The 72,089-nt window shown below is 34.8% G+C and overlaps 6 protein-coding genes across 8 annotated transcripts; 3 read left to right on the forward strand and 3 right to left on the reverse strand.

The window, feature by feature from the left end:
* The first annotated feature begins 5,140 nt into the window (after positions 1–5,140).
* Positions 5,141–9,717, forward strand: LOC118056555 (putative disease resistance protein RGA1). Its single transcript, XM_035068798.2, has 2 exons — positions 5,141–9,141; positions 9,585–9,717. The coding sequence occupies exons 1-2, from the start codon at positions 5,498–5,500 to the stop codon at positions 9,595–9,597; spliced, it is 3,657 nt and encodes a 1,218-aa protein (XP_034924689.2). The 5' UTR covers positions 5,141–5,497; the 3' UTR covers positions 9,598–9,717.
* A 13,185-nt stretch (positions 9,718–22,902) lies between these two features.
* On the forward strand, positions 22,903–25,243 carry LOC118056601 (uncharacterized). The gene is made up of 3 exons (XM_035068843.2): positions 22,903–23,202; positions 24,284–24,503; positions 24,595–25,243. Exons 1-3 carry the CDS (start codon positions 23,038–23,040, stop codon positions 24,990–24,992), a joined length of 783 nt encoding a protein of 260 aa, XP_034924734.1. The 5' UTR covers positions 22,903–23,037; the 3' UTR covers positions 24,993–25,243.
* On the reverse strand, positions 25,234–31,135 carry LOC118056600 (uncharacterized). Its single transcript, XM_035068842.2, has 13 exons — positions 30,998–31,135; positions 30,766–30,897; positions 30,617–30,643; positions 30,135–30,225; positions 29,396–29,439; positions 28,740–28,838; positions 28,408–28,465; positions 28,266–28,318; positions 27,951–28,052; positions 27,449–27,514; positions 26,486–26,607; positions 26,213–26,384; positions 25,234–25,710 (listed from the first exon to the last, which is right to left on the reverse strand). The coding sequence occupies exons 1-13, from the start codon at positions 31,133–31,135 to the stop codon at positions 25,642–25,644; spliced, it is 1,173 nt and encodes a 390-aa protein (XP_034924733.1). The 3' UTR covers positions 25,234–25,641.
* LOC118056602 (uncharacterized) lies at positions 30,998–38,793 on the reverse strand. 3 transcript variants are annotated; one of them, XR_004688827.2, is made up of 5 exons: positions 38,372–38,793; positions 37,071–37,185; positions 36,097–36,178; positions 35,300–35,650; positions 30,998–35,211 (listed from the first exon to the last, which is right to left on the reverse strand). XR_004688827.2 is itself a non-coding variant. In XM_035068845.2 (5 exons), the coding sequence occupies exons 1-5, from the start codon at positions 38,705–38,707 to the stop codon at positions 35,149–35,151; spliced, it is 648 nt and encodes a 215-aa protein (XP_034924736.1). In that variant the 5' UTR covers positions 38,708–38,792; the 3' UTR covers positions 30,998–35,148. The 3 variants fall into 3 exon arrangements, 2 of the variants coding, with proteins under 2 accessions (XP_034924736.1, XP_034924737.1); XM_035068845.2 differs by having other exon boundaries at positions 35,599–35,650; positions 38,372–38,792; XM_035068846.2 differs by lacking the exon at positions 35,300–35,650.
* Positions 32,637–34,880, forward strand: LOC118056599 (pentatricopeptide repeat-containing protein At1g71490). Its single transcript, XM_035068841.2, has one exon. The coding sequence runs from the start codon at positions 32,637–32,639 to the stop codon at positions 34,839–34,841; it is 2,205 nt and encodes a 734-aa protein (XP_034924732.1). The 3' UTR covers positions 34,842–34,880.
* Positions 38,794–59,975: 21,182 nt separating the features above from the next.
* On the reverse strand, positions 59,976–63,308 carry LOC118056603 (alcohol-forming fatty acyl-CoA reductase). The gene is made up of 10 exons (XM_035068847.2): positions 63,175–63,308; positions 62,940–63,043; positions 62,609–62,811; positions 62,352–62,452; positions 62,015–62,207; positions 61,752–61,916; positions 61,574–61,655; positions 61,217–61,489; positions 60,467–60,603; positions 59,976–60,361 (listed from the first exon to the last, which is right to left on the reverse strand). The coding sequence occupies exons 1-10, from the start codon at positions 63,251–63,253 to the stop codon at positions 60,208–60,210; spliced, it is 1,491 nt and encodes a 496-aa protein (XP_034924738.1). The 5' UTR covers positions 63,254–63,308; the 3' UTR covers positions 59,976–60,207.
* Positions 63,309–72,089: the final 8,781 nt, after the last annotated feature.

A 72,089-nucleotide genomic window follows, 5' to 3' on the forward strand; every position in this document is an offset into this window, starting at 1 on the left:
AATGAACTTCAGCCTCATACACATTTTTGATTGCGAGTATCACCGGCTAATAAAATTATGGTGCATAAAATAACCTAAATGGATTGAATCCTTTTGTATATAACTTAACATGTATATTTTGTGGTTCCATTAAAATCTGAGGATGCATCCTATTAAGCCATTTCCATGCTTCACCATCGAAATGATGCGCCATCACTCCATTCTTTGTATCTTATAAATGATGTCATGTCATGTTTTCAACAGTCTTCGGAGACATGAATAACCTTTGCAGTATAGGAGTGATTGGAAAATATATTAGTTTTCTATGTGCGACAATATTTCTTCCCCTTCTAGTTATAAGTTTGGGCACATGTTAATTTTCTAGTATCCTAGGCCAAATTAAGGGTTTTATCATGGATTTAGCAACATAAAAATTCTTTTTTAGGCTATTCCTTATAGGTAAAATGCTTCTTGCTCATTCGATGATTATGTCTTAATCGGCCTCATAAAATAAAAGGCAAGTTGTTTAAATCCTCTCATGTCTTTTAAGGAAAGCCATTATGGAGTAGGTATGGTGAATATTGAGCAATGGTCATAACAACCTGGCAGAGGTACTCATATAGTTAGAGTGATAATTGTTAGATCCTTGAAAAGTCATAATCATTGAGATAACAATGCCCAAATAATATGGTAAGTAAAGATCATCTAAGCTCATCAAATGAGCATATCCTTCTCAAAGATCAAGTACACAAGTTATAGCTTAAGTAGGAAAAAGTGGAGAAGCCATGAAAACTTGCTACATAGATTAATGCTTTGAGAGATAGAGTTCATGAAGAAAAGGGACCTATGTTTTTAGATAAAAATACGTGCATATTAACCTCAAAGCATTGCGTTTTGATATTTATAGGGAGTCCAAGAAAAGAATCCTTGACATATTTGAATTTTTTTCCCAACAAAGGAAAACTATTGGAGGTTTAATTCATGCCAATACAAGGACAAAAAAACCTAATTTTCAAAATCTGAGATCATGAGATATATTTAAGGTTATGTGTATGCAACTTTGAAGCATACCATTTCGAATGCGCTTTTAAGCCACTCATTTTTAGACAATATCCTTGGCATTATTTTTTTCCGAGTGCGCTTTTGATCCCTTACCTTCTAAATAGTGCATTGTTTAGCTATATCTGTTTTATATAGTGCTTTTGACATTATTTTCTTCTAAGCACACCTTTAAGCCTTCACCCTCTAAATAGTGTGTCTTATCTCTTTTAGATAGTGTTTTTGCCATTATGTTCTTCTGAGTGTGCCTTTAAACCCTTGTCTTCCAGATAGTTCATTGTTCAGTCCTATCTACTTTGCATAGTTTTTTTAGCACTATTTTCTTCTAAATACACCTTTGAGCCCTCGTCTTACAGATAACATGTTGTTTAGCCCTTTCAATTTTACATAGGACTTTTGATACTATTTTCTTTTAAGCCCGTCTTTGAGCCCTCACTCTCCAGGTAGTGTGCTGTTTAACCCCTTATCTTTTTTAAATAATGCTTCTAGCATCGTTTTCTTTTGAGTGCGTCTTTGAGTCATTGCCCTTTAGATATTAAGTTGTTTAACCCCTACCTTTTTTTAGATAGTGATTTTAGCACTATTTTCTTCTGAACCTGTCTTTTAGCCATCACTTTTAAGATAATGCTTTGTTTAGCCATATCTCTTTTACATAGTGCTTTTAGCATTATTATTTTTTTAATGTACCTTTGAGCCCTCACCCCAAGTAGTGTGTTGTTTAGCTCTTATCTCTTTTAGATAATGCTTTTGGCACTGTTATCTTTTGAGTGCATATTTGAACCCTTACCCTCTAGATTTGTCATTCTCAAAGATATTCTTGAATATCACATCACTTTTAGTAAATCCACATCCTTTTATCTTTTCTTCTTTATAAGCTTACTACCTAAAGTTTCTTACAAGACTTTCTATCATAGGTATTGTAAAGAAAGGGCAATTATCATAACCTGATTTTAGGTTCCTTTAAAATTTTATTTAAAGAAACAAAAAACAACTTGCTTGACAAGAACAGGCTGAAAAGAGATTCAAATGCATAAATAAGGAGGAGAAACCTAGAAAATACACAGTCTCACACTGCAAAACCCAAAAATTCTTAGCCAAACCATTAACCAGCCAAGAAAAACAACAAGAAAACCTTTCATAGGCCACCATTACAAGTCCAAAATTAGTTCAAAAATCCCTAGCCAAAAAGCAATTTTGTTGAACAAGGTATATTCCAACTTTGATAAAGGGATGGAGTTCAATGAGCACACTCCCTCTCTCTCTCTCTCTCGTTTTCTTTTAAATTGTTGCTCAAAATATTTGTGAGGTATTGTTTGAAGTTAAAGAGAGTACATACGTGGATTAATGTTAGAGCTAGTGATAGGTGGCGGTGGTGGAGTGGTATAGTGGTAATATGGTGGTATTAATGAATATTATGAGTTGAAGTATTTTTAATCTCATGAAAAGAATTAGATTGTGTTTGGTATTGTGGTTGTTGTTGTGGTTATGGTTTTAAAAAATGTTGTTTTTATAAAAAAAAAATACTTTTAGTTGAGGTTGGTTTGGAAAAATATATGTTTGGTTAAAACTATGGTTGAATTTGAGGTTGAACAAAAAAGCAGTTTAATATGTTTGGTTAAAAAAATGTTTTTTAAATTGAGGTTACAAAATAATTAATAAATATTTTTAATTTAAATATTGTAGATTTAACTACTATTATTACATCATGAAATAAATAATATTGATATCAAATATTTTTTATTATTCCATTAAACTATATGCAACGTCATCACATATGAAATCTATCCAACAATGACTATATTTTTCATGGTTTCTTAAGCACGCAACAACAAAAACTGATTTTTTTGTTACGTCATCAAGCGATATCCTTCTAATTTTTTGAATAAATCAAATTAAAAAAAAAACTGAATTTTTTTTAACTGGGTCAAACCCGGCAAGAACATAATTGGAATTGCGATCAAATTCCACAAATGCTACGTCATCATGCGATATCCTTCTAATTTATGTTGTGTTATTAAATAATATTAAATACTAGTTTTTCAAGTAAAACCAATTTTTTAAAAAACAAATTTACAATTTCATTACGTACAAAATTCGTTCGAAAAGAATTACAGTTTTCATGATTTTTTGAGCATGCAATAAAATTAGGTAAAATATCATCATGAATAAAATTGAGATTACAGTACGAGTAAATTTAATTCACTTTAAACTACTTTTTTTAACAAACAAAAAAATATTGTTCATGTTCACGTGAATAGTGTGAGTGAAATCAATTAATTGTACTAGTTTTTCAGGAAAAAAAAACCTAAACTTTTCATGTGAACAGTGCGAGTGAATTCACTCGCAGTGTTTTTTAATTTTTTTTAAAAAAAATTATTCACTTTAGTGAACAGTACTACAGTAAAGCCATGATTCACTGTTGATGTTTTTCCCAAACGAGAAGTTCTCAGGTGCCATGTGGCTCCTACCTACTGAAAACACTTTTATTTTGATCTCCAAATATTTATTAACGTGGCTGCGGGTGAGCTTAGTATAATTTTCTCTGAATCGAAACTATTTAAAAATTGATTGGGAAAATATCTTTTGTATTTTTTACTATTTTTTGCACACTAAAAATATATATATATAAAAGTTATAGTCATTTGATTAAAAAAGGAGTCAAGCAGCGTAGCGTATGCAGGTGACCGTCTGGTCCATAAATGAATTTTATTTTCAAAATTCAAGATCCAACTATAATTCAACTGGGGCGTAAATCAAACGGAAGATTAAAAAAAAAACCGACTTTTGAACTCCGTGTAACCATTCTAACTTGACGGATTTGCCGGTTCTTAACCATTTTGACAATTTTATTTTATAGATGTCATCATGCTTTGATGATAATTAAACTCTCTGTCGCATGCAGCGGTTCTTTTACACCCCTATTGCTAGAGGCTGTTGAGAAAGTACGTCCTGTTTTGATCATCAATGGGATTTCTTTCTTCCAATCCATAGAATAGCGATAGCTTTACAGTTTAGGAGTACTGTCCCAGGTTGCCTAGCTAGCTTTCGTCTTCCTTTCCCTTGTCCTCTACTGCAAAAGTGTGATTTTGGGTGCTGATTATGGAGACATCCATACTTGCCTACACCCCGAGTATATTTGTTTAATTAATTATGATTAGTGGAGTAGCATTATATATATATAGATTGATGGGAAGTCATCATTTTGGCTGTGATCAAAGTACTTGTTGGACTTCTGGTGTGATTAAATTAAGTATCTGCAACAAAAAGATCAAAAGCAGTTCCTCCTGATCTGGTAGTGACTCCTGCATTTTCTTTGAAAGAATTTGGAATGCATCTTTTTGCCCCTTTCTCAGAGCTGGGTGCTCCTTTCTTTTTTTCTTTTTACTTTGTAACGATTGACCTTCTCTTTATATAAATAAAGAAAAAGAAAAAGTAAAAGGGAAAGGTTTGCTCATCTTCTTGAAACACACTTGGCCCTCAACGAGAAAAAAATGATACATGTCCTTTAACGTGCGCGACAAGTCTTAGAATTATTTTTTAGATCCATTTCCAAACAGGAACTAAGACTTCGAGGGGGTGCTGATTGGTGTATATAGAATCGTACTCCAACCTCCTGGAAACAGACTTTACTCAAGAAGAGAACAAAATTTTGTTTATTTTTTCCAACCCGGAAGCATTGCACTTCTCTTTTAACAATTCAGGATACTTGCAAATCTCTTATATAATATTCCAGAGATATTTTCTCAGTTTTCTCTTTGGAAAGTGCGTAGTGGCTTCATTTCTTACAATATTTTATGGAATTAAATAGTTGGTGGAACAACGACTGCATTGTTTGTTTGTTGCTAGTTTTCTTAAAAAACAATTTGGGAGAACTATCATGTGAGCGTTGGCATCAAAACAGCGATGAATGTTCACATTTGCATTTTATATTCATAGTTTGTTGCAATTGGTCCCGATGTAGACTAACGATTGGTGCCTTTTTTTCCCATCAACTGGGGTCAATCTTCAACATTCCACCTTCGTGTGCAAGATTTGTATGCTTCTTCATCCACCTTCGTGGGGTCAATCTTAACGCATGTGGTTAAGCTTAATCCATTTTTAATAGGCAGTGTTTGAATGGTTCAAAACAGCTATGAATGTTCACATATATTCATAGTTGTTGCTATTGGTCCCGATGTTGACTAACGATCGGTTCCAATTTTTTCCCATCAATTGGGGTCAATCTTCACCATTCCACCCTCGTGTGGAAGATTTTTATGCTTCTTCATTAACTCTTTACAGCTCCAGCTCCTTGCAGCACAACCTCTGCCACTTTCTTGTTCTTGTTAGCTATTTGTTGCCAATCAATTGTAAAGGCATTTATAGCGAAACTTCCTTGCTAATCAAACAAAAAATACAAAAAAGAAAAAAAAAACAATTATAGTTGGGATTTCCATCTCCCAATCGACCAGTAAATCAAATGACAGAAGCTATTTTGGTCAGTATTACTGATAGAATCTTGGGAAAACTAGGGAACCTGGCCCTGCAAGAGATAGGACTGATATGGGGTGTTAAGGACGAGCTTGAAAAACTAAGGAATACTGCTTCTGTTATCAAAGCAATATTTCTTGATGCAGAGGAGCAGCAAACAAAAAGCCATGAGGTTAGAGATTGGCTCCAAAAGCTTAAAGATGCAATTTATGATGCAGATGATTTGCTGGATGATTTCTCCACGGAAATGTTGCAACAGCAGCTGATGATGCAGGATAAGAAGAAGATAGAGGTATGTGCTTTCTTTTCGAAGATAAAGAAGACTGCATATGGTTTTAGCATGTCTCCTAAGATTAAGGCAATTAGGGAGAGACTGAATGACATAGCTTCAGACAGAAGCAAATTCCATTTGACAGACCACCCCAGACAGATGCCTAGTGTTAGTGTAGAGAGGAAGCAGACTCATTCTTTTGTTTGCGTTGAAGAAGTTGTGGGGAGAGAGGATGATAAATTGGCCATTGTAGAATTGCTGTTGCACTCTAACACTGAGGAGAATGTTTCTGTTATACCAGTAGTTGGCATTGGGGGGCTAGGAAAGACTACTCTTGTGCAGCTCGTTTACAATTCTGAGAAAATACGAAGGCATTTTGAGCTAAGAATTTGGGTGTGTGTTTCTGATGTTTTTGATGTGAAGTTAATAGTTCAAAAAATTTTGGAATCTGCAACTAATACTAAATGTGATGGCCTCGAAATGGATTCCTTGTTAACTCGTCTTGGAAAAGAAATAGATGGCAAGAAATTTTTGCTTATTTTGGATGATGTATGGAATGATAACCGTGAGAGATGGCTAAAACTGAGGGATCTGTTAATGGGTGGAGCAAGGGGGAGTAAGGTTGTGGTGACGACACGCACTCAGTTGATCGCAACGATTACTGGCACAGCTAAACCATACTTCCTCAGAAGTCTTTCTGAAGATGAGTCGTGGTCTTTGTTTGAGAAGTCAGCTTTCAAACAAGGGAAAGAATTTGAGAATACAAGGCTTGTAGCAATCGGAAAGGAGGTTGTTAAGAAATGTGCGGGAGTTCCCCTCGCCATAAGGACCATGGGAAGCCTTCTTTACTGCAAGGATACAGAAACTGAGTGGCTCTCTTTTAAAGACAGAGATCTTTCCATGATACCTCAAAATGAGAATGACATTTTACCGATCTTGAAGTTGAGCTATGAGCTACTTCCGCCATGCTTGAAGAGTTGCTTTGCTTACTGTTCCTTGTTCCCCAAGGACTACGAAATTAATAAGCAAACACTGATAAAACTCTGGATGGCACAAGGTTTTCTGCAGCCAGCCGATGGAATGCAACATCCTGAGGAAGTCGGTCATCAGTGTTTCATGGATTTAGCTCGGCGATCCTTCTTCCAAGATTTCGAGTATGGTGAATGGGGTGATGTGGTGAGTTGCAGAATGCACGATCTGATGCATGACCTTGCCCTGTTAGTTGGTGGAAGTGAGAGCTCTACAGTCGATTCTAATGCAGAAAATATACGTGAAAGAATTCGTCATGTATCCCTTGACTTTGAATTAGATTCATCGCAGAAAATCCCCCCCTCTTTGTTCAAAGCAAACAAAATTCGGACATTTGTGCTGCCTGTGCAACCAGTTCATCGTAAAATACTGAATCAGGCTCCCCATGATACAATTATTTCCAGTTTCAGGTGCTTGCGTGCATTAGATTTTCATAACACAGGGGTTGACATTGTGCCTAATTCAATCCGTAAGTTGAAGCATTTGCGGTATCTTGATCTCTCCAAGAACGAAGATCTAAAAAGACTCCCCCGTTGCATTACCAGACTGAAGAATTTGCAGACACTCAAGCTCTCTTCCTGCAAAAGGTTAGAATCATTGCCAAGTCACATCAGTAAAATGATCAGTCTTAGGCATCTTGAGATTGACCATTGTACTGGTTTGACGCACATGCCAAATGGTCTGGGGCAACTAACCGCTCTTCAGACATTAACACAATTTGTAGTTGGCAAGTATGGCACCTCCCCTGATCTCAGTGCACGCCTGAGGGACTTAAATGGCCTCAACGACCTACGAGGAGAGTTAAAAATTTCAAAGCTGGAAAAATTGAAGGTTTCTGCAGCGGAATCAAGGGAAGCGAATTTGAAGGGAAAAGAGAACTTGGAGGTCTTGAGATTAGAATGGACCAGAGGAGTTAATGATGACAGAGTTATTGATGAAGATGAAGTGTTGCTAGAAAGCTTTCAGCCACATTCTAATCTTAAGGAGTTTCACATTTACGGGTATAGAGCTGGAAAGTTTCCAAGTTGGATGGTGCTTAACTTGTCTTTATTGCTCCCGAATCTTCAGGAGATCATCATATGGAGGTGTTACAGATGCTTAGAGCTCCCGATGTTTAGTCAGCTACCTATGCTCAAGGTTCTGAAACTTGAAGAGGTTACGGCTCTGGAGTACATCGAGAATAGCAGCAATGGGTCTTCTTCATTGTTTTCAGTCAGGGGCAATCTATCCAAGAGAGGAAAAAGAGAAGAAAAATCGGCACTGTTCTTCCCAAACCTACAAGAACTTCGACTCTTTGACTTGCGTAACTTCAAGGGATGGTGGAGGGAAGAAGTTTCTGTGGTTAATAATGATGAAGCAACAGTAGAAACGACAACCAAAACATCAGGAATATCACTTCCATCAGTAGCAGCCGGCGAGGAGAAGCAACAGCCACTACAGCAGCAGCTAGTTCTGCCGTCATTTCCTTGCCTTTCAAAATTAACTATTGGCCACTGTCCAAATCTATCAAACTTGCCATTGCATCCATTTCTTAATGAAGTGGAGTTCAAGGATGTGAATGCTGGCCTGGTGCAGTGGTCAATGGTGGGTCTTGCTTCAATAGAAGGGAGTTCAGCATCAGGAAGAAACACTTCACTTCCTTCCTTCCCCTCCACTCTTAAACTGAAGCATCTGTGTATTGACAGCGTCATGGATCTTGTTTCAATGTCACAGCTAGGACTCCAAAACCTCACTTGCCTTGAGCATCTAACCATAGAGAATTGTCCAAATCTGTCATCTCTTCCAGAGGAAAGTTTTAGGGGTTTAAGGTCACTCCGTTTTCTCTCCATTCGTGGCTGTGGAAGCCTAACGTCACTGTCCCTGGGATTGCAATATCTCACATCCCTCGAAGAGCTTGAAATCGAAGAGTGCAGAGCACTTGACATGTCAGATTGCGATGAAGAGAACAGCTTGCAATTTCGAGGACTGAAGAGCCTTCGGAGACTGAAAATCGGATATATGCCACAATTAGAATCTATACCGGACGGAATTCATGAAGCTAAATCGTTGCAAGATTTAAAGATTGAAGGCTGTGTTGCCTTGAAAACTTTGCCAGAGTGGATTCATGAACTCAAATTACTTCAAAGGCTTGACATTTCTGATTGTCCCGAGCTCAATTCTCTACCACAGGGTTGCATGAACGCATTGCAAATTTTGGAAATCTACAACTGTCCCAAGTTGCTGAGAATATGCGAAACGAGAACAAGCATGGACTGGCCTTTTATCGCCCACATCCCTCATGTCTATGTTGACCGGAAAAAGATTACGATGCATGCTGCTGATATCTCAAGCTTGTAAGGGTTTCTGTTTCATTTTGCAAGTCTGCTCGTCTTCTTTATCCTTTAGTTCCTTATAAACTGCCATGGATATCCCTTACTTCGTTGGTTGTTGTTCAAGATACATGGGTTTGGATTCGCTTTGTTATCAAGAAATGAAATGAGCACAAGATCAATTGTAATCGAAGAAAGAATTCAGGAATTAATGTCCAGAAGTCAAGTCTTTTTATATTTCCGATTTGCTGCAAATTTTTAACACATCATTGCTCATCTCACAATTCCAGTACAAAATCAAAATTTTGTGAAATACAAATTTAAGTTGCATATTTTCAACGTTGTGTTCCATTGGCATGCATCTAGCAGAAATTTAACCTATGAATTCATCAATTATGACTACGATGCTTTAACTATTCAACCATAACATGTTAGATTGTTTCTGATTGTTTTTATTTGTGAAACAGAGGTATAATCTGATCTGGCGAGATACATACTCATATGGCAAATTACACGAGTATATTGATAAAGTCCACATATAATGATCTAACTTGTTACTTTTTAGTTGGGAGACTATCTATTTAGACCTATTTTATTATTTTGCTTTATTTATTTTGGTTATTTATGTTAGAAAATTTTATTTGATAGGTTTTAGAATTATGTTATTTATATGTTTTTCTTTTAGTTTGTGAGATAATGTTGATGAATTGAATAAAAATTACAAAGTTGCAGACTTTTTCAACTCTTATTTTTCTCTTTTCTGACTTTTTTTTTTTAACTTTTAATTCTTAGCTTTTTTCCTTAAGTTTCTTTCTTTTCTACCTTATGTTTTTTTCTTTGTTCGAATGGTTGCATTTGAAGTACTTCTATCCAATTAATTTAATGGGAATCAAAACTTTTTGGGTTATCAGTTGGCTTGTACTAGATATGTATATAGATCATAGTTTTAAAACTCAGCCCAACTTGATGAGTCGATTCAGAACCCGTTAAATCAGGGCTAGAAACAAGCTGAGTTTATAAAAAATAAGGGTATTTAAAAACCCGACGACCTGATTGACCTGGTAAGACCTAATAAAAAACTTAATTAGAACTTATTGACTATTTTTTTTTTTACCAAAAAATGTTGTTTTTTACCAAAACCTGATGACCCGATTAAAACTCGTGACAGGATCTTAAACCGGGTCGATCACTAAACCGCATTTAAAAACACTAGTGTAGATAAATCACTTAATGTTCATATGAGTCTTTTACTTAAAGGACCTGAAAGTACTTGACACTTTTCGTGCTACGCTTGCTGATTATTTTCTTAAAGCACTTAGTGACAGTTTTATTTATTTATTTATGTTGGAATTTATTTGTATTGGAATAATTAATTTGAGGTTAAAAGCTCAAAATTAGTTAAATAAAAAAAGTATAGAATTTAAATTATAATAATAAGAACTAGTCTAGCCTACCAGGTTAATGCGGTGACTTGTTAATCCAAAGTCTAGTTTAAGCTGATGTAAGTGAAAAATTTCCTTCTTTTATTAAAATAATATTTAAAAAAAAAATTTAAATTAATTAAGTTAATTCACCAAAATCTGGATAGGTGAACTTCTTGACTGTGTCATGTAACTATGGTTCAGACAATTTTTTTTTTAAAAAAGGAATAAATGAAAGCTTCGGCACAATGAGGTCAAATTTTGGCTTACAACTATCATTTAAAAGCTTCTTACAGATGAAAAGGCGCAGTTATCGAGTGGGCTTTCTATGTTATCCCAACAGGCAACTGTGGAGAAGTCCCATGAAATTGTTGCAGTCTTGATTATTTATTGTTTGGTTTAATTTTTTTCAGTTTAATTTGGTTTATTTTTAACTAAATTAGTTTGATTAAAGTTTTTTTTATTTTAAATTTATAAAATCAAACCAAGCCAAATCAAATATTTTTTAAAATATTCTAATCAATTTAATTTAATTTGAATTTTTTATTTTATTTTTTTCAGTTTTTTTAATTTAATAAATATTTTAGGTTTTTAACTCATCTCCGATCCAAATTCTAAAGGCTCCCAGTTGAAATAATAGAAGCAAGGGACGACGAGCTACAAAGTATCTCCTATGAAGATGCTCCTTAACGTCTAAACCTGATGTTCTTAGCAGTCAGAATGTCCAAAAGGAACCGAAAACACATTAAAATTAAGCATTAAAATTTATTAATCACAGTATTTGTAAGATTTATAGGATGCCATCAGCACAGTCTATTAAATCATCATCCTGTTAAGATGCTTTCAATTTCTTGACCGAATGCAGTAGCTAAAAAGCAAGGGATATGTAGGCTCTGCTGCATCCCCAAAAACGATGTAAATGTTCAATTGTTTAAGCAAAACAGCAACTACTTTGATGGCTTAAACGATCTTGCTGTGGTTTTGACAGCAGCTTGAGATCCCAAATATGGCAATCAATTACAAATGGATCTGTAGATGGATCTGTAGATGAGGTCCTTCGTCATGGTTTGTCACTTATAAAAAAAAAAAAAAAAATTCCCAACAAAAACTGGAATGAACACCAAAGAATAACCATGCTTCATCAATGAACTTCTGCTCATCCCCATTAAAGGTGAAAACCTTTCCTCTTCTGCCTCTGTATGGGGCCAAAAATATAAGTTGCATATATTACATTTTATAATGTCTGAATAATTCTAGCAATATATACACCAGATTTGTTTATATTTGCCAGTTCTGAACTATCTTCAGAATACAACAAATCAAAGGGCCATTCACGACCACTTAAGTAGAGGAAAATCACTTCAACAGGAGGGTATATAATTCCTTCAAGATCATCAAGGAAGAACGGCTAAAGATAAGGGGAAATTAGAGGAAGGAAATGATTGTTCAACGCTGTTCATCAGCATGCAATGAATGTCAATGTTCTTGTCCCTTCTTTTAGTTTGGAGGGTTCTTACTTAAAATCACAGTTATTCAACTGTACTGCTCACAGCTAAAGAAAAAATATCTGCAGCAGTACTGTAGCAAATACACGAGAAACAGGTTTATGCTCAACTTCAATTATTAATTCCATTTGGGGTCACATCCACCTTTTTTTTTCTTTGATTTTTCTTAGGATAGGTTCTTGTTCTGTCTGATTGTCTATGAACTTAACCTCTTCCATCAAAATTCCAACATTTTAATCAGATTAAATTGAAAATCTTACTAAAGTTGATCGTGGCGGGATCGAGGCGCCATGAACATGTAATATAAGACCTTCCTATCAAGATAGATCAGAAACATTTAGATAATGAAAATCTAATCGGTTATAAAGTATACTAAGAGTTTCGGTCAATGGGATATTGATCTCAAACTTATTTTTATTCTAATTAACATCTTAAACTTGATTTTTTATCGGCAATATCATCCTTCCGTTGGTGAATGTAGGAGATTTATATTTAAGAAAAAAAAACTTACAAGAAATTCTTGGGTAAATCATATGATTCACTAAAATAAAATCAAAGAATCCCCTTCTCATCAGCACGGACTTGACAAGAACATCAATTATCGCCCCCTAGTTGAAAACTATGCCAGCCACCTAACACAAAACCCCAAATAATTTCGATGCTTGAGCAGACATTAAGCTATTGATCGATTGATCATTTCTTTATCAATATATTATTTGTTCTTTGTTTTTTCATTTTAAAGGGGTGAAACTACATTAATTCGAAATAAGATTTCAAGCAAAGACAAAAAGTACTAGCTTCGTGCATTAACTAGGAGTCTACTTGCAGACTTTGACAAGCTCAACAATGGCCAAGGCCAAAGAGTTAAAGAAGAAGATAGAAACAAACAAAGAAGTAGAATGTACAGAGAAAAAGGGTAAAGGAAAGCAATAACGGAAAGAGATAAATAGCAGAAAAGCTTGTGACTAAAATTTTGTACATGAGATAACCATTGTTTCTAGCAACTAGGTATCCTTTTTATATTGTTACAAAGTTGGAGTTTCACATAAACTTCTAATATTGTTTATATCTAGAAAAAAAGTTTATATTATGAATTCTAATAGAATTTACATTTCTAAAAACGCATCTCCTTCTTAGCAATCTCATGTTTCCTAACTAATTTTTAATCATTATTAATGTATTATGCTAAAAACTCTTATTCAGAATAAAACTTGGTCTTCTAGTCATTCAAGTTAACTCTTATCTCTATAATAAATTTTTGTTTCCTAGTTGATCATGAGTTTTATTTTCATTGGTTAATTGTCTTTTATCTTTCCTAATCGACTTAAACTCTTTTTTAGCCAATATAATCTTATTTTTAACGATCGATTTTAACCTTATTTTTCTTGTTTGGTAATGAACAACTATTATTCTTATTTGATTGATATATAGATTTTATTTTTTGCATAAACAATGCCCCTCATATTCTTTTTTATTTAAGATAAATGAAGGAATATTGACTTGCCCTATTATTAAATTTATCAACAAAATGACCATTGATAATGTGATAAATTAAACAGTATTTTTTTAAATATCAACCATGTTTCACTTTTTAACTTGTTAACCAACTAAGCAATTTCAAAATAAAATGTTGTTTGGTTTAAAAGCAATACTTAAAGGTTACTTGAGTGGTTAGCTCTTACCTTTTCTTGTTTAGCTTGTGTTTAAATAGTTTATATAGATCTTTTTATTATTTTTACGATGACCTTTCTAAATATCTTCTTAGAAACTTGCCTCTTGAGTTGTTTAGGATCTAAAACGACTATGGATAAATATGGTTGTATTTGGATTTAAACCTTCTTCAGTCTTTTTGCCAAGGTTGTTTATTATAGAGTAAGTTTGTCCTAAGTTGAAATCAGCCATTGTGCATTGTTATTTATCTATTTTTATGTTGGGTTATGTTTGATTTTGCCTATCATTGATCGTGTGTGTTGTTGGTCATCAATACCACGTATTAGTAATCTAATATGTGCCTTTTATATTGATTTTTGACAAAAGGACTACCTTTTTTTTTTTTGGTTCATAGATATATGTTTGGTATGGTATATTGTTTAGTATCATCTTTTCTCATCAATGTGTTCAGTTGACACATCCTTCTAAATTATGACTTGGTTAATCGATCTTGTTTCCATGTTTTTTTTTTTATATACAGATTTTCAAGATATTGATGTTTTGTAACCAAACCATAATCCTCATTATTAGGTTTGGGTCATTTATGTTATGGCTAATGGTTATGCCACTCAATATCAACGAGTCTTTACAACCTAAAACTCTTGGTCTGTCGCTAAGTTATAACTTGTTCAGCTTTCCCCTTTATATCTTCTCTTTTAGAAAGGATGGTATGATAAATAGAACACCTATAAACCTAACAATAAGGCATCTCCTAAACTTTTTATGACAATTCCTTGGCTTTTCCATGTTTGGTATACTTTTTTTCAATAACAGTACCCATGACTAATTATATCCTTTATCACGGGCTAATCAAGCCTTGTCCTTTTTGCTTGAGGGTAGATACAATCATTATCACATTAGGAAATGGGTCAATATCCACCTTCATCTTTTTAGCTGTCATGTCTCTATGAGTTATGCTATTTATAATATTTTTTTTTCCCTTGATTTTATCAGGAGTGAGGATTGTATGATTTATAAGAAGCTTTATTTGTTCCTATGCATCAATTAGTTAAGAACCTTTTTAATTATTTTGATGTCAAAATCATATTTTGGCTAAGTTAGCCAATGTTACTTATGGTTTTGTTTTATAGAAGTTCTTATAAATTTGGCTCTCCATCTCTTTCTAAGTACTAATGGAATAGGGTGGAAGCATAAAGAACCAATAAAATACAATCATAGCAAGCAATGAACCAGACAACTTGAGTTGTATAAAAAAATTATTTTCACATCATCATATTGATTAGTAAATTTAGCTATGTGTTCTCTTGTTAACTATTTATTCTCTCTAGAAAAATTGTTTAAAGTCGGCTATCTTGATGCCTGTAGGAATTGGATGTAATATTTTAAGATTATAGATGATATTATGTAAGCCTAGTTGTATGTCTAACTTTTAACCCCATCTCTTTCTTTTAAATATTGAGCCAACTCAACCTTGTTATTTTTTCCCTTTTCTTATTAATCAATAAAAAGTGTTTATGGTGCATCAGGATTAAGGTTTTCTTGTTAATTTTTCCCTTTTCTTATTAATCAATAAAAAGTGTTTATGGTGCATTAGGATTAAGGTTTTCTTGTTAAAAATAGCTTATTTGAAACTAAACTACCTACTAACAAGTTGTTATGATTGCAACTATGGATGTTGTGCCACCTAAGTGACCTGATACTACTTGTACACTTGAGAGTTCAACATTGTATCAAGAGAAATTATACCTAGATTGAACTATGCTTGCTACGAAGTTTGATACATGAGTATGTGATATTCAACATGAGATTATATAGTTCCAAATACCCTTATTGGAGTGCTTGATACTGCAAAATATCCTAGGACTTTCCTTTGTATGTCTAGATAAAAAAAAAAAAAGTGTGTTGAATATACTCATTTTAAGCTCATTCTGGATCTAGTTAAGTTGATTAGATGTGGTTTGTATAGTTTTGTTAACAACCATAATATTATTATGATAGGTTTTATTAGTTATATTCTGCATCTTCATCTATATAGCTTTTAAATCAGCATTAGATATGTTTAAGTTCTAATAAAAGGATGTTTTCTCAAGAGCAATCATTTATAGCTAATTGTAATTTAACACAACTAGTTTTGACTACTTGACAACACCATTTCATCTAAAAAAAGATAGACATAGGGTTGTGGTGAAGGAATATAAAAACCAAAATATCTGTCAACAATTGATAGAATTACAGACATTATGATAGGTGAAAAAGTGAGAGCCTACATAAAGATATTAGGATTTTCTCAAATGTAGTTTTTTTTGCTATTGTGGGGAATTAGATAATGAAAGTCATCTTGTGGCATGTCTAACACAAGTTGTTCTACTAATACCTATGGTGATAGTGGATTCACAAGCTTTTTATGGCAAAGAAAATGAAATTTGTTTATTGCCTCTTCTAATTGACCACCAATTATTATAGAAATGATTTTGCATATAGTTTTTTTTTTAGATGGCATAATTCTTGATCAAACAATCACACCTGACATGCCAATCTATTAATCTAACAAATAATCATTATGATATATCAAACACCAATTTATTGATCGATCATTGGCTTCTCAAACAATATGCTATATATTCTTCATTCCTTCCTTCCAATAAAGAGAAATTATAATTAGAAACTAAATTCCAAATGGAGATACATCACAACCTTGTAAATCAAATGAAGTGTATAAGTCTACTTGTAAACTTTAGCGGGCTTCATTATCATATGTAATTCTAAAGAAATAAACAACAAGGCAAAAAAAAAATAGTAAAAGATAAAGAAAAATCTATAAAGAAAAGCATTGAAGGAAATAGGTACATTACAAAAAAATAAAAAATAAAAATTGTAAATAATATTTGCAATATGAGTTGCCCATCATTTTTAGTAACTAGAAGATGTTTTTATATTGTTATGAAGTTTGAGTTACTTGTAAAATTCTAATCTTAATCCTATATAGTCCACTTATAACAAATGAAGAGCTTGCATTATGAACTCTAATAAAATTTGAATTCTTATCAGCACATCTCCTTCATAACAATCACATATTTCCTCACTAATTAATTTATAATATGTTCCAGTATAATCTACTAAAGACTCATATTCATACTAGAAATTTAATCTTTTAATCAATGACTTATCTTTATTGTTAGATGTCTTTTTTGGTATATCTTATTGTTGACTATCAATTTTATCACACCATGACATTAATGAGACTCACCTAAATTAAATATATAATTTAAAAATAGAGTCACCACCTAATAAATAAATAACATTAGAGATCCTATAACCAACACTGGTCTTAGAGAATTTGGTTAAGGGGTTAGTTATGTCTAGGAGGAGATTAATGTCACCTTTATTGTATCCTTTCAAATGAAAGTTTATCTTTACTATGTATTTTTCTCTTAAATCTATTATTTTGTTAATTGACATAAAATATTCTAATTATCTCCTTAAGCTTATTTATAATATATTATCATTTCTTAGTGAATGGTTCAATATCAATCCCTAAAAATAGGTGACTTATTGATTTAATTATTTTATACATTATTGAATATTCATCCTTAGAAATAAAAGACTCGTTAATAGGGATGAAAATGAGTATCCATGGGTCAAGGTTTTTTTATATCTATATCGTATGTTGTAATCCATTTTTGGGTCCTCACAAAAAAAAATACAAAAAAATAATAAATATTTGTTCGAAAAAACCCCAAAAAATAATAATAGTGAAAAAAGGATGCCAAAGTGCCCAGTAAATGGTTAAAAATTGGTTGAGGAGGTTAAAAAATACAAAAATTAAAATTTAACAATATTTTATTGACTAATGAGAGCCCTGTTGACAAAGAACATTCAATTTGAGGAAGAAAAGTCCAAAATCTGATGTTTATGGACTCAATTAAATTTTATTAGAGGTTTAATTGAATTTATAAAGGTTTTAATTGCAAGAAAAATTGATTTTGGACTTAATTTGAGCTTTAATTGGAAGAAATTAAAGTTCTGAGATCAAATTATAATTTTTGGAAGTTAATTTGGTCAAATCAAGGGCTTAATTGTATAAATATTGAAATTTTATGGCCAATTAGAGGCCTAATTGAAGAAATATAAGGCCAAGGACAAAAGTGCAAAACGCGCGCAAATTGAAGGCCTGATTTTGAATCTGACGTGTTTTGGCACCAAAATCCATTTAAATGAAACAGCGTGTTTTGGGAAAAACAATATCATTTCATGCACTGTTCATAAAATAAAATAAAATAAAATAAAAGCTTGAAACTGTGCCGTTTTGAACGGCACCATCATCTTCTTCCCCTTGGATGCGCAGAGAATAGGGAAGAAGATTTTTTTTTCTCTCCTTTGTTTCTCACCGCCTTCCCTTTCCTCGATGACTTCAAAAAGACGCCGAATAAAGACACCCACTTGCCTAAAAGCTTTCCACGTGTTAGACAGGTGGTGAAGGGGTAGCAGCATAGTGGCCACCCCAGCCATGTCCCTCCCCTATTTTTGCCTATAAAAACAGCGGAGACGAGAAGAAAAAGGGACTGAGAGAAAAAAAAAAAAAAAAGAGTGAACCGAGAGAGAGATAACGAGAGAAGAGAGAGACAAAGGACAGAGAAGGAAAAAAAAGAGAACGAGAGAACATAAAAGAGAAGAAAAGGAGAAGACAGAAGAATAAAGAAGAAGAGAAGAAGATAAAGAAACAGGTGAGAAGAAGAAGCATAGCAATCGCTGCCACCCTCAGCTCCCCAGCAGCACTGCCAACCACCGCGAACCATCGGCAGCTCCACCACTCCAGGTAAACCCTTTGCCCTTTTATTTTGGCATTCACTTCTTCCTTTGCCATGCAAGACGTCCACAGTGCACGTCTGCAGGCGGGGAGAAGCTGGTTAATGTGGGCTTGGCTGATGTAGTTGGGTCAGGTTTGGCCCAAATACCCCAACCCATATATTTGGGCCTACCCTGATTTTCGTCAAAACTTTTAAAAATACCAAAAAATTAAAAAAAGAAAAAAAAATATTTCTGTGTATACGGCTAAGTGTCTCAAAGCTAAAAAAATCATATTGTGTTTTTCATACACCTAAAAACAATGTTTTAGCATACATTTTGGTTTTAATAACAAGTTTATTAAAGTCAAGAGAACATTAGCTAAAATTTTAAAAACAACAAAAAATTTATTTTGTTTTGTTTTAGTATCATGGATTACAAATTTATACGTAAAATGTATTCCTGATATTAAAAATGTATTTTTTTGTTTGTTGACAATATAGAACAGTTAGGTTTTACCCAATTAAGATAAAAAAACTCCTTACAGGTGAAGGCTTTTCTTAAATCTTAGACAGACTAGACCAACAATTAGAAACCACAACCAAACTTTAGATTTTATCAGACATTAAAACAATGCAGGCTACCTTAGGTAGGGCGTATTTGGGGTACTCATACCTTCCTTTTATTCAACTAGTCTACGTACCCGATCTCTGAGACCATTTAGGGTTCCTAGTGATCAGAATACTAGGTGGCGACTCCCATTAAATTTTTTTCACTGATAGGAGACAAGAATTCCTTGTCTCTACACATTTGGCAGAGATAGACCCATTACATTTTTCCTTGATGGTGGATTATCGTTGCGATGCCGCACATGTGCAACACCCTACCAATTACTTAACGGTTAAAGAATTTAGATATTTATACCTTGTTCATCGGATTTCATATGTCCAAATGGATATCTATTTTATGAAAATTATTTATTATTCAATAAAAAAATTTAAATAGTAATAGGTGTGTGGGGAGGGGTTATTAAATGATAAAATTATAAATCTTTTACTTATATGATACATATATATGTGTATTGTGCCAATATTAATATATCTATTGTCTTATTAGATGAGTAATGAATAAGATATTAATCGATAAGACAATTATTTATAAGAATTTACTCATTCGGGTCAGATCGAGTCGATATCAATCGGGTCAAGATTAAATTGTCATCCATACTCGTCAATCAATCTATTAAAATACAAGTCTTAGTAAAAACATTGTTAATTAAGCAAAACTTGATGAAAGCTAGTTAACATAATTTTAAACACATTTTTATTTAGAAATGAAAATTATTAAGCTTACATCAGTACCAAAAATAAAAGACACATAAAATAGACTTAAATTTATTTTTGACAATACAATGAAGAAATTTATTGTCTTGTTATTAGAATTATATTAAAAGAGTGTCTTGAGCCTACGCATATCGAAGCCTGAAATTAAAAGATAGGTAAAATAAAATTTAGTGTCCCTTGGATTAATTTTGAAGAGATATTTATTATTATTATTATTATTAAAACACAATTGAATAATGATTAAAATTGAAGAGATAATAATTATTGTTATTATTGAAAAGAAACAAGGGTCAAATTTTGGTTATTATAGATTTTAGCCTCTCTCTTTTTCTTTTTTTTCTAATTTTATGGTGAACAAATATTATATATTCTGTCGACATGAAGTTTTTATTCTTAGTATAAATAAATCGCCACTTAATGAGACCAACATCGACTTAAACCGGCATTGATGGAAAGGGACAATCGTCTCCATGGTAGGCAGAGCTCTCTGATTTTATAAAAATGGTGGTTTCTGGTTTTTTAATGGTGTAAAAGAAGGGTTCATTTGTATTGAAGATGACTGCTCGCGATGGGATGGTAGGATGAAAACAAGAGGTGATGAGAAAACATCTCATTCAAAGTGGGTATCTATCTTTCCTCTCCATTTCAAAGAGATAATCCATTTGAAAGAGATAATGAGAAGATTTATGTTGCCATTATGGAAACAATAAAAGATATCTTCCACGCGGTATATTATTATAATTTATAAACACAGCTAAAAGAAATTGGATTGATTTAACAGTTCATATAAACAATTTTAATATATAGTTTTAAATTATTTCATAATAACTTTGTGGTGTAACTTAGCTGCTTAAAAAAAAAGAAAAAAAAAAAAGAGTGGACGATCGATACACCTTAATTAGCTTTTTGTACCAAGGCAGGGTTTTTTTTATAGTCATTTAAGTTTTTTTTATTATTTTTTTGGTTTTTTTTATTATACTATTTAATGTGGAGATTTTATTTAATTTTATTATTTAATAGTGGATTGATGATATATCATTTTTTATTTTTATGATATAATAAAATAAAAAAATTAATTTTATCAAGTCAAATCTATAATTCAGGTTATGAATTTGAGAAGTTGAGGTTATGAATTTGAAAAGTTAACTAGGATTAACATGACATGTTTCATTTTTTTATTTTAATTTTATTTTTAAACGTGTAGTTAATGAGATCAAATTAGATAATTTTGATATAATTTAATTTAAAAATCAAGTTAAGTAAAAGCATTGAGTTTAACGATAATATAAAAAATATTATGCTATTTAGATATTATTTTTTATATATTTTAATAAATCTTAGCCTACTCTAGCAATGATAAGACGGGAAATAAACTAGTTTTCTATATAAAGTTTTCTTGTCTAATTTCTTTCAACTTCTAATCATAATTTCTTAGTACAATAACCCACCTGCTGGTGTCCCGTCGGGAGATGGCATATTTCATCCTCCATTATTAATGAAGTCCAACATTAATGTGACTAAAAGAGAATGCATAGAAAAATACTATTCATAGTCTATTTAAAAAATGTGATTACAATTAATTTTTAAAATAATTTTTATGTTGAAATACATTAATATAATATTTTTTTTAATTTTTAATAAATATTTTTTTGAATTTTTGTGAAACATTATTTACACCTTGTTCTCAAATAATACCTTTAAATAAATATAAACAAAATTATTTTTTAAAAGATAAATAACTAATCGTTTCTATTATATTAGGATAATACATTTAATTTCAAATTTTTTTTTCTTTTTAAGTTCATTTTTATCCTATTTTTTATATAAAATATTAATATTAATATTAATTTGAAATTTGAATTTTTTTCTTTTTTTTTCTTATAAAAAACTTTGTAATAAGTTTTATTAGGTAACTTTTCTCACTTACACATTTTTCCTTACGCATATTTTATTTAGAAACTTTGTTCAAAAATTAAAGATTTATTATCATACAATTTTATTCTTGTTAACTTATGTAATTATTGGAAAAGGCTTAGAACACCTCATTATGCTAATGATCATTAGACTTTTTTTTTATTATTTTTAAGAACAAGATTTACAAATATGAATCATTATATTTCTACTTTTATAATCATAATTTCATTTAAAAATAATCAAGAAACAATATGGATAGAGTAAGAAAAACTATATTTTATAATCATAAAATATCATACAACTAAGATTTGACATTAAAAAAAAAAGTGTGAAGGTTTTTTTTTAAGAAACCTAGAAGAAAGAAAAATCACTCACATGATAATTTTTTTATATATGAAAATAATAATATAGATAACACAATTAGATGTGGGCTACATATACACGAATACTAGTTTTTGTTTTAATTAATTAATTAATAATAATAATAATAATAATAATAATAATAATAATAATAATAATAATAAAATGTAATTGTAAAGGAATCCATGATGCCAATGGATAAGGCATAGATGAATGATTGCCACGGCACACGGACATTAGTGATTTGTGGGGGCAAGTGTGGATCAGACACGTGACAATAAGGTCATTTCCATAGTTAAGGCACGTGGATTGATTATGTGTCACTACATTTAAATCTTGACTACACACACGGATAAAAGAAAATAAAAGCATTGATATCAAGTTTGGAAAAAAGAAAATTTAAGAAAATTTTCTGTCTAAGAAATTTAAATTATAGTTTCTTAACATACATTAATGATAATCATTTTCAATTTAGTTTAATTTTTATATAAAAAAACAATCAAATAAAAAAAAAATAGATTTTAACCGAATTTTACCAGTTCATCTTAATCATAAATCAACCAGGTTTCATTAGGTTTTTACTTATTTCAAGTTTTTACTTTACTCGGATTAATCTAGCCATTAAATCCACCCGTCTAATCGGGTTTAATACTATGAATAAAATGTATATTATTAGCGAAACTACTAATTATCCACGAAAACCCTTTCAAATTAAAATAAAAAATTGTAATTAACTTTATCCGACGTGATAATAAACCCTATAAATACACTTCTCCCGAAGGGCAATATTCTTGCAAGAGCTCTTCTTAGTTCTTTCCTTTCTCCTTTTTCTCTCCTTCAAGAATTCTCTTACTTATCCAGGAGATATATAGGCAATAACCATTAGGAGGAGAAGGGTCCTGGCAAGCTTTAAACGCATGCATGGACAGCCTTGAAGAGAAGGTTTCTGTGTTCTTTCATGAAGATTTTGCTGATGAGTCGTCTGGTTGCTCTATGGAGGAAGAAGACGACTACGTGTCTGACAACAACTTGCACGACCCCATGGAAAGAGCCTTGTATTGGGAATCACAAGACGCCTTGCTTCAGGTATTTAATTTTAATTACAATAATTTAAAGCAAAATTTGCAATAACTTTAAAATACATTGAATTTTTATTTTTCTAGTATTTTTAATTATTTTAACGTGTTAATATCAATATAAAAATTAAAAAAATTATTCTACTCACTTGATATCATAATATAGTATCAAAAACACAAGGAGTGATTTAGTCAAAGTAGATCTTCCTGTCCATAGAAAAAGATTTTTTTTGGGTGGAAAAAGCAGAAAACTCTGAAGTACACGTGTGTCAACTATTGTATGGCCGGTTAGTGTGACGTGCCCAATTTTTGGCATCATTTATGTTAGCGGCAGCCTGAATAGTAAGTAATAGCCACGTGTACGGTTGCAGTAGGGTGGTTAGATGTCCCCTTCAAATTGCAAGGGCTCGCGTGGTGAAAGTGATATCCACCTCTTTAAAATCTTCGAGAAATAAGAAAAATATATCAACTTTAGAGCTTGGATGGGACTATACTTTGCTTCCTTTATATTTTAATCGATGTTTAGAATTTTCTTTCTTAATTAAAAGTATGTTTTCGTACTATTTTTTATACCTTTTCTTTTTTATGATCAAATCATAAATTAAAAATAAAGTTATTAAATTGAGTAATTAATTTAAAGTAATATTATTTTAAGATAAATTTTTAAAAATAAAATGATATTATTTTAAAATTAGATTTGACTGAGGTCAACTCAAGATTTGGCTAACTTAGTGCTAGAATCGGGTTGGATTTAATAAAAATTAAGGATAGCTAAAAATTTAGATGATCCAACATGTTGATAACGAGTTGACTCAGTAACTTGGTAGATTTAACAAAGAACAAGGGCATTTCCATACTTGCTAGTTATACGCGTTAAGTTTTTAAATCAATCTTAATTGCTCTGGCTGGCTACAACAACATCATGATAATCACTTAATAAAATATTTTTAATATCACGTTTTCTGTCCAGCACTTAATTATTGGAAAAAAAATAGAATAATCCTTACAATTTTTATTTGTAAAATAAATATATATTTTTATGTATCATTTCAATTTACTTGTGGAACTATAATGTGATCAATTGTATGAAGGGAGTTTTGGAGCGCTATAGCTCTATAGGCTCAAAGTTAAGGCAAGAGGTTAGCAGAGTTATAGGGGTAGCAAAAGAGAGTGATTTTTGCAATTGCATGAAGCCCACTGATGGCTGCACCAGCTGCTTGAGACAAAGGGTTGTCAATTTGCTCACCCAAAAGGGATTCGAAGCATCTCTTTGCACATCGAAGTGGAAAAACACCAGAAAGCATCCTGGAGGTGATAATTCTATCCTTCTCTCGCTAAATGCATTTTGTGGTAGGGTTGTTCTTGTTGATCTAGTCGGATTTGCGACGCCTTAATTTTCCAGGAAAACACGAGTACGTCGAGATAATTGCAGGCACAGTGGGACGCAAGAAGCCAATCCCATATCTGATTGAGCTTGAATTCAGAGACCAGTTTGAGATTGCCAAGGCAAGTGATGAATACCGCAATCTTGTGGCACTACTGCCAGAATACTACGTGGGGAAAGCTGACTACCTCAATGCCATTGTTGGCATTCTTTGTGATGCAGCAAAGAGATCAATGAAGGAGAAGAAAATCCATATGGGTCCATGGAGAAAGAGGAGCTTCATGCAGATGAAATGGTCAAATTGTTCGGAAAGACGATCTGTTGACAAGTCTTCAGGCAAATCTTTTCCCTCGTCAAGACAAGCACATGAATCCTGCTTGCACTTGTCTGCTGCTCCAGCTTTGACTGTCACTTGATCATAGGAAGTGAACCCATTTTCCTCTCGTTAGAAATCTTTTTTGACCTCCACGAGTGTATGATGCCCACCTATATACGATTATTATGTGAAGTGTTTATAGTTGTATAATTTTGAGGCTATGGTTGAGATGCTTAAGCTAGGCAGACCCCAGTGCTTAGCTCTCTACAAGGGATGTGCTAATACCATGTTTTTACCAGTAATGTATTGCGTTCAAGTTTGAGTGTGTAATCAGAAATGTATTGTGTTCAAGTCTTTTGCAAGTATTCATTTTCTGCAAGAAACTAACTTTATAATTTAGATCGATATAAACTAAGGTATTTGACTGGAAATTTCTGGATATAAATCAACATATTTGGATGAGAAATTCTCGGAAGTCCATTGTCTGCTTCCCATCCCCCACCTGGTCATTGCCCCTGATTTCCCTGAAATGCTGAAGCAAATTCCTTGTAGATTCATGCACTCGAGTGCTAATGCAAGGAAGCCAATCATTACGTCCAAAATTTGTGAGGTCTCAGGACACTGCTACTATGGCACAAATATTTTGGAATACTCTTGAGAACTGTGACTCAGTATGTGAATGACTAGAAATTCTTTCATGTAATTTCTGGCCATTATATCTACACATGCAAACCCTTTTTGACTTTCATTCAGGCTTTGAAGCCCTGGAATGATGATGAAAGGATCCTGAAGAGCCCGTCCGGGTTATCGGCGTGTACCTGTCAAGAATTTGGAGCAATGTGAGCTGCTCTAGAAAGAAATTAATAATGCAGCATTGAAATGCATTCCTACTCGAGCCAGGATATCTTCGCCATGGCACTAACATTAAAAACAATTGGAATTTTCTAGCCCCCCAGCACAAACCTGCCTGGATATTAACATGGGACTAGTTTCTGACAACAGTGAAAAAAATGACACCAGGGCAACATATTCATGTTGTACAGCTTAAAGCCTTAAGCTCAGTAAGCTGGCGAACTAAATGGGCATCATTTCAGAATATTCTGAAATCAGCCATCTTTTTTTATTTTGCAAATCAAGGTTTTCTAGGTCTAGCCACTGAATGAGTCTTCTACTTGCGCCCTATCCTCAGACAATTGAGGATAAGCTTCGAAAATCATGTTTAGTTTTCAATGTACTTTACTTAGAACATGGATGGAGGGGAGTAGTTTGAAAATAATAATGTCAGAACTAGAGATATTAAAGCATGCAGAAGAAAAATACCCAGTGGCCAGCATCTTCAAGGACATGCATTTCAACTCCAGCTCCCTCCTCAGCAGCCAGATCTTCAGCAGCATGAATTCTCTGGAGATCTTCAAGGGCCCACCGGTGCAAGCTCCTCTCTGCTTTCAAAAAATTTACATGCACACCTTGAGGCAAATTTTCAACAAATTTCCTGCAGTCAACAACATGGATTAACTTGAGTAAGGAAGCAATGCTGATCAAAGTAGAGCAAGGTACTGTTTTTAACTCGCATTAACCATATTTCAAGATTACCACAAATTTGTTTCTTCATATGATTGGTACATTTCAGAAATTCCATCGAGGTCAAACATCCAAGAGAAACTTGATGATGGCGAACCAGGAGGGCCATTTGTTTTAAGATTAGTCACCACCCACTGGACATAAAAAGCAGAAGACAATTAATGCCAAGAACTTGACGGGATCACAATTAGCATCTTTATAGAAAAACATAATTGAAGTACAGAAAACAAACTAAATAGAAGTTAGCTTAATTACTCAGTAATCTCAGTTACAATCCTAAAGTTGCACCAAACATGAAGTAAGCAATATATTGATTTCTCTAGCAGCTTATTTGCTTTATGAGAGCATGTAGTTGCTGGGAGCTCTAGATGCTATTGCCTAAACGGGGTTTCCCTCCTTTCCTCCATATTCAAATTGAAACTCCAGCAAGATGCTGTCTGATTTCAGCAGTCAAACAGCTACTCATAATAATATATTTCAAACTGTCTTTTCGAATCTGAATCAGATCTGCACCATGTATCCTACATCATGCTACATGTAAACTACTCTCTCCTGATCTTTCTAATTATCTTCCACCAAAATAAGATCTAATTCCACACAAACTTTTGTTTTTCGGGGCGGAACAAGAGTTAATGAAGAGTCCAAGGAGAAGAATTTGTCACTGTCATTTTATTAAAATTAAATCTATGGGGGCAAAAAATAATGTTTGCCATTGTACCTCCATGAAACGTCTGTGAAGACTGTCCATATGATTAGCAGGAAAGTAATCAAGCTAGGAGCAGAAATGATGTAGAAAAAGATGAAAACCTTTAACATCTCTATATACAATATACCTCAAACTGCAAACATGACATTTTATTACTAATGTGAATGAAGATTCTCACATAGATTACAACAGCAACAGCAATTTTTTTCATGCAGAAACCGAACAACAATATGAGTATCATGAATAAGCATTTGGAATTCAGAATATACCTGTGCAATATCCTTAGAAAACCCTTCTTGTATAAGAGCATTGACAATATCTCGCTTTGAGAAGACCTTCCTTGAAGAAAGATTATAACATACTCATAATAATGCCCAAAAAAAAACAAAGAAGAAAACAGACATCCAAACAAAGAGAAGACACAAATACTGTATATTTGGTGGTAGTTACAGGTACCAAAAAAAAAAAAAAAGTCCAAACAGACATCGAAGGAATAGAGTAGATATAATCACTCAAGATAACGGTAGGAAAGATAAGGGTGACAGACAATGCTTGGATGCTGAGTTAGAGAATTCAACACTAAGTAGAAGTGCATCGGTGTTTAAGGAAAAATCACTTGCTTGGATGCCGAGTTAGAAATCCAACTCTAAATAGAAGAACATCTGTGTTTGAAAAAAATCACTACCCCACCAAGATAAAAACAGCATCACTATCACATCAAAAAGGTCTATGATACACCCAAATATGGGTGTTATAACTTATGAAACATACCTCCTTTGGTAGTTTCCTTATAAAAGATATTAGTTCTGCAGGATGGTCTTCTCCATCTCCACCAGCCCTAACTTTTCCAGGAGTAGCATCTAGAGACCAAACCTGAAGTGGCGCGAAGACTATAAGAATTTAAAGAGATAAAGCAAAATGAAATGACAAAGACCAACCATAGAAAATTAATTAAGGACACTGTTATTATACATAGAGAAAATGGATTACTTGCTGCAAAACTTGGACTAACATCTGAAAACTGGTATTTTAACCCAATCTTATGTTCTAAACCATCTAAAGAATATTTGCAGATTATAAACTTACTCTTACAGATTGGGCAAGAGGCTTTGCAGCTTGTTCCACCATACTCAAGGCAACTGCATGGACAAATAGGGAGAATGTTAATGCATTGAAGTCAATTAAAATATCAGATTGGTAAATTGCATGTCAAGGAAAGTAGATGTACCTTTTCCACCAAAGCTGTGCCCAATTAAAACACGAGGTGTTATTCTAAGCTGTGCAACCTATTCAAACAAAATCACTAACATTTAATTAGCCATAAAAATATTCTCGAGTGGTGGTTGGGAGGCTTATTGTGGTTAGGAAGGAGGTCTCAACAAAAGAAGAGCTGCAACAATTTCAAGAAGCATAAAAAGCTGGAGCGCATTAACAGCCGCATCAGCCATGCACAAAGAACCCACCATCTTGGACTCTTGGGGCTGTCTCAGTTTTAAAGAAATGAAAAATAGAAGAACAAATTGTCCATGAATAAATAGCCAAAGCTTAAAAGTCACTCACTAGCTTTAACACATCAAAAGCAGTTGAGGCAACAGTGTGGGGCCCCCTCTTTCTGATTGATGCTGAATCACCGTGGCACCGCAGGTCAACCAAAAGAAACTGCATAATTTGTCAATGATAAGTAATATTCTAATCACCCTCAAATCCATGCCAAAACTGACTCATTTGAACGCCTTAAATCCAAAGTAATGTACTTCATGCATAATTGTTGAAGTTCATGATTGTATACAAGTTCTCCCCCCAATAACCCACTACAGTTGGATTATAACTGGACAGTGATTGTTTTCTCTTGCTTCCATAATCTTTAGGCATGCATGTAGAACAGGGACAAAGAAGTCACACAAGTATCGGCAGACACTCACACAATAGACCTTCAAAAGTACATGAGCATTATATGACAGCATTAAAAGATCACATGAAGATGTTAAAATGCAATTGCTATGTTGGCGCCATTTTCACAATGGAACCTATGCTCACATGCAGACCATGAAATCTAATTGCTTCATATGGTTGGAACATAGGGCGATTGTAATCCTCGGTCATACTGATACAAATATCACAGGGAATTATGGAACCATGCTAGCTTGACCTAGCACTTTTTTTGGGGTTATACAGAATATAAAAGATACAAAAGGAAAAAAAAAAAAAAACAGTACCTGCCATGCTGGAAATTCTTGTGCCAATCTCCGTGTAAAGGTTCCTGTGATATTTTAAATCTGTAAACTATATTTCAAAAAGTTCCTATTAATGTGTGTGTGTAAAAGCATACAAAAAGCAACTAATCAAAAGATGTTAGAAATTAATGCATGAAGTTCTGCAGCATAAGGTAGTGAGACCACTTCACTGAGGTGATGGCACTTTGAAAACAAAATCGTCAGAAAAGGAACACTTCACATTTCATAATTTTATAGAAAGTGTGTGATTTCTTCTTTTTTATTTTGTGTAGGATATATTCTAAATTTGATGGTTGAGACATACTTAATTGCTTAGGTTATCAATGCTACAGCATAACTTGAAACACATCACAGTTGGAACCTATACTTCAAGGGGAAAAAAACAGAAAGGATAACAACTTAGATTAATGAGCTCTTTAGTTTTTTGCAATTTAGTGTTTCGTCTTTCATAATTGTTAATTCCAAGGTTTCTAGGATTTTCAAAGGGTGTTTATTTTGGAAGTCTAAGTTAGTCCCCTGGCTCATCTCCATTAGATAGTCTCCTGTTTGAAATCCTAGTTCTAGAAGGAGATATGGTATCCCAACTTGCAATCCAAGGGAAAAGGGTTAAACATCAACATGGTGCAAGTATATAACTGTTGTGAAAATTATATTTTCTAACAAATAATCAAGGCAAATATAGAAAATCATAAATGAGTTGAAAATAATAAATAGTACTTACCCCAGTTCTTCCTGCTGCCTAAAATTCCATGCAGAAGCACGGCTGTTGGTGGATCCGGCTTTGATTTACCCGTCACAGAACCCCATTTTACCTATGCAGCAAATCATTCAGCATAAGCAATTCTGCCCATGAAAAAAATGTATACACCCACTCCGCTGACCTCAACTCAACTCAACTCCATTTCACTCTCAAAATGTAATATGAAAAGATAGCACATCAATCATAAACCTAAATTGCCATACATCTTCTCACTAACTATAATCAGTTGGACTTGGACCAACTTTCCAAATCTATTCATTTTCACCATTGAATCGATATAAGACAAAAAAAAAAGTCTTTACAATTGCACACCTCATAAGAAAAGAAAAAAAATTCATTGTCTTTACATGAACCATTAATTCATCAAATATTCTGTAGATAACCAAGAAGTAACAATTCATTCTAATAATGTTAAAAAAATGGTAAATTTGGGAACAACTTACAAGTGGTACTTGAACAAGATCATATGCCTGCAGACATAACAAAAATCCCATCACTCAAACTGAAAATACTACTAATTTTCTACCACCCTAATTCTTTTTTTCTTTCCTGAGTTAAGAAAAAATAATTAAATGAACAAAATTGGATATACCAAGACAGCAGGCCGGCCGGCCGTATCTCTTCCGTAAACGACCCTCTCATCTACCAATGCCATCCGTATGCTCCTCTTTTCTTTATTCCCTCTACTTGATTTACCCTCGGTACCTAACTGGAATTCGTTTTTCTAAAAAAAAAAAAAATATCAAAATAACACTCTAATAATAATAATAATAATAATAGTAATTAAAAAGAAGAAGAAAAAAAACTTGAAATCACACGATCACCTGAAACGGCATTGAAATCCTGGTTCTAGAGGAGGTGGCTCTCCAATTTAAACCGAAATCTAAGTTCTTCTTGTCAATGCAATTAACGGCGGGTTCACGGCGACCACCGCACGTCATGATATTAGAAATTGCTGACATTTCTCAGAAACCGTTCATGCAAGTACGCGCAAACCGATTAAAAAAAACAGCTAGAGAAGTGTTTAGTTGTGATGAAGCAGATAAAAACGGCAGCGTATTAGAAGGGATTTGCAAGAGCGTGCGCAATGCAAAAGGAAGGTTCAAAAGGGAAAGGCAATGGAACGCGGAGAAATTTAGAGGTTTCTTGTTTGCCTTTATTAATTTGATATAAAAACTGAATCCATTAATAGTAAAAATAATAATATATTTTTAAAATATATAGAGTGAGGGATTGGACGGAAAGCGGAGGCGGAGATACCAAAGCTTGCGCCTTCTCAGGGTCTCGTGGTCGCTGTGGTGGTAGGGACAAGACGGTGTCTACTACCACTAGCTCTCTTTTACGCGGCAGCCATTTGATAATGAAATGACTAAAATGTCATTTTCAGTTTATAGTGATTGTCACGTGGATGGGCACATGGTCATCTTTGCTCGCTGGCAAAAGAAGCGACTTGTTATGTTTTGTTTTTCAACGGTTCGTTCGTTTCGATGAGTTTCTCATAGAGCGTTTCGGGTTCTTGAGGGTGAATCGCGTTGCGTTTCAAAATTGAAGAATCGCGTTTCGGACAATTGCTTTTGTGCGGTTGAAACTGGCAAAACCCTAAACCCTCACAGGCCACAGGGTTCTCTCATTATCTTCTCTTTTCTCTCCCATTTAGCGTGAAAAACACTCTTCTTGCCTGCCTGCCTGCCAATCCTAAGCCAAGAAGTATACGGATATCTCAGCAGCCGTCAAACCCTAATTCCGATTTGGACCGGTAAAGTTCTATCCCCCCTTCCAAATTGTTTTTGTTTCATTTTCTTTTCTTTTCTTTTCTTTTTACACTAAGATTTCATGAATTTTTTTGGGTTTTTCATTTAGTTCTGTATGAACATTTAAGCAGTGAAAAATCAATGATTGCTGTTGATTTTTGGTTTTTTTTTCTAGTTTCTTGAATGATTTTTTTTTGGGCTTTAGAAATCAATGGTTTGAAATGGTATTGATTGCTGTTGAAAAAAGTAAGAATATTTGTTTTTTTCCTCGTTATTCATACTTATTGTTATCGAAAATCAAGGAAACTTCAAGTCAATATGACCTACGTTAAGACTTGCATGCTACCTGGTGTTATTTCCAGATTATTAACCTGTAAATTAAACCTAGTTATGCCAATTCATTTGCATTTTATCACTCCATCTAGATTTTCTTTCTTTTTTTCTTCTTTTTTTCTTTTGGAAGCACAATTAGTCCATAACTTGCATCGTTATCAATGTTTACAGGGGAAGTGCTAAATAGCAAAGAAGATTGTGGTAGGCTGCTTGAGTTGGGTAATCTATTCAACCTTTTCCTTGATCTTGTAAAGCGAAAATTGAGTCGTTTACTTGGAAAATTCTTTCTTTCCAATTTAGTCTTTGCAAGTGCAGGCAAAGTAATGCAATCAGTTTGGACTCACCATGTTATTGAACACTGTGGTTATGTTTATAGTGCATGCCTTCTTCTTCTCCGCGTTTTGTGTTAAGAGGACTTTCTGTAAGTCAAATAAAAAAATGCATACCTAAACAAGGGAAACAAAGTGCCATAGCAGTAGGTGTTCAAAGCAATTACCCTGTTGTAGAAACGGAGGCATCTAACAATGTTTCTATGATAGATAACCTTTTTAATTCTCTCAAAGACCTTGCAAGGAAGGGACATTTATTAAAAGCATTTGAAACCCTCTCTCTGATCAAGCTCCATGCCTCTTCAGCTAATCGTGATGTTATCTTACATTCAATTTCTTCATTGCTTTACTCTTGTACCAACCTTAAATCACTCCCGCAGGGTAAACAGCTCCATGCCCACACCATCTCTTTGGGATTTGAAAATCATCTCGTTTTGGTTCCCAAGCTTGTCACATTTTACTCAAGCTTCAGTCTCCTAGCTGATGCGCACATCATCACTGTGAATTCAGATATTGTGAACCCTTTGCCTTGGAACTTGCTTATCTCTTCCTATGTTAACAATGGGTTACATGGAGAGGCGCTTTCAACATATAGAGAAATGGTACATAAAGGGGTCAGACCTGATGATTTCACTTATCCATCAGTCCTTAAGGCTTGTGGTGAAAAATTGGATCTGGACTTTGGGAGGGAGGTACATGAGTCTATTAATGCTGCCTATGGGCACAGATGGAACCTGTACGTGCATAATTCCTTGGTTTCCATGTATGGAAAATTTGGGGAATTGGATGCTGCTCGTCGCTTATTTAATCAAATGCCAGAAAGAGATGCTGTTTCTTGGAACGGAATAATCAGTAATTATGCCTCCAGGGGCATGTGGAAGGAAGCATTTGAACTGTTTGAAGAAATGAGACTAGCAAGCGCAGAAGTGAATATTATAACTTGGAACACCATAGCAGGAGGGTGTGTACAGACAAGAAATTTTAAAGGGGCACTTGAGTTGCTTTCTCAGATGAGAATGTGTGGCATCGATTTGGATCCAGTGGCAATGATTATTGGCTTAGGTGCATGTTCACACATTGGGGCCATTAAGTTAGGAACAGTGATTCATGCTTCTGCAATTCGTAGTTGTTTCGATGGATTTAATAATGTAAGAAATGCACTGATAACCATGTATTCACGGTGTAAAGACCTCAGGCATGCTGACATTTTATTTAAATCAATTAAAACTAAGAGCTTAACTACTTGGAACTCCATGCTTTCTGGTTATACTCACATGGACCGATCTGAGGAAGCCTCGTTCCTGTTCAGGGAGATGCTGTTTTCTGGGATTGAACCTAATTATGTGACTATTGCAAGCATTCTTCCCCATTGTGCTCGAGTGGCAAATTTACAACAAGGGAAGGAGTTCCATTGTTATATTATGAGGCGAGAAGGGTTTGAGGACTATTTATTGCTTTGGAATTCCCTCGTTGAGATGTATGCAAGATCTGGAAAGGTTTTATCAGCAAAAAGAGTGTTTGACTCATTGAGAAGGAGGGATAAAGTGACTTACACCTCCTTGATTGCTGGGTATGGTATACAGGGAGAGGGGAAGACTGCACTAAAATTGTTTGATGAAATGATCAAACATCGGATTAAACCAGACCAGGTCACCATGGTGGCAGTTCTATCTGCGTGTAGCCATTCTGGTCTAGTAACTGAAGGAAACGTGTTGTTTGAAAAGATGTCAACTCTCTATGGGATAGTTCCCGCAGTAGAGCACTTTTCATGCATGGTTGATCTCTTTGGGAGAGCTGGATTGTTAAATAAAGCAAAGAAAGTAATTACCAGTATGCCTTACAGGCCAACCACTGCTATGTGGGCCACTCTTGTAGGCGCCTGCCGGATCCATGGAAACACAGAGATAGGGGAATGGGCAGCTGAGAAATTGCTGGAAATGAAGCCTGAAAATCCAGGTTACTATGTGTTGATTGCGAATATGCATGCTGCTGCTGGTCGTTGGAGCAAGCTGGCAGAAGTCAGGACTTACATGAGGGATTTAGGTGTGAGGAAGGCCCCTGGATGTACCTGGGTTGATGTCGGCTCTGGATTCTCCCCCTTTGTGGTTGGTGACACTTCCAAACACAACTCAAATGATCTTTACGAATTGTTGGAGGGGTTGACTGATCTAATGAAAGATGCCGGTTATGTTGCCGGAGAAAATTTTAGTTCCGAAGATGAAGTATTGGAGGAGATAGAATGCTGCAACTTGTGAATTTTAGTTCCCTGAATTGTGTTGTCCTTGGGACTTTTACTTGGAGAGAAAGTGCTCGATGCAACTTGTTGAGCACATTGAATTGTGCAATTTTTACTCTGGATTTATATAATTTATAAAAATATATATATAAAAATAAATAAACTGGTTCCACTTGTAGAATAGCAATTATGAAAATGGGATTTACCAAGTTGAATATACATTTGACAACCAAAATCATAATGATTTGCTCTCGTTGTTTAAAATGAAAAGAAAATGATGGTATGGTTTCAGAGGATGATATCTTTCATCTATGCACAGGCTTTCATCACAGCTGGTCTGCTAATTGAGGAAATCGCTGCAGCAGCCAAGTTACACCCCTGATAGCAACCTGTTTCTCGAAAAAAAAAAAAAAAACATCACAACCACTAAAAAGCAAATCTACTACAGATATTCAAGATCATGTAGTATAAATAAACCTTTGAGCTAGAGAAATGAAAAAGTACACCCATGAGAGCTGTGAGGATGTTTCTTTGTCAAGGTAATCCTTTGAACCAGAGAAATGAAAAATTCTCAAGGTAGAAATGTTAATCAAGGGTGGACAAAGACAATGTGTGTTTCTGTGTGTGTGAGAGAGAGGATATTGAAGCAGCTCTCAATAAATGGTTTAGTCAATATTGAGTTCATAATTCCATGGCATGCTACACAAAAACTAAAAGGCCTGTCATTTTTCTCATCCTCGCTGGTTCACAGGAACTAAATGGCCTTGCATACATACCAAAGCTGCCTCCCCAGGCTTGACTGCAGGCTCAACACTGTCTCGTCCATAACTGTTTCAGAAAATGGATAAGTTTCCTCAACGAAAACATGTCTTCCCAAATAGATATCGTTTTCAAAATGTAAAGTTCTGTGGCATATGATCCAAATACTTCTTAAGATTGAAGATTGGTGTTGTTAAATAGCCTCGAAAAGTAGAAAGCGTGCTAGTGTTTTATATCAGCAATGGTCCAGAGGAACACGTTGCAGGATCAAACAACTCCTTAAATTTAAAAGCAGGAATGCATCAGAATTCTATCTATCGCTGAAAACTGTAGAGCATGTTGATACTGCTCAAAGAAAGTCAAAAGAAAGTCAATGAGCCAGTTTCAGTGACAAGAGAAAGTCACACAGACTCTAAGCTCAATTGCTGAGCTGGGTTGAGACCTGGGAGAGATTCTGGAGACATATGTGGGATATATCTGTATAAAACAAGTTCCATTTGTACAAGATCACTTACATTATTTGCCTCTTGCCATTCACAGCATCTAGCCGATAAAAGCTGCATCCTTTGCTAAATGGGAAAGACTTGCCCTTCCATTCTGTAATGATTAGCATTACAATTTATCCAGAGAAATCATGACAACATTTACTACCATTACTTAACATCCTAAGCAGGGAACATAAATCACTAAACAACATGGAAGGTAAAGAGTTGATGGAAGGTAGGGGGATGTTTGGTATCATTTCCATTTCATGTTTTCAGATTTTTGGTTTTAGTTTTCAGTTTTCTTAGAGCAGAAAACTTCTTTGGTTTAGCAGTTCTTATTGAAACAGACAATTTTCATATCTCATTTACAATTCTTGCAAACCAAAACAGAAATGATAGCAAACAGCCCTAAATAAATTCCATTGAAGTGCTTTTTTCCATATTAGGTAGTGCTTGGTACAAGCATAATGGGGTCAAAAATCCACACCCATTTTTTTAACTCCATACGAACATCATTTATTGTGTAAAAACACTTTGAAAATGAAATCATAACAAGCTTAGCTTAATAGGTTTTAGATTTATTTTATAGAGGTTATCAGTTTGAATTCTACAAATCTCAAAATCACTAAAAGCTTATATAATTATCAAGTTCAGGACCCATAAAATTAGTCAAAATACATACAAATTGACTCAACATCCACGTTTAATAATAATAATAATAAAAAAAAAAACACTTGTAAATGTATTACCGAACACAAAAGTCAATACTAATAAATAAATTATTCTTTGGATTTTGTTTTTTCGACCCAAATTTATGTTAGTCCCCGTACTTTTTGTAAATCCTAAAGGTAAGCATATTAGGATCGAGAGAAACCCAAAAGCGTTTAATAACACGAGTCGTGTTTTCAAACATGATGGAGGACTAAATTGTGATCATGTTAAGAGATTAGGGATTAAAGAACATTTTACTCATACAAATAAAGAATTACGTTTTTGAAACATACCTAAATGCCATGTAACTCCGACCGCAAAGGAATCCTCGTTAGAGATATCATCAATCACAAACTGGAGGTCTTTGCTTACAGTATCAATGAACTTGTTGAAGAACTCCAGTATTGCCTGCGCAAGGGTTTTGTGTCATCCTTCTATTATATTTTATTTTTTATATTTTCAATTAGGTAAAATTAATTCAAATTAAGTTATTAAACACCGTTGGTCTCATGACCTAGTTTAAAATTTAGATTCAATGCTGATTTGTATCAATAAAAAACAACATAGTTTTATTTATATAACAAAAAATTTAAAACAATACCATTTAAATTTAAATGAAGCGGTATTTAAATTTAAATGAAGCTGGTTAGCAAGGTTTTAAATTGTTTTTTTCAATAAAAAAAATAGTATAGTAAAATAAAAATTTAAATGGAGTAACATAATTTGAAAAGTTATAACGAAAAGACTAAGTTTGAGCTTGTCATAATCAAATTATACAACACTTGAATTTTAAAATTACAACATTTAGTAAATATTACTATTTTCAAGTGTCATATTTCAAAATAATAACAATTTAACATGTAGTGCTTTTAAAACGCAACATATCAACAAGGAACATAAACAAACAACAATCCATAGCACCCCCCCGCCTCTCTCTAAAGACACCAACAACCCTCTTTTCTTTAAAAATCCGACAAATCACTTGTTTCCTCCCCTTAAAACAGCAAAAACTCAAATTTATCTTAATCTCCAAGCCTTGTAGGATATTTTCTTCTTCAAAAACTATCATTGCTTTCAATAATAAATATCATAAGAGCATTAAATAATAAATCTTATAAAAACCCTTCAAAATATGGGATTTGACTACTGGATTTTGGTTGTATGATTGTAGGGATGACTACTGAAACTCTTAGACATTTAATTAATGTTGTTATTCTGAAATCTGACATTTAATATATGTCACGATTTTCAATAATAATAGTTATATGTAGTGTTTTAAAATCATAACATTAATTAAATGTTATGTTTATAACTGTAATATTAATTAAATATCACATTTTAGAGCAACGATAACTTCAAACTATATCATTTTTAATTAAAAAAAATTTAATTGTATTATTTCACCCAAACATTAGATTTTCTATGCTAATCCAAAATAACCGTTTTAAATCGAACCGCCTAGCCAATTCGACCGCTTCCTAAAATCGACATGTGAGACGCGGCCTAGATTATTAAAATCAAGCATTAGCACGTGACTTACGCGTGCGTGCAAGAAAGAAAGAGAAGAGATTAGCAGGCGGTATGTTTTGAGTACCTTGCGACCAACGAATGGACGAGGAAAGATAAGGTCCTCGTACACACAATTCTCGGCAATAAGCTCCTCCACGGAGTCCAAATCATGGCCGTTGATTCCTTCATAGAAGCTCCTCACGACATCTGATGCAGATTCCACGGATGGTGCAACGGTGACCGTTTGATTTTCTGATGAGGAGGCTTTGATTGGGGTCTTTGAAGCCCATGCCTTGCTGCTAGAGGTGAAAATGTTAGCATGTTGAGTGGAGATGAGCTGGGGACGAGATAGAGTGGGAATCCTGTGAAGGGGAAGAGGTTTTGAAGAAAAGAAAGATGATGCGGTGGAGCTCATCAGCATGGCTAGTGATGATTATTTGGTTTTGTTTGTGTCCAATTTTTAAGACAAGTATATGTTATAAATATTATGCTGCAGACAACAACAAGAGGTCTAAAGCTATGGTGTTATAATGGTTTTTTTTATTAAAATAATTTTTGTTTGAAAATATATATAAATAATATTTTTATTTTTGAAAATTTATTTTTTATATTAATATATTAAAATGATCTAAAAATATAAAAAAATATTAATTTAAAATAAAAAAAATCAAATCCTTACTAAAACACTTTCCAATTATAAAAGCAAACACCTTGTTTATCTTCAATTTTCGAGATCATACTTTCTTCTCTTGAATGTCTTATGAAATGACTTTATTTTTAATAAATTAATTAAAAAAATAAAGATTTATTTTTATGAGAATTAGAGATTTAGGTTTAAGTTTAGAATTATGAAAACATATATTATCTAATTGTTACTGATTAAAAAAAAAAAAAAAAGCACTTGGGTGATGATTCTATTTTTGACATGTTTCATTTTTTCAATAAATTAAATATAATAATTCAAAATTATTTTTTGATTTTTTTGCTTGATTTGTCTAAATGAATTTAGATAAAGGGCATGTAAATAAATTATTAGTTCTATATTTAAAAAAAAAAAACTTGAGAATAATTATGGAATAGTGAAGCTTATCTTCTTTTTTTTTTCAATTCAACTCTCTATGTTTTTTTTCAATTTAATTTTTTTTCCTCTTAATTTCATGATTTTATTTTTTGTAATAGCATTTAGGTTACCTTTAGATCAACTAAATTGACTGGATTATATCAGGACAACTTACACATGATTTAATTTTAAACTAGGATGAAACAAGTATTAGTGTATATGCCCTATAATCAATCGGTTGGATACACGTGACGTTGACTTTATTCATGTATATATATTTAATTTATTAATAAATGCTTATTTATTTTTAATATTCATCAAATATTTCATTAATGAATCCAAAGTAAATATATAGTCTTTGAGACAAAATTACTTTGTAAAGAAAATTATAAAGTTGTTATAATTATGAGGTTTATATTGCATCAAAGCTGATGGTTCATGGTTTTCTAAAAACCTCCCCCATTTAAAGGTCATCACATGAAAGTTATAAAATGGGGTTATGTCTTTTTGACATCCAACTTCATGTTGGGCCTTGACATGCCCGCACCCAATCCTAGGTTGGGTCATGGAGTGCTTGCACCCAACTCTAAGTGAGGAACTCTAATTCGAGTCATGACTCATTCGTGCCCAACTCTAATTCAAGTCGTGACGCGTTCGCGCCCACCTCCAAGTTAGGCCAGGGACATGTTCGTGTCCAACTCCATATTGGGTTATGGTGCATCCATGCCCAGCCCTATGTTGGGTCGGGGGTCGGGGACGTGTCCATGCCCAACGCAACATTGGGCTATGGTGCACCCGTCCCTAACTATTAGTGAGTGTAGTCACAAGCTAACCCAATTCTTCTTGGATTCAACATATGAGTTGAACCTAACTCCTTTTGAGGTTTAATGTATAGTCAAAAAGTAACTCCATACTAAGCCTCTCATACTCCGAGCTTGAGCTAGTTATTATGATACTAATAAGGAAATTTTTAGCATGTATATTTTCCACGACTCATGCTTGATTTTGAAATATTTTGGATGTGTTGCACAAGTTAATTAGAATTTTGGATTCCTTTTTGAACTATTGACCTCATGAGAAATTAATGTGTTTTCAGTTACTAGGCTACTGAGCAAGCAGAATCTGGTAGTAAAACTGAATCTTGATTGATTTTGGGCTACAAAGAAAGTTATACAACTCAGTTCTAGGCTTTCATCACCATTTTCAAATATTTGAGATGAAGATCTACAAAACATATGAAGGGCATAAAACTCAGTTTTGCTGTTTTGAAGCCCAAAAAGCGAGTCGAAAAACAAGAATTGAATCAAACCCAAACTTCATGCACTCCAAATGATGTCTTGGGTTATGGCCCATATCTCAAGTCTCAGAGGTTTGAAAATTCCAAGATCGGTGTCGTAGGAAAGAAGATTCGATTTTCTACAATTTCTCTATAAATAGTGATCTTTGAATTTGCACATTTCCTGCCTTAAATCTAGCCCACAATATCTAGATAGGAAAGGAATACGAAATAGAGAAGGAAATTTTCCTTCTTTCCATATGGGGGTAAAAAGGCCAGAACATAAAAAGGGAAAAATAGGGATTAGCTAGGGTGACGAGAGACATAGAGAGACTTTAGAATATATCAAAAAGAAAAGAGGAGGCGACACAAAAAAGGAGGCAAAAAAGCAGAGAAAAACAAGGGTTGAAAATCACAGCTGATTGGAAGACACCTAGCTACTTTTTTTGCCACTCTCTGTTTTTTAGTGATGTTCATCGTATCAAGTTTGTTTCTCTTTGATTTAACTTTGGAGTAGATTTTTATTCTGGGATTTTTTTATGTAACCTTACTATGAATATGTGAACAACATCTTTGATTGAATTATTACATTAGTTGTTGAGTATTTCATTCTATGTTTAATGCTTGTGTATGTTTGGCCAACATCTATATGATTTGGAATTCAATTTGAGACTAAGAAGTTTTAGTTGTTGTTTGAAATATCTTAAGAAATCTATAGGATAGAGATATCCTAGGAACTTTTGTAATCGTTAAAGGTTTTATAGTACTTAATAAATTTTGACAAATTCAGAAATTTCGTAGAGTATATGAAGTTTGCTTGTCAAAATAATTCATTGATACTTGAGAGGGATTATTGTTTAAATTAGAAAAACCTGATTATCAACGCTAGGAGTAATTAATTCAACTGAGAAAATTCACATAGGAATAATTACGGTAAGTCATAAATCTTAGAACTAGTATAATTGAGTTGAATAATATTTAATCAGTTAGTTGTTTGTTTTTAATTATTAATTTTGTTTTTGAAACTATCTCATTCGATTCCTCAAATTGATCATAATTTAAAGGATTTTGGTAATTAGTAGTAATTTTTACAAATCCTCATGGGACGATACTTTACTCATTACTTTATTACTTTTTACAATTCATGCACTTGCGAAATTAATCAACAGATACCCATCACATCCCATTAAATATGAACAAACAGTTCATGCTTATGTTAACTAGATGTGATGACATAAGTAGTAGAATAATATTATTTTATTATCATGAGATTACATCTCCACTCCTCCAATGTTGTATGAAGTAGGTCAAGCTAGGTGATATAAAAAGAAGCATGAGTATACAGAGAAAAGGTTTAAAACCTTATACTCTGAGATTTACAACCTTTGAAGATTTTCATTAAAGAAGAAGTCATTACAGTTTCGAAGTTAAGGTCGTAGAACATACTATGAATGACATACAAAGATCTTAAGGAGTAATTGCTTCCAAAATATTCCCTATGAATTTTGTATCGCCATTAGTTGGCACTGTCTGTGGGAACTCTTATAAAAAGCTAATTACTTATTTAGCGAGAAACTAAGCTTTGATGATTGTTCCATCTATTACACCAATATAGCAGATCCATACACACCAAGGCATATCATATATGCCAACGTTGCTGCTGGTACATCCACCCAACCTCAAATTAATTACTTATTTAGCAAGAAACTAAGCTTTGACGATTGTTCCATCTATTACACCAATATAGCAGATCCATACAAACCAAGGCATATCATAAATGCCAAGATTGCTACTGGTACATCCACCCAACCTTAGATTAAGAATATGGTTGAGCAGATACATTTGCTCTCTAAAGAGGTCATCAGATTGAGAGGATAACTCACTGTTCATCCTCAACTAGCTCGCGATGTCTCAACACATAACTTACCACCTCAGCGACATAGGACCCCTATTGCCCGGAGATGCCTCAGCTATGTAGAGGGATATGGGCAGAATGAGAAGGAACCACCCAAACAACGTTCTCATAGTCTAGCTTGAGAACATTCACATCGTCCCACGATACCACTAAAAAGAAGTCATCACTCCCATTGTTCTATGCTAGATTCCTCCTATTCATCTAATTTACACCGAGAACAACTTAGAAAAAAGGTTAAGGAGAACTCACATCATCACCAACCTGACCATCAATATTAGGTGGAAGGTTCCTCTCTATCTAAGAGAGTCCTCAAAGCCAAGGTTCTAAATGAGTGTCTATACGCAAAGATGAACCTAGATAACCACGATGGACTTACAGACCCTCAAGAGCATATCTAGTATGTGAGGGAGAGCTTTGAGCTAGTCATTCATGATAATGACATCATGTGCAAGATATTACCCATTACATTTAGAGGGAACGTGAGGACGTGATATCGCATGTTTATGGCTTTGTCACATGTATGCGGCATTGCGATGATCGCCCACCACCCTCATCAGGTGTGGAGTGTCTATCTTGTCAAATATAGGAAGACAAGGAATTATTGTCTTTTATTAGTGGAAAAAATGGAATGGGAGTCGCCACCTAGTATTTTGGTCACTAGGAACCCTAACTGTCTCAGAGATTGGGTACGGAGTCTGCTTGCGTAAAGGGAAGGTATTAGCACCCCAAATACGTCCTACCTAAGGTAAGCTGCATTGTTTTATTGTTTAATAAAAACTAAGATCTTGTTGTGTTCTCTAATTTTTGGTCTGTCTATGACTTAAGAAAAGTCCTTCTTGGTAAGGAGGTCATTCTCTTATCGGGTGCTAACATCAAATAAAAAAACTACCTTTTTACTATCAGGAGTATGTTTTACATATAAATTCATAATCATGGATATTAAAAGAAAAAAATATTTTTTTGGGTGTTTTTTGAAATATTGGCATATTTCTCGTGACTTTAATAAACTGGTTATTAAAGCCAAGATGCATACTAATACATATTTTTTGAATTTTTATTATATGAAAATATGATGTGATTTTTTTTTAGACACTTGGCCATATACATGAAAACAAAAAACATTTGTTTTTAAAGAATAAAAAAAACAAACCGATATTAATTAAAATGGATAGAAAAATATGCAAGAAAATCATGGATGTTTTTGAAAATGTATTTTTTTTTTGTAAATTTTTGAACGGGCCAAACCCAAAATACAATTGGGCTGGGACTGACCCGAATAAAACACAAACTACCTTATATTGGGTTGGACTCAGCCTAGTCGCGTGGATTGAGCTGATGATCGAACCCTGGTAGGTTATTGTGCCATGCACAATAACCAGCCAAATTTTGCCTCACATTGTAGAAACATGCACAGTGCACGTTCTGTATGCAAGGGGATGAGACAGGATAACAGAGATGAAAGGACAAGAATTACCTGGAATGGAGGCGCTCTTGTAGCTGAGTTGACGGTGGTTGGTAGTGACGGTGGTGTTGTTGCATTGACAGACAGTGGTTGCTACAAGAAGAGGAAGAAATGCGAAGAAATCTGCAGAGGCTGATGATGGTGACAATCATAGTGGTTGATCCGCCTCTTATAAAGATCTGGGTTGGTGGTGGTAGTGGTGGTTATGGCAGGAGGCCGCGGCGGAGAGATAACAGAGAGGTTCTATTGGTAGCAAAAACTGTGTTAAGGAGGCTGGTTTTTTTGGCTGTCTTTGGATCAAAATTTCTCCACCCCCTGAGCATGAAGATAAAATCTATTTATAGGCGGTGGAAAATGGACACTCTGTCTCTTCTAGTACAAACTCTCAGCCCTTGGTTCAACCCAAAAGCATCCCAACCATTGGCTCAAAGTAGGAATGATGAACTACCAGTTTTGCAGGAAAAATGGCTGGTTGGGTTGGCCATTTTGAGGTGGTGCCACCGCCTCTACAGCCTCGATCAACCCGAACAGCTTACACTAACGTGTGGTAAGATATCACATTATCATTTGCATGTACATTTCATCTAATTGGTGAAGAAACGAGGCGTCAAATGTCTTAGGAAGGTGGCCACCCAACCAGCTTTGCTGGAAAAGAAGATGAATAGTGTCTTACAATTTAGTCCTTAATTTGTGATTTATTTCTATCTACACCCATGATTGGCTTTAAACTTTTAATTTTGTTCAAGTTTACCCCTGAAGAACTTCAATTTAAACCCCAGATTTTAGCGCTTTTTTCCCTTTGGTCCTTGGTTTTGGATTTATGCAATTTGACCCTTAATTGATTAATAAACTACCAATTTCTTCAATTTGACCCTTGATTTGGTCAATTTTAGTTCCTTTATTTACGCACCTTTTTCAATTTGGTCCTTAGTTTTGGATTTCTTCAATCAATCTCTAATTAGCCATCAAACTTCAATATCTATGCAATTAAGCCCTTGATTTGACGAAATCAACTCTCAAAAATTGTCTTTTGACCCCTGAACTTTAATTTCTTCCAATTAAAGCCTAAATTGACTTAAAAATCAAATTTTCTTGTAATCAAACCCTATATAAATTCAATTAAACCTCCAATGAATTTTTATTGAGTCCATAAACATATGATTTTGAACTTTTTTCCTCAAATTTAATTTTTCTTTGTCAACATGGCTCTTCATCTGTAAAATATACCGTCAAATTTTAATCTTTGAATTTTTGAGCCTCCTCAACCAAGTTCTAGCCATTTTCTGGGCGCTCTGACATCCTCTTCTCACTATTATTATTTTTTGGATTTTTTTTTGTTTTTAGTTTGAATATTTTTATTTTTATTTTTTGGAAGAGAAAATGTGATTTTGGGGAATAACCAAAAAATGGGTTATGACAATTGCCCCCCCTTTTACAATGCTTATGATAGAAAATCTCATAAGAGATTATAGATAGTAAGCTTTGTAAAGAAGAAAAAGAAAAAGACAACAGACTCACCATATCAATAAATGATGAATTGTTTGAGGGTTGGAAAGCCCACTCAGAGTAAAAATTGAAAGATGTTTTTTTTAGAAATTTGAAAGATTTTGAAATGGTCAAACTGTAATGGGTAACCTGCCTAAAAAATGGATGGTCTCTTTGTAATGGGTGACCTATCCAAGAGAGAAAAAGGAATAGTGGTCTCATTGTAATGGATGATCTACTTAGAAAAATATTGGTCTCATTGTAATAGGTGACCTCCCTAAGGAAAAAGGAAACAGTGGTCTCATTGTAATGAGTGAACTACCCAGATAAAAAAACATGGAGAATTAGGCACCTTGTAATAGGTGACCTACCTAGAAAAATATTGGTCTCATTGTAATAGGTAACCTACCCAAGGAAAAAGGAAAGAGTTGTCTCATTGTAATGGGTGACCTACTCAAGTGGAAGAATGACCTCATTGTAATTGGTGACCTACCCTGATAAAAAAAAACATGGAGAATTGATCGCGTTGTAATGGGTGACCTACTCATAAAAAATGATCTCATTGTAATAGGTGACCTGCCCAAATAAGAAAAAAGAGAAGAGTGGTCTCATTGTAATGGGTGACCTACCCATAAAAAGGATAGTGAGGGCTCAAAGGTGCACTTGAAAGGAGATAGGGTTATAAAACGTACTACCCAAGAGATGGTGGCTCAAAGGCGCACTCAAAAGGAGGTAAGGTTAGAAAACGCACTACCTAAGAAGTGAGGGCTTAAAGGCGCACTCGAAAGGAGGTAGGGTTATAAAATGCACTACTTAAAAGATGTTATCTCAAAGGCACACTCGAAATGAAGTGAGGGCATAAAGGCGCACTCAAAATGAGGTAGGGTTAGAAAATACACTACCTAAGACAATATTGAAAGCAATGCATTATGATCAATATGCATGTATACTTACCTGAGAAATGTAGGTCCCCATTTCTTCATGGCCTTTTCACTCTTGCTTACTCGAGTAATCTCTTGTGATTTGGACCTCTAGGAAGGACTTGATATCATCATGCTTCTTTGTCCTCCGCCCTTCATCTCAAAGGTTGCCAGTTTTGGCATTTTTCTTAGAAAAGGAATCATAGAGCCAGCCCTACCAGAAGTTTTTGATTGCCCCCCAGCTTGATCATGCCCCTAAGTATTCAATTCAGGTTTAGGGATGAGGCTATGTGAAGGAAGGTTAGACAATGGGTTGTCTTCATGTAGAATTTTTGGAATTTCAAAGCTATTCCAGACACATAAATCATTTTCACATAGACTCAAAGCGAACTCATTCTGAAGAAATTCAAGTGATTCATATGGAGAGGTTTTTAAAAGTGATGAAAACTTTTTGTTTTGATTTTGGTGAAAAATATGAAGTGACATTTAGTTGGTCAAAATGGTTCAAGATTTAATATAAGAGTTTCAAAGAACCAATCGTTAAAGCATCCATTTTATTTATATGAATAATAGAGCTTGTTTCACATGAGAAAGCACTGCTTACCGATCTAGATTGCTTGCCTTTAATCAGAAAGGGCTTAATTAGGCATGTAATATAGGCTTGGGCTATTGGTTATGAAGAAAAAGGATATTTACAAGCTCAAAAGGTGTTTAAGGGATTTCAAGACTAAGGATCACTTGTGCTTGTTTTTTGACCTTTTGTCTTTTGAATTGTCTTTCCCAAATGGTCTATCATGCCCCCTAGTGTTGGGCTTGGGCTCTTTCTCTTTGTTTTTGTTTTCTTCATTTGGTTTTGACATCATCATATTGGTTATTTTTTATGAGAAGCTCAATTTTTTTGGACCCTTTGGTTTTTTTCTTCATGCCCCCAATTTTGTTTGGACACTTTTGATGATTGAGAATTTTCTTTTATGCCCCTAATGTTGCTTGGACACTTTCAATTATTGACGTTTTTTTTTTTTTTGCTATGTCTCTTGCACTTTCCAATCAGTGTGGAGTGTGATCCTAGCCAAGGTTATTTCTAAAAAAAATATTATTAGGCTAAAAAGGGGACTACAAATGATATATTTTAGCCTCGTGAAATGATTATAAAAAATGGCCTCTTGTCATTTCAAACTCATGAATTTAGGATCGGCAAGCCTTGCTTTCATGCGAGTATGTAACGTGATTTCTCATTATTCATTCAAATAAAACTAAGCTTTGGAGTTACCTCATGGTGTTTTGTTTGTTTTTTTTTTTTCGGGTTTTCTAGGTGTATGGTTACCTTTCTAAAGAATCACTTGAATTTCCAGAACTCATTTGTTTTGGACAAACACCAACATAATTTCTGTTTTTGTACTAAACTTTGAATTCCAAAAAATCCTCATGAACATGTATGATCATGTATAGCTTTAGAAGAAAAGGGAAACACACCCAAAGATTTTTGGCGCAATGATTTCATGCTTAAAGGTTATGTTCAATGTGTTATTTGCATGAAACAACAACAAAAATGAAGGCATATTATACACATATGATCTTATTAACGATAAAGGCTCATTTGATAAGGAAAGTCTTATGGAATTTTGAGCCAAATTACCAACAAAAATTGGAACAGGTTGAAACAAAAAATCAAGAAGTTTGTAGGCATAATCGAATAGATGTAGTTATTTTTTTTGGCAGAACAAGAATAGGCTCCATTTTGCAATGGTGGTGTAATTCCCCTTCAGTCAGCCTTCCCATAAAAGCTTTTGCAGAAATGCTGGATTGTGTTGAGACTCTTGACCATGTTTGCCCTCAATTTCTTCGGGCTGAGTTGTAATTGGGGTTAGAAAAAAGATGATAGGTTGGTTGGAAGGAATTTCCCCAGAGTTTTTTCTAAGTATTTGCTCGAGTAAACTAGAGGCGAGTCAAGCTTTCTTCAAAGACTCCAACTCTTCTTGAAAATGGACGTTACGACGAGCACGCTCCTCATTTTCCATGTTTTTCACTCAAAGTCAAGTGTTGTAGACTTGTAAGGGACCTATTTTTCATCCCAGTGTATGCATGACAAATGTATGAATATGTAATGTTTATGATGAACTTGCCCTTCAAGGGGTGACATATGATCATAACTCTTGCATGATGAAACAAGAATCTTGATTCTTGCCCAAACTCTATAATGAAAATTTTCTTAGTAATGGTCATTGTGTCATCCACAAGTCTTGAGTTTAAGATGCTTCAAGAAGGGTTTGCCTTGATGTAAATAAAGATAGCACATACAACCTAAGCACATGTTCTATTCATTATGTGAACATGGGTAGGTTTTCTACTTGGTTTCAAAAGGGTCTCATATTTGCTCAGTGACGATCTTCGAAAAGACAATATAAGAGCGTTGCAACAAATGGTTAAGGCACATATACCCACCATTACCAAGCAAGCACTCAAATATGAGTTTGGTATTTCATGCCTTTGAACCCTGACCAATAGTCATAGGGCAGATCGCTACTTCCCCACTTAACCTAGAAGCTTGTGTGTGCTTTCAAAAATAAAGACATGTGATGCATGAGACAATTCTACAAAATGCATTGATGAAACAAAAATAAAACAAGAAAAACATGTAAGAACTTAAACACATCAAATACACACAGCTTAGTCCAATATTGTTAGAAATAGTACCATCCTTAGCGGAGTCGCCATTCTGTCGCACGTGTGCGGCGTCGTGACGATCGCCCACCACCCTCATCAAGTGTGGAGTTTTTATCTTGGAAAATATGGGAAGACAAGAAATTCTTGTCTTTTATCAGTGGAAAAAAATATAATGGGAGTCACCACCTAGTATTTTGGTTACTAGGAACCCTAACTAGTCTTAGAGATCGGGTACGGAGACTGGTTACGTAAAGGGAAGGTATTAGCACCCCAAATACACCCTACCTATGATAAGCTGCATTGTTTTATTATCTAATAAAAACTAAGGTCTTATCGTGTTCTCTAATTTTTGATCTATCTATGGCTTAAGAAAAGTCCTCCTCGGTAAGGAGGTCCTTATCTTATCGGGTAAAAACCTAATTGTGCTAACATCAAATAAAAAACTACCTTTTTAATATCAGGAGTACGTTTTACATATAAATTCATAATCACGGATATTCAAAGAAAACAAAATATTTTTTTGGGTGATTTTTTGAAATATTAGCCTAGTTCTCATAACTCTAATAAACTGGTTATTAAAATCAAAATGTATGCTAATACATATTTTTTGAATTTTTGTTGTATGGAAATATAATGTGATTTTTTCTTTGAGAGACTGGGCCATATGCATGAAAACAAAAAAAAAATTAAAAAAGTTTTGATGAAAACCAAGTATTTTAATACTGCAATTGTTTTTTTACGGTATATAAAAACAAACCAATATTAATTAAATGAACCAGTATATAAGAGTGGACTAGGCTGATGATCCAACCCAGGCTGGTTACTGTGCCATGCACAGTAACAAGCCAAATGTAATTATCCGGTTATTGTGCTTATGCACAGTAACCGAATAATTATTTTGCCTTGCATTGCAGAAACATGCAAAGTGCATGTTTTGCATGCAAATGAATGAAATGGGAAAACAGAGATGAAAGGATGAGAATTACCTAGAATGGAGGCGCTCTGGTAGCTGAGCTGACGGTAGTTGGTGGTGATGGTGATGTTGTTGCTGTGGCAGATAGTGGTTGCTGTAAGAAGAGCTTTTCAAATTGAATTTGGACTTTTTTCCTCAAATTGAATTTTTCTTTATCAACAGGGCTCTTCATCTATAAAATATACTATCAAATTTTAATCTTTGAATTTTTTAGCCTCCTTAACCAACTTCTAGCCATTTTCTAGGCAATCTGACATCCTCTTCTTACTGTTATTATTTTTTCGATTTGTTTTGTTTTTAGTTTGAATATTTTTTTTTTGATTTTTTGGAAGAGAAAACATGAATTTAAGGAATAACCAAAAAATGGGTTATGACATGTGATGCAACAACCTAAAGCAAGAGCATGTCCAAAGCTTCCATGACTTATGTGTTAAACTTGTTTCACGTTTTAGCACTAGGATTCCCATGAAAAAAGCTTTACAGAGCTATTTGGAGTTACCCAAGGTGAGAAGGTGTCCACCTAAGCATATCTAAGGACATTTAATGAAGAAATGCTTGAGGTGGAAGACCTATTGGGACCCATAGCATGTGAGGCTTTGATCAAGGGGTAAAAGTGAAGAGTTATGGAAGTAGCTCAACCTGCTATAAGGCAGAACTCCTAAGGGTGAAGCAGATGATTGAGAGCCACATAAAAGTGGAGAAAACCACCCACATAGAGAGGGGTCAGAGTTGAACCCCCAACAAGAATCGTTCCCCTATTAGACGATAGGATGTTAAGAAGAAATAACCCTCTAGGGAACATCCTAGTAGGCCCAAAAGAGTTTACACTCCTATAAACACCAGCTATACAGAGATCTACACGGCTTTGAAGGGTCAAAACCTACATCAATATCCTCCTCTTTTAAAACCTAATCCCAGCCTCAAGTTCTCCAAGAAGTATTGCCAGTTCCATAAAGAGAAGGAAAACGACACTAGGGATTGCTATGCTCTCAAGAAATAAGTGGAGAAACTTTTAACACAAGGATACCTAAAAAAATTCCTAAAAAATGATCCACCTCAAGAAGGGAAGGGATGTGAAGTGAGACAATAGAGACCAGCACTTCTAGAGGTCCTTATCATACTGAAAGGCTTATATACTAATGTAGGCGTCACCAGTAATAAGAGAGCAAGGTTGAGAGATCAATTTCTAGTGACAATGGGTTAAGAAAGTTCTTGGCATGAACCCATCACTTTCACCCTTGCTGATGGACAAGGGATTAAACATCCATATGAAGATGCCTTGGTGATTTTCACGGTCATGAAGGGTCACAAGGTCCACAGGATCTTAGTGGATGACAATAGCTTAGTGAACATCCTATCAGCAGATGTCATGACAACGATGGGCATAGACGAATCTAGAATGACTCTAATGCCAACACCCTTAATTGGGATAAAAGGGTTAGTAGTGCCTGTGAGGGAGCAGTAAGGTTGACTGTCATAATGGGATTGCACCCTGTTGTGTAACTCTCTAACAAACCTTTATGGTCATTGACACCCATCTCCCATACAATGCCATCATTGGGAGGCCATTGCTCCACCAGATTAGTGCAGTAGCTAACACTAAGCATGTAACCATGAAGTTCCTAACTGTTAAAGGGGTAGCTACAGTGAAAGGGAACTAGGAAGCCTTAAGAGAGTGTGCAAACACAAGTATGAAGGACAATAAAGCCCACTAATTGATCACCCCAAAACCTACAGAGAGAAGATTGAGGTTAAAATAAAGGTAGTTAAAGTTCGTTTAGGCCCTACCAAGAAAAAAGTCATAAGAGTGGGTTGCACCCAGAACAGTAAACAGAAACATGATCTCACAGAGCTGTTGGTATCGCATAGAAGCAACTTTGCCTTCCATCTAGAGGATATGCTAAGGATCAGCCCTGAAATAGCTTTGTACCAGCTGAATGTAGACCCTAGCTTTCCTCCAGTATGACAGAAGAAGAGAAGTATAAGGGAGGATAGGAAAAAGGCCATCTATAAGGAGGTAGACAAGCTTATATTAGCAGAATTTATACGAGAGGTGACATACCCTGAGTGGCTTGCCAATATTGTGATGGTAAAGAAGGCCAACAACAAATGGCGAATGTGTGTGGACTTTATAGATTTGAACAAGGCTTGCCTGAAGGATAATGACCCTTTCCACAAGATAGATAAATTGGTGGATTCAACAATGGGGTTTGAGTTCCTTAGCTCATTGGATGCATACTCTGGGTACCATTAAATCCCTATACATCTAGCTGATGAAGAGAAAATGTCTTTCACAACTAAAAGAGGGACCTATTGTTACAGGGCTATGCCTTTCGGTCTGAAGAATGTAGAGACAACATACCAAAGGATGGTGGACAAAGTGTTCAAACGTTACTTGGGCAAGATCATGAAAGGATATGTGGATGACATGCTAGTGAAAAGTATGACTTTTGAACAACATCTACAAGACCTCAGAGAAGTTTTCCAAGTACTAGAGAGCCATAATATGAAGCTGAACCCCTCCAAGTGCATGTTCGCCATCCAGAAGGGGAAGTTCTTGGGTTTTCTGGTCAGTAATAGAGGGATTAAGCCCAACTAAAAAAAAATTAAGGTATTGTTGAGCATAACCCTCCCAAGATAGTGAAAGAGGTGCAACGCCTCATAGAAATGTTAACAGCTTTGAGTAGATTCATAACTAGATTGGGGGAACGAAGTTTACCATTTTTCAAAGTTCTGAGGAGCACCCCCAACTACTAGTGGACACCTGAGTGTCAAAAATATTTCGAAGAGCTAGAGGTTTACCTCTCCTCTCTCAATGTTCTGATCCTACAGAGGGAGAGACTATATTCTTGTATCTAAAGGTGGTAGACCAGGTTGTTAGTGTAGAGTTGGTCAGAGGAGAAAAAGGAGTACAACATCCGATATACTATACGGGCAAGACACTTCTAGATATAGAAACCTACTACTTGAGAGTAGATAAGATTGTCTTAGCACAATCTTATCTACTGGTGACAACTTATAAGTAGTTGATGACTTATTTCTAAGCACACCAAGTGGTAGTATTAATGGACCAACCTCTAAGACAAATCCTTTACAAATTGGACATGTCAAGACGACCGGTGAAATGTGAAATAGTATTGGGAGAATATGGGTTACAACACAAACTAAGACTCACAATTAAAGGGCAAGCCCTGACCAACTCTATAATAGATTGTAGATTTGAATAGGCTGCCATAGAGGATCCTTCTCCTGATCCGAAACTGGTAAAGCCTGAGTCATTAGAATAGAACCCCTTCCAGTATTGGCAACTCTATATGGACGATAACTCTACACAAGAAGGAAATGGGTTAGAGACTTACTTACTAGCTTAGAGGGACAGGTTTTCTAGTATGGGCTCAGATTTGGGTTTCTAGCTACCAACAATGTGGTCGAATATGAAGCCTTGATAGCTGGCTTGGGTTTGGCAGAAGCTTTGAAAGTGTACCCCTTATAGGTGCACAACGATTCTAAGCTAATTGTGGGACACTGCTAGGGGATGTATGAAGCCAGGGATCCAACCATGGTCAAATATTTTGAGAAGGCTAAAGCCACGCTGACTTAGAAGGACGGGATAATCAACATCACCAGGGTGCACTAGAGGACAATGCATAAGCTGACTTCCTCTCTAAGATAGCCAGTGCTAACCCAACCGACCTTTCCATTGATGTCTAGATTAAAGTCTTGGACTGACTAAGTGTGAAAGAGAGCAATGCTACAACACTCCTAATTATGAGAGCTGAGGATTAGAGAGCACCAATCAAAGAATACCTACTCACAGGTACCTTGCCTTCGGATAGAATGAAAGCCATTAAGCTGACCAAGAGAGCCTAAGGTTATTGTTTGATTAACGGGGTCTTGTATCGAAGATCTACATCATCATCGCTCCTCAAGTGCTTATCTTTAGAGGAAAACACTTATGTTTTGAGGGAGATGCATGAGGGAGTTTATGGATTGCAAACATGATTTAGATCCTTGGATGCTCAGACCATAATAGAAGACTTTTATTGGCCTTCTATACTCCAAGAATCTAAAGACCTAGTAAAGAAGTGTGATAAGTGTCAAAGATTTGCCACAGTGTTAAGGCAGCCCTTAATTGAGGTGACAATGATCACTTCTCCTTGGCCTTTCTACCAATAGGAATGGATATTCTAAGACCCTTCCCTAAAGCAACAAGGAAAAGACAGTTTATTCTAGTGGTTGTGGACTACTTCACCAAATGGATGGAAGCTGAAGCATTAACAAACATCACAACCAACAAGGTGATCTCTCTCTTATGAAAGAGCATAATCTGCTAATTTGGTTACCTAGGATACTGATCACCGCAATGGAACCCAATTCAACAACCAGGAGATGAGGGAATAGTGTGAAAGGTTGCACATTGGTCATAGGTTCTCTTTAGTATCACACCCTTACAAATGGGCAAGTTGAACTTTCTAACAGGGTCTTACCCAATGGTCTAAAGAAGAAGATAAAATAGGCTAAGTCAGAATAGGTTGAGCTCTTGAATGAAATCTTATGGGCATATAGGACAAAAATAAAGATCTCAATAGGGAAACCCCTTTTCTCCTCACATATGGAACTGAAGCCATGATTCCAATAGAGATTGGATGTCCTAGCATCAGAATATTGCACTTCTCTCCTCAAAATAATAAGGAATTAAAGTCAATCTAGACTTACTGGAAGAGTCTAGACTCACATCTGCAATAAGGAATGAGGCTTACAGACACAACGCTACTCATTATCACTTAAAAACAGAACCTTCAAACAAGGAAGCTTGGTACTAAAAAAGCTATAAGCCATAGATAAATAGAGAAAGTAGATGAAAGCTAGCTCCAAAATGGGATGGTCATTTCAGAGTGACACGGGTGATCAGAGCTAACACTTATCACTTGTAAAATCTACAAGGCCCTGACTTTCCTCATACGTGGCAATCAAACCATCTTAGGTTGTATCATTGTTGAATACATAAATGAAGAATGCCTATTTTTATCACTTGTGTTCTTATTTAATTTACATTCCTTTCTTAAGAATACTTTCTACCTATCCAAACGGGGTTGCACACCCCTGTGGCATTCAGGGCCCCCTTCTCCAAGATGGTAATGAAGTTTAAAGTGAGCATCAACCTCTATTATCATCAATCAGGGTTACACACCCCTGTGATGTCTGGGACCCACTTCTCTTGGGCAGTAATAAGAGATCAATGCTTCACTTTTCAAGACTGCTTTTAATGTCCCCTCCCTTTCTTCTGTCTAACCTTTTCAGTTGGAAGTAAGAGCACTAGAGCGACCTTATCGAGTCCATCTTGTCTGTTCAAACGGGTTACATACCCATGTGTGTGGTATGGGACCCGCATCTCTCCTGGACAGCATAAGACTAGTCTCTATTACATTTAAGAGTACTGGGGCAACCTTACTAGGCTCAACTCGTCTATCCAACTTGGCTTACACACCTTGTGTACGGTCTTGGACCCACATCTCTTCTGGATAGCACATGTACTAGCCTCTACGACATTAACAAGTGCTGGAACCAGCTTTCCTATAATAACACATCATACTGGTCCAAATGGGGTTACACACCACTGTGGTGTTTAAGACCCACTTCTCCAGGACAACAATGATTGTCTAATGCTCCTCAAAGGAAGGACTAGGAACACATCTTAAAGACTTAAACAATGAACTCTCTAAGAACACCATCTCTACTAGTAAGACCCTAATAGGGGGAGTGTAAAAGACATCCTGATCACGATTATGACTCAACTAAGGTTAGTCAAAATTTTCTTTGGTCCTAAGTCTCCAAATCTTTCCAAAAAATGAGCAGACTTGGGGGCTACTTGTTACAACCCAATAGATTTTTAGAAAAATAAAAAATAGCAAAAAAACAAAGAAAAACCCAAAAAATATATTTTTGATATATTTGTATCGTTTTAGCGTTTTCAATGCCATCTCAAAAGAATTTAAATAATTTTCAAAAGTATTTGGAACGCGTACAACTTTTAACGCGTAAATTTTATGATCACTAATTTTTCTTGTTGAGTTGACGGTGATATTGCTCGCTTTCAAATATATAAAAAAAAAAATAAAAAAAAATCAAAATTTACAAAAAAAAAAAAGAAAGAAAAGAAAAGAAAAGGGAAAGTTGAGGGACTAATTGGGAAACCTAGCAAAACTTCTTTTATAAATACTAAGCTACAATGAAATTTAGAGGGGGGGGGAAGGGATTTTACACCGGGAGAAAAAAAAAAGAGATGGACCTGGGGGGAAAGAAAAAAACCTAAAAAATCTATCTTCTTTGCAGCCGCCCCTCCCTGACCTTGAAAACAAGCCACAAGCCGCCTAAAGTTTTCCCCTTTTCTTGGTCAAAAGGACCACGGGAGGAGAGGAGCTGCCAGCACACAAACCTCCCCCCCTCGGCCATTTTCGTTTCCCTTCTCCCCATTTCCCTATATAGACTGTCTCATTCCCCTATTTTTTTGTCAAAAACCCAACAAATGACAGCCAGTTTCGATTCTCCCTCTCACTCTCAGCCAAACAGATCGGCTCCCCTGCACACCGGCCTCCACTCCAAACCGCAGCCCACCCCCTCTCATTTTTGAAAACGCAGCTGCCATCCCCGGGGTCCTTGGTTTTGCTCTCCCATAACCAGAGAGCCAAGGACCCCCGGCCATTTCAGATCCTCCATTTCCCCCCGTTTTAGCCAACTAAAACCTCCCAGTTGGGGAATGCCATCTATTCCCTCATCAACAGATTTTCAGACCCTCTCTCGGCCAACCTCCATCAATTGGCCAACAGCAGCATCTTCCCTTCTCCAGTGTTTCATTACAGAGACAACGAGGAAATGAGCAGGGAGGCCAGAGGATAGTGAAGAAGGGGCAGAAAACCAAAGCTTGGATGGGCGCCGATCTCACAACCATGGCGGCGGTGGACAACACCACCATTGCATAAATGAAATGGAAGGAGGGAAGTTGCTGATCCAGCCATCCACACGCCTGGTTTGTTGGTTGCGCGTGCAACGCCCGGCTCCAGATTTGGCAGATCTGAAGGAAGAGAAGCCGGACTGAAAACAAAGAAAGAAAAGCTACAACAGACTTACTTGCTGTGTTTTTGGTTGTTTTGCAGGTAACGACATTGTCGCCGCCGGTGAGGAAAGTGAGGAGGGGAGCAAGCTGTTTTGGATCTCCATTGTTGCCAGTCTTTTCACGGCGGCTTGTGGATCCGCCAGTGGCAGCAGCGCGTGGAGCAGACGCGCCGCCACCGCCCTGACAGTTCCTGAGGCCCTCCTTCGCAGTTCCTGGACTTTTTAGGGACCTTTTTGTAATTGTTACATGTTTGAACATGTAGTTAAATTACTGTTATCTAGTTTTTTTTGTTTGTTTAAGTTGTATTATTCTGTAAATGTGGGTGTATGGAAAAAATATAATGAGAATGGACATGGGTGCGTGATTGTAATTTTTTTTTTTATGTTATTAAATTATAAAAATAAAAAAGACAAAAAAAATTAAGGGTTTAATTTAAATAAGGTTAAATATCTCAAAGGATAAATAAAATCAAGTTGTATTTTCCATGAAAATGTAAGAACAAGTTTCTACATATATTCTGGGATTTAATAACTGATTTATCAAAGCCTTAAGAATTTGATTAATATTTTAATTTTTCAAATCACATCAAACCGCAAAGCAGCTTATCTCAGGTAGGGTGTGCTAATACCTTCCCTAGCCACAACCAGTCCCTTACCCTTGACTCTCTGACGAGACCAGTACACTCGGGTTTCCTAGTAGCCCTCAATTAAATACTAGGTGACAACTCCCAAAGAACTAAATCAAGTAAGACAATGAAAAATTGCTAGCCGATGCCGCGTGGATTTTCTGATATACAACACTACTAGTGGGTCATGATTTTCTAAAAACCTCCCTAATTTAAAGGCTATCACATGAAAGTCATAACCTAAAATGCAGTTATATCTTTTGGGTGTGCAACTTAACTTTGGGCTATGGCGTGCCCAACACCAAATTGGGTAGGGGCGTGTTCGTGCCCAACCCTAGGTTGAGCCAAGGCGCGCTTGTGCCCACATCCAACCCTAGGTTAGGCCATGGTGTGCCTGCTTCCAACTCTAAGTAGGGTAAGGGCGCATATGTGCCCCACTCTAATTTGGGTTGTGACATGTTGGCGCCCAATTGTAATTCAGGTCGTGATGCGTCCTCGCCCAAACTTTTATTCGGGTCATGATGTGTTCGTGTGATTAGTACTTAAAAGTGCATGTTTATCAAGGTTTTATATCATCATTTTGCACTTGAAGTATCAATAACTCCTTAATTAAAGCATGTTTTATAATAACAAGTTTGATACTATAAGATACCTTAATTTATGGTAAATGCTCATCTTAAATGTAGGCCTATCACATAAATGAAAGGATTGATTGATGAGTTTAAGTATTGAAAGTGAAAGGACAAAGAGATGGCCAAACTTAGAAAAGAGATGCTGGTGCAGTCCAAACTAGAACATTGCTCGGTAATTGGATCATATCTGGAATTCTAGATCTTGGATTTAGGTCCATTTTATGAGGAGACAAAGGCATACAACTTTCATGAGGAGCTCAAGATTTAAAAAGTCCGTTTTGAAGTCCAAATTGAAGGAACAACGAAGAAGTCCGAAGCTGTCTTGCAGCCCAAACACTGTTTAGTGTTCAGCCCATATCTTGAGTTCTAGAAGTCCAAATGACCTCATCTTTTTTTTGTTGGAAAGCTAAGAAAAATTCCTAGAACATTCTTGAGGATTCTGTGCAAATTATGATATTAACAATAACGTCTTGTTCAGACAAGAAGATAAAGATTGTCACCAAGTCAAGATGTGGTCACTCACTCATCAATTAGTCAACAATTCAATAGTTTTAAATTTTGGCCTATAAAAGGAGGCATTTACCATGTATTGAGGCATCTTGGTTTCCAGATCAAGATCATGCTCTTGCTTTCTCTCTTTGTGTTGCTTATGTTTTGCTTTCATTAATATCAAGTTTATGCACTTCATTTCCTTTTCTTTACTTACTTAACTTCTTTCTCATTTATGTTCTTATATTGTTCATTTATGTTTCTTTCATTCATTATGTTTAGCTAAGTTAATTATGTCAAGGTGAAAAGGGTACACTAATGGTGTAAAAATAAGTATAATATAAACTTAACATGGACCTTAACGTTGGATACTAACATGTTTTATATTTGTTATCTTGTTCACTTTTAATACTTTGCTTGTTAAATGGTTAATCTAGATTTTTGTTGTATAACACTTGGTACAATAAATACTTGGCACTTTCATAGTCCATACTGTATGGTATAACCGACACCTGAGCTATGAAAGGCACTTGATTTGTTGTTAACATAAGTTATAATCATGAATGCCTGGTAACATTTACAAGTATTAGCTTTATTCAAATAAGATAACTAATGTAATCATGTTAACAATTTATAATCTGATTGGAACCTCCTTTATGTGTGGTTTCCAATTGAGTAATAAGAGTTTATACTATACTTGTTTGAAGCACCATTAGTGGATCCTCTAACCTTAACATTTGTTTTTATCGTTGTTTAATCCTTACATTAATCTTCCATCTCAAACTTCTCATTAATTTCTTCCTCCTCTTCTTTTATTATTATTATTAGTATTACTACTACTACTACTTCTATTATTATTATTATTATTATTATTATTATTATTCTTGTTATATTTTATGTATACTCTGTATTTGATCAAGGATCCTGACATTGTTGGTCTTGCCTTTTTCATTCGCATCAGAAATCTGTAATCAACCTACCTTGTTTACAAATGCACTAGCACGGTGATTGAGAGTTGGGTGATATATTTGTCGAATTATATAACTATATATTGAATCATTTGACGAAAAAACATTAAGGAAAAATAGAATATATATTTCAATAACAAGAAAATAAAAAATTACAAGTCTTTAACAACATACACTTGATATATTGAATTTCACTTTTATTGGATAATTTATTTTGTCCACTAATTTTATTTTTCATCATAATAACAAACACCAAATATTACAATCAATTATAAAACAATTCGTAGGAACAGTATGCCCAAATTAATGTCGCCGTGCACATGCTCTCTGGCAATATATCATTTTAGCACATGTTTTACGAGACCAGGAAAATGAACATCCATCATGTAAGCTTCCCAATTAACACTTGTGGGGTCAAAGTTGAAGGCATCTGCTTCTGAACAAGTCTCTCTTGCAGCAATTTGCAACTTCTCCGAGTTGGTGTCATCAAATCTGAGTAAAAAAAGATAAAATTAATTTATTATGCGCTAATCTATATATGAAATATTCATTCAAACTATAAGATATATCAATGGAATTCAATGACTATATCCTTACATGCCCTTAAAGAACACATAAGGTTCATAGAGCTCAGCTAATCGCATTCCACGCTTCAAGTTTCTGTCAAGAGCAGTGTACTTGTCCTTATAGGGTTTCTGGAATAAACCAGTAATGATTGCTAGATATTGGAATACCTGGTAAGAGAAAAAATTACTGATTTTAGGTTAATTTACTTTTTGATTTTAGGTTGTAATCATGCATAGTGTACCAATCTCGATCTTCCTCTACCACTTTATTAGCCATGGGTAGCATAACTAGATATTACTCTCTGCCTGATCCGTTTTTCTCTTCTAAGCCCAAAAACTATTGCACAATTAAAATACCCACATGAAGCATAGCATAGCCTGAAGTGATCGACTTCCAGCTAATAACATTTTGTTTAGGCAGTTCATCAAATACCAAACATACTTTAACAGCCTTTCAAGCAAACATTCCTAGCTAGACGCAATATTTTCGATCCACAAGAGCACTTTTCGTGCAATTATCATGACACCGCATCCTCTTTAGTTAAAGTTTGATCAGACCTGGTCAAATTTGATCAAAACCTGTTACGTAAAAAGGTTGACTTTGTAAAACGAAATGAAATTTCTTCGAGTAGGACCTATGGTGATGCAGGTGATGTGTGAAATTTATGAACTATAGAAATAGACTAGATTTTGATGGACATAACGAAATGTGAAATTAAACTAATGCCAAAGAATTTGAAATTGAGACGCAGCTGAATTAAATTAGTTATGTTCATCAAACCTTTAATGGCAACGAATAACGAATCGCCATGTATATACGGAAACTAGCCATGGAGCTGAAAGCTGTAACCTCGCCAACCTTTATTGGCTTTCCTTCTTTGTCAATCAACGGGTTTTGAGTGAAGTAACGAAATAATAATTCATTTAAATTTGAGAATTTGAACGGATTTCTCAATGAAGATCCTACATGATAAATGATTTCTGAAGTAGTGGATCGGTTTGCATATTCCAACATGGCCACGATAAGAGCATTGATTACCATGTCAGCTGGTATCTGCATCATTTCCAGGACATTTTCAGTTTCGGCATGCTTTTATTTATAAAAACTAATTGAAGAACGAAGGGGGTATGAGCTAACCACGTCAACTATTAACTGTGGATTGAACGGAAAGTGTTTCAATTTCCCTTTAGCATAGCCAACAGCTACACCATCAATGGTCCTGTGTTATGGGGACAAAAATTGAGATTCGAAAATTAATGAAGAACCATGCATGCTTACACCATGATGCGCATGCAGATATGCAGTAGCAGACTACCTTACACCTTCAATCCAACCGGGAAACGGCTCCTGGTAAGTACTTGTTACCATAGTAGGGCGGATAATGACTAGAGGCACTGTATCTCTACTATAATGGACTAGGAGCATCTCTCCCATTGCCTTGGTAAATACGTAAGTGTTTGGCCATCCAAACATCCTGGCCCTATAAGTAATCACCATCAAGGGAAAAGATATCATGTCAGGCAAAGAAGTATACATGTCTTAAACGAAAATTGACACAATTTAATTAGATATCATTACCGTTCAGTGCCATAATCCTTCATGTAAGATGTGACCGCACTCTCTTCAGCATGTTCTGAGTGGAGTTTTCTCAATTTCTCGTCGACCAGTTTCTTTTCTATGTCGACGTCTATCATTTCCGTGCCTTTCTTGGCTTTACCCAAGCGAAATGGCTTCTCCTGTATCAATCCTGCATCTTCGCCGCATACGTAAGCTGACGAAAGCACAATCATTGAGAAGATGGACGTTAGTCTGCATTAAAGATTCCAAAACATTACACTTGGCGTGGACTGTGTGCATAGACGAGTACAGTGTGTCCAATTAAAGCTCAATCCAACTACATAATAAATATTCTTACCAGTTGATAAATGGACAAGCACCTTAACATTATTACATTTCTTGACAAAGTTCAAGAGGTGCAAAGGTCCCAATGTATTGATACCTAATGCAACATCGTATCTTCAACAAACAATATAAAAAAATAAGTAAGAAGAGTGAAACGTTACTAATTTTAGTGATTAATAAATTCTTAAATACCTTTCGTTGCAAAGGAATTTGAATCTCTTATCTCTAAAAGAAATGAACTAATGAAAATCAGTTAATTTCCTTGCTGACCTTTCATCAAAGTTGGTGGTGGCAGCGCAGTTAATCACCGTATCAATTTCATTCCATAACTGATCCTTCAACAATGAGTCTCTTATTCCCAAGTCCACACAAGAGATGTCCCCAGGAACAGGAGTCACTTTTTCATAAACGAAGGAATATAAACTTGCACCATGTTGCTCTCTCAAAACATCAAACAAGGCCATCCCTATCACCTGTATAAATCAGTATATATATGCAATATAGTATCAAGAACTATTCTATGTTTCAGTCCATGATGCTCATATAATAAATTTAAGATAAAAAAAGAAGAGAGAAAGAATTAAGGAGAAGAAGATTTTACCTCATTGTGCAGGCGTTCTTCAGCAGATTTAGTGTCCACGGCTCTTAGAAGAAGATAAAGCTTCTTCACTTTGGGTTGAACCCTCAATATCTTCTCCACAAAAACTGCCAATGTTAGAAAACAAATTTTTTAATAGATTGATTTTGTCACAGCACATCACTACAAAAATTAAAGGGACGAAATCATAAATTCGTAAGTCTTGAGGAAATAAATTTCTTTTGAGAGGGGACAATACTCTTTGCAAGAAATCCAGTTGCACCAATGACCAAAATGGACTTGTTGTTTAGGAACTCCATTATACTTCCCAGCTCCATTGAAGATAATATTTTCCTACCTTTATTAAATTTTAGAATGAATTAAAAACAGCATCGCAGAGGGTATATATAACCACAAAACGATTTTCCAAGTAGCATCAGATGACAGTGGTTGTTTGCAAACTTAAGTTGACATTTACTAGTATTATAAGTACAGTTTGCAAAATCATTTAAAGCAGGGTAGTTAGCGAGGATTAGCTAGCATGGACAACGATTGTGTACTTAGACATTAGACACATGCTATTGTGAATTCAAATAGTGCCACGCAATTCTTTTCTTTCACCCTAGCCTCGGGAAAACAGCTATGGGTCTAAACACCTGCAGATCTAGAAAGTTGCTTGCAACTCCTTTCTTTTGCATACATCGTACTGGGTCCTCTCACAACAAAAAAATGCATTAATTAGCAACGGACTACTCCATTGCAAATAACACTAAAATCCGTTGCTAAAATAATTTAGCAACGGAATCAGCAACAGTAAAAATCAAATGTAGATTTATCGTTGCTGATTTTTTAGCAACGGATTTATCCATTGCTGATTTGGCAGCAACGGATTATCCATTGCTAAAATTTAGCAGCAGTTTATTCGTTGCTAAATTTTAGCAACGGATTTTCCGTTGCTAAGAGTTAGCAACGGATAAATTCGTTGCTATTTTGTGAATTAGCAACGGATTCTCCGTTGCTCAGTTTAGCAACGGATTTATCTGTTGCTAAACTGAAATGGAGAATCCGTTGGTGATTATATTATTTTTTATTAAATTAATTATTATTTATTTATTAAAATGAATTTTAATTAATTTATTTAATTATTTATGGATATTTTAAAGTTGTGGAATATAAGCAACCAACATAATTTAATATTAAAAATAATTGTGTCATTAATAAAAAATAGAATAAAAATAATATTCATATTATAAAAATTTAGTTAAACTTGCATTAATACAAATAAGTTCAAATACAATAAAAAAAAAAAAAACAACAAAAGATACAATCATGGTGCTGGTTGCGAAGACGAACCATGATATTGTGGATCAACAGAAGATTGATCAGGATATAAAGGTCGAGGTGTAGGTCGAAAAATTTGTTGAGATGTGGGACCCATAGGTGGCGGTATTGATGGAGTCAAAGGTGGTCATACCTTGATCAATATTTGATGTCCCACCATGGTATCCAAGATTGTTCACAAGATATTCTTTCATAGAATCCATATGCCGTTTCATTTCAAGAATAAAATCATCTTTTTTCTTTATCTCCTCTTCTTTATCCTTTATCTCCTTTTGCAATGCTCGATACGATGAACTAGGATACGATAACTCCACTGAGTAGGAATGTGATGAAGAGCTTGTACTAACTATAGATTTTGGCATATGAGGTGCACCATATACCCTACCCTTTGTAACTCCACCTGAAGCCACACACCAAGCTGCTCCATCAAATGAAGGATGATTTTCCCGATCAGTTCCATACTTTGAAATCATCTCCATTTTATAATTTTCCTACAAATAAAATACATGCAACAATAAATTAATTTGAATGTTAAATAATACTTAAGTTATATTAAGAAATAATCAAATAAAAATACATACAACCACTTTTTTAGACTTGTTGTCGACAAAGCTACCACACTGCTTAGTACTTTGATGCAAAGCTGAAAAGACATCATCCCATGAAGGTTTTTTTCCACTAGCTTCCTCTTGCTTTCAAGATTAATAAATATTATAAAAGATAAATATACAAATTTTAATTTATTATCTTAAGCATTAAAAAAAAAATCCTTACCATGTTAGCTCGATATGATGCGAATGACAATATTCCTCCAGAATGAGTGCTTATTTTGCCATCTATTTTGGTTAATCGATTCTTCCTAGCAGATTCAGACCTCCTTTGAAATTCAAGGGTGGACCAATCATCTTTGATAATTTGATTTCAGTCATCATTGTTTATCCAGGCAGGACCTTTATCAAGGCAATCTATAATATTCGTAGTGTTTTCTTTTGACATGGCTTTCTTGAGAACTCGTGTCAATTGTTGATTCAAAGCTATCCTAGCCTTATCTTTCCAAATATTACGAACAATCGACTCATCTTCCTCAGGAAAGGAATATTTTTTCTACCAAATAATATATATACCAAGTAAAAAGAGTGCACAAAATTTCAAATTATATAAATAATTAATCATATTGTGTTATCTTGTTCAGAATTTGCAAGATGATGTAATAACTAAAGAAATTAAATGATATTAAATAGTAAACAAGAAATAAGAACAAATTATAACACAAATCAATCATAGTTATTCAGTTGATAATTTTCATAATGCTACATTAAAGTGATCAAAATTCCTTTCATAGCCCAGGTGTAGGTAATACCATACGGTTGGGCTATGAGAGTGTCAAGCATTTGTTGTACCAAGTGTTATACAACATAAATCTAGATTAACCATTTAATAAGTAAGGTATTAAGAATTAGTAAGATAAAAAGATAAGACATGTTAATATTAAACATTAAGGTCCATGTTGAGTTTACACCATACTTATTCTTACACCATTAGTGTAACATTTTCACCTTAACATAATAAACTTAGCTAAACATAATGAAGAAGAGAAACATAAATATACAAAACAAGAACATAAAGAAAATACAAGTTAACTAAGTAAAGGAAAGCAAATGAAAAGCATAAAAAAAATATTAATGAAAGCAAAACTTAAAAATTACAAAAAATATAAAGAGAGAAATAAAGAGCACGAACTTGGTCTAAACAACCAAGCTCCCAAATACATGGCAAATGCCTCCTTTTATAGGCCAAAATTCAGAATTATTGATTTGAATAATTGTTGAGTGGGTGGCCAACTTTTGACTTTGTGAAAATCCTTATCTTCTTGTATGAATAAAACAAAAATGCTACCATTCGAACTGGGTCCACTAGAAAACATGAAAGTTGTAGGAAAATGACTCAGTTTTCCAGGAAAAAAAATGTAGGTCATTTGGGCTTCTAAAACTCCAGATATGGGCCAAACACTGAACAGTGTTCGGGCTGTAGGATAGATTCGGACTTCTTCGTTGTTACTATAATTTGGACTTGAAAACGGCGTTCTTAGATCTTGATGAAAACATGAAAGTTGTAGGCCTATGTCTTACTGAATCGGTGTAAAAATGTGAGATCATTTGGACATCTAGAACTCGAGATATGACCCAATTACCAAACAATGTTCCAGTTTGGACTGCACCAACATCTCTTTTCTAAGTTTCAGCCTCTCTTTATCTTCACAAATTTCAGTAGTTGAATTCATAAATCAATCCTTTGATTTATGTGATAGGCCTGCATTTAAGATGAACATTTACCATATATTAGGGCATTTTATAGTATTAGACTTGTTATTATAAAACATGCTTTAGTTAAGGAGTTATTGATACTTTAAGTGTAAAATGATGATATAAAACCTTGATAAATATACACTTTTAAGTACTAATCACACCCCCCAACCAGCTTATTACTAGTCCCTAGTAATCAAAGTGTTAAAATAGAAAAACAATTTGCAAGTTCCACAAAGCAAGGCATTCATCATTCAACTTACTTTAATCTATCCAGATAAACAAACTCTTATTAAATTCATATATCTGCTCAATACCTCTTAAACAAGATATTACTAAACCTTTCTTTTGTGCTCAAAATATCAACATATAGTTATGGGGCTTTACTTGGAAGAAAAACAAATTTTTGCCCTAATGTTTAGGCTAACTTCCTTAGGTTGAGATTATTATTTTATTTATTTTTTTTATTTATATACACATACAACTTGAAACATAATGTATCTTTAACCCATGTAACGAGTTTTAGGCTAATGAAATAACAAACACTGACAAACCTGAAACACACTTAAACAAATATAAGAAACAACAAAACATAATAATAAAACCAAAAGACACAAAGTTTTTATAAACGAAGGCTCAAATTCAATCTAAGCTTTTTACGGCTTTCCTTAGTTGACCAATTTATGCGACTCATGGAGGAATTAAGTACAGGGATGAAAGATTGTAATTGGTCAATTAATTGTTCAACAGTAGCAGCAGAGATTATGATTTGTCGTGCTGAAGATGTTAGAAATTCTTGTTCCACAGCATGATCAAGAAAAGACAACAACTTATCATAAAAACCATTAACATTTAACAAACCTATGGGTTTATGGTGAATATACAGTTGGGCCCAAGAGGAAATATGAAAGATCTCTTCCAATGTGCCCAGACCACCTGGTAAGGCAATGAAGGCATCAGCATGGTTAAACATTGCATTCAGTCGATCAGACATTGTGGGGACCTGTAATTCCTCTCTAATTGTTTTTCCAATGATGTCCCCTTGTGCTAAAGCTTTGGGGACAACCCCCAAAACTTGACTATCTCCTAAAGATGCATCTATTGACACTCCTCCCATTAACCCAAGGCTGCCTCCTCCATACACTAAATGAATCTTTCACTCAACTAGTACCTGACCAAGATGATTTGCTAATTCTAAAAACTCCTTTTCTTTTCCAGGATTGGATCCACCGAAAACACAAATATTGTTTATGTGATTACTTGAGGAACCTGTCATTTCTACACACGTCTGTATTTGATGAATGTATGGGTTGAGTAGAAATGAAGGGAAGGAAGAGATGAATTTATAGATGAGAAATTAAAAATGCAATCATACCACCTATATATAGGCCAGCTGTAGTCTCACTTTCTCTCTCTCTCTTTATTTATTTATTTATTTTGAAAAAGCATGTGTATGTACAGGTAGTTGTGATTGTGGCTCACATCTTTCCTTGGTTTTACGTCCAAGAACGGCTTAAACGCCCTTTATGGGTCGGGGATAGGCTTCCCATCCAGTTTTCTTAAAAACTAGCAAACAGGGTCTTTTTTAGTTAGATTCCCAAGACTAATTCGAGCATGTTTTTTATGGCATTGGGGCCATAAATCATAAATTGCACGATGCACATCTCCACTAGGGTGCGTCTCAAAAGTCAATAGAAGATTATCTAAAGACCCCTTACTTAGGCCATCCTTAATGAATTGTATTTTATCTTCACGGTTTACAGATACCATTCCTAAAGAACGACATCTCGCATTACAAGTCCATCTGGCACATCTGTGACAGACTTGCAGTCATTTTGCACGACGTTTCTTTACATGTGTGAAATGAAAGAATTAGAGGACTCACCTGATAACCAGACCTTTGCTTTAATCAGCCAACAAATATCTTTAGGAATTCCATGGTTCATTAACAACCTCAATCTTTCACACCTAGCACGGTAAATTTTTGTAATCGCATTTTGAGGCAGAGCGGGAAAATACTTTTTCAATTTTTCAAGAGTGGTGTCCATTTTCAACTGAGAATTGGGGGGGGGGGGAGATTCAAAGAAAGGAGAAAGAGCAAAGAATTGCATAAATATATACACAGATATCAGTTATCATGGGAAACTGAAAGAACCAACTAAAGAGTCACGGAGTACCGTTATCCGCTATTTGACCGGGGTGAGAGAAACTAGCAAAACAAAAGATACACCAAAACAAAACACAAAACAATGTGAGAAAAAGAATCAATCTTTATATACAGGATCACTCAATTCAATAGAGTCATTTTCAATTGAAAAATTGTCAAAATAAACTTTCAATCGATGCCCATTTACCTTGAAAACATTGCCATTCTTTGGATTCTCGATATCACAGGCCCCATATGGATACACATGTTTCACAATAAAAGGACCGCTCCATCTTGATCTTAGTTTTCCAGGAAATAAATGGAGTCGAGAATTATAAAGCAAGACTTTTTGACCAACATTGAATGTTTTTCTCAGTATTTTCTTGTCATGAAACTCTTTGAGTCTTGCTTTATTAATTCTTGAATTGTCATATGCATCATTTCTTATTTCCTCAAGCTCATTTATTTGCAATTTTTGCAGCTGACTAGCATCATCAATGTTTGAATTGAAAGCTTTAATAGCCCAATAAGCTTTATGTTCAATTTCCACAGGCAAGTGACAAGGTTTTCCATATACTAGTCTATAAGGTGACATACCTAATGATGTTTTATACGCAGTTCGATAAGCCCAAAGTGCATCATTAAGCCTTAAAGACCAGTCTTTCTGATTAGGGTTCACTGTTTTCTCTAAGATCTGTTTGATCTCCCTATTAGCAAGTTCTACTTGTCCACTCGTTTGAGGGTGATAAGGGGTGGCAACTTTGTGTGTGATTCCATATTTATTCATTAAAGACTCAAATGGCTTGTTGCAAAAATGTGTTCCACCATCACTTATCATGGCTCGAGGGATTCCAAATCAACTTAAAATATTTTCTTTCAAAAACTTTATCACTGTTTTGTGATCATTGGTTCGACTTGGAATTGCCTCTATCCATTTTGAAACATAATCTACTGCGACCAATATGTACAAGAAACCAAATCATGGAGGAAATGGACCCATGAAATCTATACCCCAACAGTCAAAGATCTCAATAACAAGAATAGGATTTAAAGGCATCATGTGACGTTTTGAAATAGATCCCAACTTTTGACAATTTTCACAAGTTTTGCAGAATGCATGTGAGTCTTTGAACATGGTGGGCTAGTAAAATCCACTTTGTAAGATTTTTGTAGTTGTGTTTCTTGATGAGAAATGACCCCCATATGCCTTAGAATGACATAATTTAATGACACTACTTACCTCATTGTCAGGAATGCATCTTCGAAATATTTGATCAGGACTATATTTGAATAAATAAGGGTCATCCCAATAAAAGTTCTTTACTTCGTTCAAGAACTTTCTTCTGTCTTGGGTACTCCAATGAGCTGGCAATTGTCCTGAAACAAGAAAATTAATAATATTAGTAAACCAAGGCATTGTAGAGACAGAAAATAAAGATTCATCAGGAAAGTAGTCATCGATTGGTGTGATGTCAAATATCGAATCAATTGTCAATCTTGACAAATGATCTGCGACAACATTTTCGGTGCCTTTCTTGTCTTTGATTGTGATATCAAATTCTTGAAGCAACAAAATCCACCACACCAATCTAGCCTTAGAATATTTCTTAGAGAGAAGATATTTTAATGCTGCATGATCACTAAAAACAACAACAGGTGAGCCAACATGATAAGATCTGAACTTGTCACATGCAAATACTACTGCAAGTAATTCTTTTTCAATGGTAGTGTAATTCATTTGAGCACTATTCAAAGTTTTACTTGCATAGTAAATCACATAAGGTTTCTTATCTTTTCTTTGTCCCAACACCAATAAAAAGATAAGAAACCTTATGTGATTTACTATGCAAGTAAAACTTTAAATAGTGCTTAAATGAATTACACCACCACTGAAAAAGAATTATTTGCAGTAGTATTTGCTTGTGATAAATTCAGATCTTATCTTATTGGCTCACCTGTTGTTGTTTTTAGTGAACATGCAGCATTGAAATATCTTCTTTCTAAGAAAGATTCTAAGGCTAGATTGGTGCGGTGGATTTTGTTACTTCAAGAATTTGATATCACAATCAAAGACAAGAAAGGCACCGAAAATGTTGTTGCAGATCATTTGTCAAGATTGACAACAGATTCAAAATCTGACATCACACCAATCGATGACTACTTTCCCGATGAATCTTTATTTTCCGTTTCTACGATGCCTTGGTTTGCTAATATTGTTAATTTTCTTGTTTCAGGACAATTGCTAGCTCATTGGAGTACCCAAGACAAAAGAAAGTTCTTGAACGAAGTGAAGAACTTTTATTGGGATGACCCTTATTTATTCAAATATTGTCCTGATCAAATATTTTGAAGATGCATTCCTGACAATGAGGTAAGTAGTGTCATTAAATTTTGTCATTCTGAGGCATGTGGGGGTCATTTCTCATCAAGAAAGACAACTGCAAAAAACTTACAAAGTGGATTTTATTAGCCCACCATGTTCAAAGACTCACATGCATTCTGCAAGACTTGTGAAAATTGTCAAAAGTTGGGATCTATTTCAAAACGTCACATGATGCCTTTAAATCCTATTCTTGTCATTGAGATCTTTAACTGTTGGGGTATAGATTTCATGGGTCCATTTCCTCCATCATTTGGTTTTGTGTACATATTAGTCGCAGTAGATTATGTTTCAAAATGGATAGAGGCAATTCCAAGTCGAAACAATGATCACAAAACAGTGATAAAGTTTTTGAAAGACAATATTTTGAGTCGATTTGGAATTCCTCGAGCCATAATAAGTGATGGTGGAACACATTTCTGCAACAAGCCATTTGCTTCTTTAATGAAGAAATATGGAATCACACACAAAGTTGCCACCGCTTATCACCCTCAGACAAGTGGACAAGTAGAGCTTGCTAATAGGGAGATCAAACAGATCATGGAGAAAACGGTGAACCCTAATCGGAAAGACTGGTCTTTAAGACTTAATGATGCACTTTAGGCTTATCGAACTGCATATAAAACATCATTAGGTATGTCACCTTATAGACTAGTCTATGGAAAACCTTGTCACTTACCTGTGGAAATTGAACATAAAGCTTATTGGGCTATTAAAGCTTTCAATTCAAACATTGATGATGCTAGTCAGCTGCGAAAATTGCAAATAAATGAGCTTGAGGAAATTAGAAATGATGCATATGACAATTCAAGAATTCATAAAGCAAGAATCAAAGAGTTTCATGACAAGAAAATACTGAGAAAAACATTCAATGTTGGTCAAAAAGTCTTGCTTTATAATTCTCGACTCCATTTATTTCCTGGAAAACTAAGATCAAGATGGAGCAGTCCTTTTATTGTGAAACATGTGTATCCATATGGGGCCTGTGATATCGAGAATCCAAA

The sequence above is a fragment of the Populus alba genome, chromosome 19 (assembly GCF_005239225.2).
Source record: "Populus alba chromosome 19, ASM523922v2, whole genome shotgun sequence".
Taxonomy (NCBI): domain Eukaryota; kingdom Viridiplantae; phylum Streptophyta; class Magnoliopsida; order Malpighiales; family Salicaceae; genus Populus; species Populus alba.

Coding starts and splice junctions, on each gene's coding strand:
- LOC118056600 (XM_035068842.2), bottom strand. CDS start 31,135: ATGTCAGCAATTTCTAATATCATGACGTGCGGTGGTCGCCGTGAACCC. Junction 29,440..30,134: donor AGGCAGCAGGAAGAACTGGG/GTAAGTACTATT, acceptor AAAATATCACAG/GAACCTTTACACGGAGATTG. Junction 28,319..28,407: donor GCACAGCTTTGGTGGAAAAG/GTACATCTACTT, acceptor TTGTCCATGCAG/TTGCCTTGAGTATGGTGGAA.
- LOC118056599 (XM_035068841.2), top strand. CDS start 32,637: ATGCCTTCTTCTTCTCCGCGTTTTGTGTTAAGAGGACTTTCTGTAAGT.
- LOC118056602 (XM_035068845.2), bottom strand. CDS start 38,707: ATGCTGATGAGCTCCACCGCATCATCTTTCTTTTCTTCAAAACCTCTT. Junction 37,186..38,371: donor GTCCATTCGTTGGTCGCAAG/GTACTCAAAACA, acceptor ACCCTTGCGCAG/GCAATACTGGAGTTCTTCAA. Junction 35,651..36,096: donor AATGGCAAGAGGCAAATAAT/GTAAGTGATCTT, acceptor TTTCTGAAACAG/TTATGGACGAGACAGTGTTG.
- LOC118056555 (XM_035068798.2), top strand. CDS start 5,498: ATGACAGAAGCTATTTTGGTCAGTATTACTGATAGAATCTTGGGAAAA.
- LOC118056601 (XM_035068843.2), top strand. CDS start 23,038: ATGGACAGCCTTGAAGAGAAGGTTTCTGTGTTCTTTCATGAAGATTTT. Junction 23,203..24,283: donor CACAAGACGCCTTGCTTCAG/GTATTTAATTTT, acceptor AATTGTATGAAG/GGAGTTTTGGAGCGCTATAG. Junction 24,504..24,594: donor CACCAGAAAGCATCCTGGAG/GTGATAATTCTA, acceptor TTAATTTTCCAG/GAAAACACGAGTACGTCGAG.
- LOC118056603 (XM_035068847.2), bottom strand. CDS start 63,253: ATGGAGCTGGGAAGTATAATGGAGTTCCTAAACAACAAGTCCATTTTG. Junction 63,044..63,174: donor AACTGGATTTCTTGCAAAGA/GTATTGTCCCCT, acceptor TAACATTGGCAG/TTTTTGTGGAGAAGATATTG. Junction 62,453..62,608: donor ACCACCAACTTTGATGAAAG/GTCAGCAAGGAA, acceptor TGTTTGTTGAAG/ATACGATGTTGCATTAGGTA.